The sequence below is a fragment of the Theropithecus gelada genome, chromosome 14 (genome assembly GCF_003255815.1).
Source record: "Theropithecus gelada isolate Dixy chromosome 14, Tgel_1.0, whole genome shotgun sequence".
Lineage (NCBI taxonomy): Eukaryota > Metazoa > Chordata > Mammalia > Primates > Cercopithecidae > Theropithecus > Theropithecus gelada.
In genome coordinates this window covers 100,756,858-100,828,946 of record NC_037682.1, presented here as the reverse complement: position 1 = coordinate 100,828,946, position 72,089 = coordinate 100,756,858, and the positions used below count along the sequence as shown (strand labels likewise).

At 38.9% G+C, this 72,089-nt stretch overlaps 1 pseudogene; it reads left to right on the top strand.

Annotated features, from left to right (window-relative positions):
* The first annotated feature begins 25,851 nt into the window (after positions 1-25,851).
* LOC112607532 lies at positions 25,852-25,960 on the top strand (annotated as a pseudogene).
* Positions 25,961-72,089: the final 46,129 nt, after the last annotated feature.

The window sequence follows — 72,089 nt, the reverse complement described above, 5'->3', positions numbered from 1 at the left end:
TTTAGTTTCCTCTTCTTCCAATGATTTCATCTAAATCCCAGGAAAGCTTAGAGAATATTTAGGTTTGGGTATGACTTTGGCACTGTCCACTCTCCCTGCTGACACCTGCTGAGATGGGCATCCTCCTGATATGGTTTGGATATTTGTCCCCTCTAAATGTCATGTTGAAATGTCATTCCCAGTGTTGGAGTGGGACCTGGTAGGAGGTGATTGGATCATGAGGACAGACCCCTTATGAATGGCCTAGCACCATCCCTTAGGTGATAAGTGAGTTCTTGCTCAGTTAGTTTGCGTGAGCTCAGGTTGTTTAAAAGAGTCTGGGACCTCCCCCTCTCCTCTCTCTTTCTTACTCCCACCCTCGCCATGTGACATGCCTGCTCTTGCTTCACCTTCTGCCATGAGCAAAAGCTCCCTGAGGCCCTTACCAGAGGCTGAGCAGATCTAAGCATCATACATCCTGTACAGTCTACAGAACTGTGAGCCAATTAAACATCTTTTCTTTATAAATGACCCAGTCTCAGGTACTTCTTGATAGCAATGCAAAAATGGACTGCCACATCCCCACTGACCACTCATCAGCAACTTTCCTCATTTACATCTGCCATCTGCTTTGAGGCTTTGGTCCATGTAATCTCTGGTTCTAAAGACTAACCCAGCATCTTCTTTTGTATCTTGTCTTTAAGCCTGGTCAGGAACGCTGGAAAATACGTCTCTAGGGTGGTAGAAAACTGAATGACGCTATTTCAGGCCTCTTTGTCTAGATACCCCACACAGTCATCTCTTCACTAATGTCTTCTAACTCTGCTAAGATTGATGATTTCCTAAGACTCCAAACAGAGAAGCAACATCCAGCTCCCTTCTGTTCTCAGGTTCTCCAATCTACCTGGTGACTCTATTGTCCTCAATCAGGCGGGGCTCAGTTCAGGGTATATTACTTCCTGTCAGATACCCACACCAGTTTCTAACTCTATTGTGTTCTCATCAATTCTCTTGTCTTCTCTCAGGAAGAATGTGTATCTTCTCATTTGGAAAAGCTGGCTCTGACAGAGTCTTAGTCTTCCAATTCCAATTTCTAAGTCTGAGTCCTTCGGGGTTTTGACTTTTGAGATTGAAAAAAAAATTTTTGGTTTTATCTACTCAGTCTACCTCGAGTTTAAAAATTCTGCTATGGACACAAAAGTTGAATATTGCCATATCTCTTCCCTAAAGCTGTAAGCCCAGGCTGCCCTAGCTGCCACCTAAAACAAATGGACATGTTACAATACAGAGAGAAATATCAGAAACAAAAACTCATGCACACAAAATAAATGAAAGACTTAAGTGAAGAAAAAAGGATTAGGAACAAAAAGAATATTGGCTTATATCAAATATCACCCCTCCCACATTTGTCTGGAGCCCTCTCCTCCCCATTTCACTTATTTCCTTCTTTACCTGGCTAATTTCTATAAACCTCTTAGTTCTCTGTTTGGAGATCACTTTCTTTGAAATGTTTTCCTCCTGCTCTAGCCATCTCCATTTCAATCCCAAAATTAGGTAAAGTTCTCATCCTATGTGTTCACTGGCAGAATTTTAAGATGACCCTCAATGACCCTCTCCCATGTATATTTCTCTCCCCTATGAATATGATGGGATAACACCATTATGATTATACTATGTGGCAAAAGGGATATTGTCAATGTAATTACAGTTACTAATCAGTTGATTTTGAGTTAACAGAAGATAAATTATCTATGTGGGCCTGGCCTAAACACATGAGCCTTTTAAAAGCAGAGTTTTCTCTACCTGGTTGCAGAAGAGAAAGTAAAAAACTTGAAGCATGAAGGAGGTTTGATGGGCTATTCCTGGATTGAGGATGCATGGAGACACATGGAAAAGACCTTATACAGGCCTCCAGAAGATGAAAGAAAATTACACCCAACACCCAGCAAGAAAATATGTACTTCAATTCTACCACAACCTCAAGAAAATAAATTCTGCCCCCAACCAGTGAGTTTGGAAGAGAACCTCAAGCCCCAGATGAGATACAGTCTGGCTGACATGTTGATTTCAGCCCCGTGAGACCATGAGCAGAAAACATAGAGATGCCATGCCCAGACTTCAGACCTATAGAAACTAAAAGATAATAAATTTGTATTGTTTTAAGCCACTAAATTTGTGGTAATCTGTCATAATTTGTCACACAGTAATATAAAGTTAATACTCTCAGAGCACCTTATGGTTAACCCTGTTACCAGACTGTATCATGATTGCCTTTCACTTTCTATCTTCCCCAGAAAGACTGAGAGCCTTGGAGAGTAGGCTGTACCTGGTTCACATTTACATTAAAGTAATATTATTTGAGTTAAATTAATTGTGGATTAAATGAGCAATTATTATAAAAACAGAAGAATGCATAGCACACGTTTTAACTGTGATTATTGTTGCTGCTTAACAGTACCTAAAACAGTGGGTAAGACACAGTATAAGCACAACAAATGGTCAAATAACTGGATGACCACATTCACCTCAAATGAACTCCCAAAGCATTTACAGTCAATACCATAGAACTTCTTTGGTACAGACTGGATTCAGAAAGCAGAAAATAATCAGATGAAAATGGGTTGCTATTCCATGCAAAGGGATAAAAATGAAATAAAGGTGACTTAACAGGCCTGAGCAACAGTCAACAGATCAATTTGGCTAGAAAAGTAGGCTCCTACAAAGGATAAATATAAGATTGAGTTGGGAAGGTGTTTGGTCATATCATGGAAGACACTGAAAGCCATTGAAGACTAGATAATTTCACTTACAAATTATTTCACTTAGAAAATGGGGAGCCAATGATAGCTTACAAAGGATATTGGCATTGTAAACGTAATGTTTTAGGGAAATTATGATATAATAATCTTTTGGATAGATTGGGGAAGGCATATTTCGAAGGAAGAGAACCAGTTAAGAAGCCTTCACAGTGGTAAGATATTAGAGCCTACATTTTAATGAGGATCAGGGACATAAAGAATGCCAAAGGAGGACTAATTGAAAAAAGCAGTATTACAGAACTGCTGCCCCATCTACCAAGCAAGTAATGGACAAAAATATAAATTAAAGTCAATAGAATGTTCTCCTCCAAAGGCAGGGATTCTTAACAGAAAAGCCATTTTTTCAGCTTTTACATTTTTGAAGTAAATTGTAATAAAAATGAATCTGCATATAATTGGACTGTCCCAGAAACCACATCCTTTCAATAACAATGCAGGGAGGGGAGCTTCCTAAGTTGATGGTCGATGATGTTTCCTACATGAGGGCAAGATGCTGTGAACTAATTCCACTGTCTGCACACTTGGGGTAGTATTACCTCTAGAGAAAAATCTACATAGGCCTCAGCTAGCTTATCCCAGAAATATTAGTTCTTCAAATCAAGGTAAGGATTCTGGAAACAGAGCAATCCTTTCTTGCCTGGGTAGACAAGAATGTATATGGACATACACTGGCACTCTGTTCCATATTCCATTTGGAACCTGAAACAAAAACATCCCCTGACATGTACTCTGCATCCCAACTCCATCCATCCCTTGAGCACTTAAGCAACATCAATGGGTGCTTCATTTGGAAAGCTGAGGTCAGCTTTGTGTCCCTTCCATCCTTGACTACTGCCCCAAATTGCCAACCATCCAATCATTTATGCCTTCCTACTGTTTCATTCTCATACTGCCCTGTGCTATCTTCATTCTAATTGCAACCATAATATTCCAATCTTCTTCTAGTCTCCCTCTCCTCCTAAGAATCTCTCCTGTATTCCACAATATTCTCAGTCTCTTCATAGACTATTCCCTCTCCATTATTCCTCAGCTGAAGGCTATGTTGTCCACAGAAGCACAGCTGCTTCAATAGTCTACTACACCTCAGCTGTCTACCATGCCACTCCCTGAACTTTTTCCTCCATTGCACTCCTGAACATCAACATTTCTTATTTTTCCTGCAGCTGACCTTTGACTTTACTAAGACATCCAGGCCATTTAACCCTCACTTTCTCCCAAATTCTCAGCTTCACATCCTTCCCTAGCCAGCTTAGACATCATTATCCAACATTTAAACCACTCTTTGGCTAATACTTGGTATAATCTGACCTCTTTATTCTCTCACTGTGCCCACCCATTAAATCTCTTATCCTGGAACAATCCAGTGTTAGACTTTTGTGTTGGAAAGCAGAAGGATCATTCCCACCGTAGGAGGGTGCTTAGGGCTACTGGGCAATACTTTTTTCTTCTACAGTTAGCTCTTACTTTCTGTTCCCAAAATGGCTCTACTAGAATGTATAGTTCCATACTTTTACTGGGCTATTTCTCAATTATCTTTTGAAGCTATTACGAGCAGAAACTGATTTTGGGCTTTATATCCTCAGAGCCTCCCATAGCCTAGGTCATGGTTACCCCCTAAAACATTTTGCCTAAATGTATTAAAAACTTTTTAAGGCTTTTTTTAAATTCTGAGACTTAGTAACTATGAGGCATTGTCTTTAGGCACTTCCTTTGCCCAGACTTGGAATTCTTTCTCTAATCCTAATTCTACATTCAGAAAAGGTCCTGCTGGGCAGCAGTAAAGCCACTACAAATGCTCAGAAATTTCAGAGACACTCCTGCCAGTTGGAGTTTCTGTGCACATGATGGTTGAGAGGATCAAATGAGACATGCATGAGAATAGAAGTATATGCCTTATAACAAGTGTGTTAGTTTTCATCCTCATAAATGTGCCCACCAATTCCAAGAATGTCAGAATCAAACTGGAGGTGATTCTTTTCTTATTTGCTTCTGTCTGATAAAAGCATTCTGGTTTTAACTACTAAAGCTGAGAGTGTATATTAAATTGTCTGTTGAGAAATAAGCTATATAAAGCTTAAATTTTTCTTTAGAGAGAAAATGTAAAATCTAATGACCCACTATTTACAATTCTGTTCGCTGAAAGATGGGGTAGTATTGTGAAACAAACAAACAAAGAAAACTCAACTCAACAGTCAAAAGATGGGTTTGAGTCCTAACTGGGACTATGGACAATTGACTTAATCTCTCCGTATTTGAATTTCCCCCTTTCAAGGGCGAAATTCAAATACTGACTAGTATGGCAGACGTACTGATCAGTTGGAACCAATACTTGCTATAATGCTGGAGCAGATCCTGGTAGCTCCCTACTATGCCAGACATTAACTGGTTGTTTGTTAAATCCTGGGGAGATCCCTGGGGGTCAGAAAGAAGGGACCAGAGAAGAGGAAAGGGAATGCTTGAGAGGTTCCAGGCAGTGGCTATTTACCAAAGGTTCTAAAGTATTTTAATGTTTTAATAAAACATATGAGATAGAGCTGGGGTCAGAGCAAAATAGTAGCATAGAAAGCTCCACTAGTCATCCTCTCCACAAAGATATCAATTTAACAACTATCTACACACAAAAATAAAAGCACCTCCATAAGAAGCAAAAATCAGGTGAGCACTCACGGTGCCTTGTTTTAACATCATATCACTGAAAGAGACACTAAAGAGGTAGGAAAAACAGTCTTGAATCACCAACACCACCCCTCCCCATACACCCACAGCAGCAATGTGGTTCAGAGTATTCCTGTGTCCTGGGGAAGGGAGAGAACAGAAATTGTGAGGCATTGAACTCAGTGCAGCCTTGTTTTAGCAGAAAACAAAATCATACCAAACTCAGCTGATGCGCACCCACAGAGGAAGCATTTAAACCAGACCTAGCTGGAGGAAAATTGCCAGTTCTAGCAATTTGAACTTAACTTCCTGCAAGCCTCACAGCTTAAGGCTAAAGTGCTGTGGGCTTCTAAATAAACTCAAAAGGTAGTCTAGGCCACAAAGACTCCAAATTCTAAGCAAGTCCTACTGGTAAACTAGGCTCAGAGCCAGTGGACTGTGGGGGCATGTAACTCACTGAGATACCTGCCAGAGTGGCTAAAGGAATGCTGGCATCACCCCACCTCTAACCCCAGGGTACACAGCTTATGGCCCCAAAAGAGGCCTCTTCCCTCTGCTTGAGGAGAGGGAAGAATGGGAAGGACTTTGTCTTGCATCTTGGCTACCAACTGAGCCATGGCAGGATAGTGCCCCAGTCAGAGTGTTGAGGCCCCTTTTCCAAGCCCCTAGCCCCCAGACATTTCTAGACACACACTGGGCCTGAAAGGAACCCACTGCCTTGAAGAAAAGGACCCAGTCCTGGCAAGATTCATTACCTGGTAACAGAAAAGTCCTTGAGCCCTTGAATAACCAGCAGTGATACCAGGTACTATGTTGAGGGTCTTGGTTGAAACTCTGAGACTTGCTGGCTTCAGGTATCAGCTGGGCCACAGGGAGGTAGAGTCTTTATTAGTTTTTAAGGGTTTTTTTTTTCCTTTTTTGCTTGTTCTTTATTGATAAAAAAGTGTTAAGTTGTTATCAGCTTAAAATAATGGGTTATAAGATACTATTCACAAGTCTCACGGTACCCTTAAACCAAAAAGCAGACAATGTATACACAAAAAATAGAAAGCAAGAAACTAAATCACATTATCAGAGAAAATCACCTTCAAAGGAAGGAAGGAAGAAGGAAGGAAGGAAGGAAGGAAGGAAGGAAGGAAGGAAGGAAGGAAGGAAGGAAGGAAGGAAGGAAAAAAGGGAGAGAAGGAAGGAGGGAGGGAGGAAAGAAGGAAAGGAGGAAGGGAAGGAGGGAAGAAAGGCAGGGAGGGAGGGAAAGAGGAAAAAAAGAGAAAGAAAAAGAGGAAGACAGAGAAAGAGAGGAAAAAGAGGAAAAGAGAAAGAGAGGAAAGAGAGAAGAAAGGAAGGAAGGAAGGAAGGAAGGAAGGAAGGAAGGAAGGAAGGAAGGAAGGAAGGAAGGAAGGAAGGAAGGAAGGAAGGAAGGAAGGAAGGAAGACAAAATGGCAGGAGTAAGTCCTTACTTACCAGTAACAACATTGAATGTAAGTGAACTAAACTCTTCAGTCAAAAAGCAGAGTGGTTAAATGGATGAAAAACAAACAAGATCCAATGACCTGTTGCCTACAAGAAATACATTTAATTTATAATGACACAAACTGAAAATAAAGGGATAGAAAAAGATATTCCATGCCAATAGAAACCACAAAAGAGCAGCAGTAACTATACTTTTATCAGACAAAATAGATTTCAAGACAAAATCTATGAGAAGAGACAAAGATGGTCACTATATAATGACAAAGAAGTCAATTTAGCAAAATAATATAACAATTGTAAATTCATATGCACCCAACACTGGAGCACCCAGACATATAAAGCAAACATTATTAGAGCTAAAGAGAGAGATAAACACCAATACAATAATAGCTAGAGACTTCAATACCCCGTTTTCAGAACTGGACAGATCTCCTAGACAGGAAATCAACAAAGAAACATCATACTTAATTTGCTCTATTGATCAAATGAATCTCATAAATATTTACAGAACTTTCATCCTCACGTTCTTCTCCTTACCACATGGATAATTCTCAAGGATAGACCATATGTTAGGTTACAAAACAAGCCTTAAAACATTCAAAGAATTGAAATAATATCAAGCATTTTCTCTGACCACAATGGGATAAAACTGAAATCAATAACAAGAGGAATTTTGAAAACTATATGAATACATGGAAATTAAACAATATTCTCTTGAATGACCAGTGGGTCAATGACAAAATTAAGAAGAAAATTGAAAAAATTCTTGAAACAAATGATAATGGAAATACAACATATCAAAACCTATGGGATACAGAAAAAGCAATACTAAAGAGTAAATTTATACCTGTAAGTGTCTACATCAAAAAAGAAGAAAAACTTCAAATAAACAACTTCATGAGGCATCTTAAAGGACTAGAAAAGAGCAAACCAAACTCAAAATTATTGGAAGAAAGGAAATAATAAAGATCTCAGCAGAAATAAATGAAATTGAAATGATGAAAAATACAAAAGATCAATGAAACCAAAAGGGGTTTTTTTTGAAAAATTAAACAAAATTGACCAACATTTAGTGAGACTAAGAAAAAAGAGAAGATCCAAGGAAATAAAACCAGAGATGAAAGAGGACACATTACAACTGATACCACAGAAATTCAAAGGCTGATTAGTAGTTACTATGAGCAACCATTTGCCAACAAATTGGAAAATCTAGAAGAAATAGACAAATTCCTAGACACAAACAACCTACGAAGATTGACCTAGGAAGAAATCCAAAACCTGAACAAAACAATAACAGGTAATGTGATTAAGGCCATAATAAAAAGTATCTTAGTGAAGAAAAATCTGGGACCTGATGGCCTCACTGATGAATTCCAGCAAGCCTTTAAGAACTAACACCAATCCTACTCAGACTATTTCAAGAAATAAAAGAGGAGGAAATTCTTCCAAACTTATCCTATGAAGTATTACCCTGATACCAAAAACAAAGACACCAAAAAAAAGAACACTTCAGTATCTCTGACAAATATTGATGCAAAATCCTTAATAAAATACTAGCAAAATGAATTTAATAATACATTTTAAAAAATTATTCATGATGGCCAAGCAGGATTTATGCCAGGAATGCAAGAATGGTTCAACATACATAAAGCAATCAATGTGATACATCATATCAACAGAATGAAGGACAAAAACCATATGATTCTTTCAATCAATGCTGAAAAAGCATTTGATAAAATTCAACCTGTCTTCATGATAGAAACTCTCAAAAACCTGAATATAGAAATATGCCTCAACATAATAAAAACTATATATGACAAATCCACAGCAAGTATCATATTGAATTGGAAAAAACTGAAAGTCTTTATTCTAAGATCTGGAACATGACAGTGATGTTCACTTTCACCACTGTTATTCAACACAGTATTAGAAGTCCTAGCTAGAGCAATCAGACAAGAGAAATAAATAAAGGGCATCAAACTGGAAATGAAGAATTCAAATATGCTTGTTTGCAAATGATACGATCTTATATTTGGAAAAACCTAAAGACTCCTCCCAAAAACTATTAGAACTGATAAACAAATTCAGTAAAGCTACAGGATAAAAAATCAACATACAAAAATCAGTAGTATTTCTATATGCCAAAGTGAATAATATGAAAAACAAATTCTGAAAAAGTAATCCCACGTACAATAGCCACAAAATTAAATAGCTAGGAATGAACAAAGAAAGTAGAAGATCTCTATAATGAATACTATACAACACTGAAAAAATAAATTGAAGGGAACACAAAAAATAAAAAGATATTGCGTGTTTATGAATATAATCAATATTGTTAAAACGTCCATACTACCTAAAGCAATCTACAGATTCAATGCAATCCCTATCAGAATACCAATGACATTCATCATATAAATACAAAAAAAAAAAAATCCTAAAATTTGTATGGAACCACAAAAGATCCAAAAACTAGAAGAATCACATTACCTAACTTCAAATTATACTACCAAGCTATAGTAACCAAAACAGCATGGTACTGGTGGAAAAAATAAAAGACACACAGACCAGTGGAACAGAACACAGAAACCAGAAACAAACCCACATGCCTGGGAAAAGATAGTTTCTTCAATAAATGGTACTGGGAAAATTGGATATCTATATGCAGAAGAATGAAATTAGACCTCTCTCTCTCTCCATATACAAAAATCAAATTAAAATGGATTACAGACAAATCTAAGACCTCAAACTATGGAACTACTAAAAGAAAATGTTGGAGAAACTCTCTAACAGATTTGTCTGAGCAAAAATTTCTTGAACAATACCCCACAAACACAGGCAACCAAAGTAAAAATGGACAAATGGGATCTAATCAAGTTAAAAAGCTCCTGTACAGCAAAGAAAACTATCAATAAAGTAAAGAGATAATCCATAGAATGGTAGAAAATATTGGCAAACTACCCATCTGACAAGGGATTAATAACCAGACTATATAGGGAGCTCAAACAACTCTGTAGGCAATAATCTAATAATCTAATTTTAAAATGAGCAAAAGATTTGAATAGACATTTCTCTGAAGAAGACATACAAATGGCAAACAGACATATGAAAAGGTGCTAAACATCATTTATCATCAGAGAAATGCAATTTAAAACTACAATGAGATATCTTCTCACCACAATTAAAATGGCTTATATCCAAAAGACAGGCAGTAACAAATGCTAATGAGAATGTGGAGAAAAGGGAACTCACATACACTGGTGGTGAGAATGTACATTAGTACAGCTACTGTATTAGTCAGGATTCTCTAGAGGGACAGAACTAATAGGATACACTATATATACATCTCCTATCATATGTATATATATCCTATTTTATATATGTGTGTGTGTGTGTGTGTAATATGTATAAAGGGGAGTTTATTTTTTATATATATATATAAAGGGGAGTTTACTAAGTTTTAACTTACACAATCACGAGGTCCCACAATAGGCTATCGGAAAGCTGAGGAGCAGGAAGAGCCAGTCTGAGTCCAAAAACTGAAGAACTTGGAGTCTGATGTTCAAGGGCAGGAAGCATCCAGCACAGAAGAAAGAAAGTTTCTCCTTTTCATGTTTTTCTGCCTACTTTGTATTTGCTGGCAGCTGATTAGGTTGTGCCCACCAGATTAAGGGTGGATCTGCCTTTCCTAGCCTACTAACTCAAATGTTAGTCTCCTTTGGCAACACCTTCGAAGACACACCAGGATCAATATTTTGTATGCTTCAATCCAGTCAAGTTGACACTCAGTATTAACCATCACAGCTATTATGGAGAACAGTATGGAAGTTCCGCAAAAAACGAACAATAGAGTTACCATATGATTCAGCAACCGCACTGCAAGTATATACGGAAAAGAAAGGAAATCAGTATATTGAAAAGATATCTTTTCAATATACTGAAAAGATATATTGCAGCACTACTAACAATAGCCAAGATTCGGAAGCAACCTAAGTTTTCATAAACAGATGAATGGATAAAGAAACTGCGGTACATATACACAATAGAGTACTATTCAGCCATAAAAAAGTGAGATCCTGTCATCTGCAACAACATGGTTGGAACTGGAGGTCGTTATATTAAGTGAAATAAGCCGGGCACAGAAAGAGAAACATTGCATGATCTCACTTATTTGTGGGATCTAAAAATCAAAACAATTGAGCTTATGGAAATAGAGTAGAAGGATGGTTACCAGAGGATGGGAAGGGTAGTGTGGGGTTGGGGGAGTGGGGATGGTTAATGGGTATTTAAAAATAGTTAGAAAGAATAAATAAGGCCTAGTATTTGCTACCACAATAGGGTGACTATAGTCGATAATAATTTAATTTCAAATTTTAAAATAGCTAAAGGAATATAATTGGATTGTTTGTAAATAACACAAAGGATAAATGCTTGCAGGGATGAATGCCCCATTTTACCTGATGTGATTATTATGTGTTGTATGCCTGTATCAAAACTTCTCAGGTACCCCATAAATATATACACCTAATATGTACCCACCAAAATTAAAACTAAAAATAAAAAAAGTATAGCCACATTGGTGTGTACTTGTGGAATATCATCCCTGCTTTGATACTTCCTAACCTTGGGCCACTGAATAAGAACTGTAGCTTCCTGAAAGCATCTCAGGTGCAAAATGGAAATCCTGAGAACTCTCTCCAAGGTTGTCTTGAGGATTCAATGAGATCATGTATATGTGAGAAAGAGGCTATTCCTGCTAAGACACAATAGATGTTTGATAAATGGCAGCTGAATGAAAGAGTGAAAAGAATAGTATTTGTTCTCGCTCACAAAATTTTTAGGAAGAATAATTGAAATATTGGATGTGAAAAATTGTTTCATGTTCACCCTACAAGTCTGTAGGTCATGGTTATTATGTATTTATGTTTATTTTTTATATCCCCTGGTAACACTTTTCCAGTAACTGTTCATGATTATTCATTGAGACCCTCACCCATAAACCCTGGACCCCAAACTTTAGAAAATCTGACAATGCCCTCCACGCCAGGTTTCTAAGCTTCCAAGTTCCTTTGATTCAATCATATCTCTTAGTGGTCAGTGTTTGAGAGCCATTTGTTGGAGTATTTGAACACTGTTTCTTCACCCAACCTCTGTACCCCATAACAGGATTGAGGATCCTCTCAAGAGGCAGCAACTAGTGTTTAACTGCCAACAGGAAAACTGAGTGAACGATCATTAAAATTAGTGTGTGTGCCAACAGAGCAAGATAAGCCAGCTATCTAAAGAGCAAGCTCACCGTAAACTTGAATGTCTCTTACCCTATCTGCCAGGGAAATTACTGTCATTTAACATCTAATTGTTACATGTGAAGGACTGTTAAAGATTAACAGCTATTTAGGATTTGTCACATGGAAATAAGAAGTGTTTACCACCATCAAGAAGGACCTGTAACCATTCACAGATGGATAAGCTGAGACCCAGAGAGACATCATTTGCCTGAGCCCATATGGCTATTAAGTGGTGGATGACTTTGACCTTAGAGAACCCATACTCTTTCCAGAATGCTGAAACTATCTCCCACTAGACATCTTAGCAAATACATGCAGTGAACAGGTAATTAAACACAAAAGAGACTATCTGCTGCTAGGAGCAGTAATCCATAAAAGTAAAGCCCTATATTTTCAAGTAAAAGGTAATTGCTAGAAAGTAAGATTCTAGAGACTCCTAGGACTGAGCCTTCAGTAAAGATGGAAAACTCGGTGGCTTAGAGACAAAAACAGTCCACCGTGTTGCAAAGGACTCTCCAGAAGAGAAGTCAGTCCTTCCTGCAATGGTCCTGATACGTGTGTGAGCCAAATGATGAAAATGCTTAGGCTCCAGGACCCGTTTGTTTATCTCTGCCCCAGGATAGTCAGCCCTGTACCTTACTCTTGGAATCCAAAGAGGGCTCAGCTGGCAAATAGTAACAATAACAGAGCAGCTGGACCCAGATTCAATCCTGGGAGCATCTTTCCTCCAAAACATTTAATATAGCAATTCCCTGGAGAAAGCAAAAATGCATGCAATCCTTTTCAGGTCCTTGTATCTGTTCTCTTTGCCTGGAATTCTATTCCCCTAAGTATTTCATGTTTTCATATAGTCTGTTTGTGCAGCTATAACTAAATATCTCAGACCTGCAATTTTGTATACAGCATAAAGTTATTGCTCACAGTCTGGAGTCTGGGAAATCCAAGATCAAGGTACTGGGAGGTTTAATGTCTGGTGAGGGCCTGGTCTCTGCTTCCAAGATGGCACCTTGAACACTGCTTCCTCTAGAGGGGACAGACACTGTATCCTCACATGACAAAAGAAACAGAAGGGCAAAAAGACCTAGCCAGTTCCCTGAGGCTGTTTTTATAAGGCATTAATCCCATCCATGAAGGCAGAGCCCTCACAGCCTAATGACTTCCTCAAGGCCCCACCTCTTAATACTGAAGATTAAGTTTTCAACATGAATGTTGAAGGGACACAAACACTCAAACCACAGCACCCCCTCTTACTCAATTCTCTACTCAGATGTCTCATCTTCAAAAGGGCCATTTGAATCATCCTACTAGAAAAAACTCTCCTGTCACATTCTACATTTTTACTCTAGTTTGTTTTTCTTTTTAACTCTCACCAATAAGTATTTTTTAAAAAGTAAAAGCAAAGCTGGCCTTGCCTGCATCCATGACTATACATGTGTTAACGTAAAGATGTAATAAAAACAAATGCCTAAAACAGAAACTAAAAAAAACAAACAAACAAAAAAAACCTGTCTATAAAGGAGGTTTTTTTTTTTTTTTTTTTTTGCGATGTTCAGCATCATTGTATACAAATATTTTGGGAGCCAACCACCACCTCACCCTTGTACCCCAGCCCTCAATGGGCAGTGTCAACAAAATATTCCAAGAAGAGCATGCATGATGAGAGATCCTACAGTGACCACTTTGGAAAATACAATCTGCTACCACAGTGTCTTCTAATAGAAGTTCCTAAGCGTTAAAGAGCTGAACAAATACCTGTTTCAAAACAAGTAAGCAGCTACTGTGAAGTGGTGGAAAGAGCACTACACTGAGATTACAAATTCCTGTGTAATCTGACCTCTGCTGCAAATTCATGTCTCTTCAAGCTTGCCCAGCACTCAGGCTTCATCTCATGCTGTTTCCCTGCTCTGAATGTCTCTGCTTCCGCTTCTCTACCGGATGCAGTTAGAAAAGCTGCCCTGATATCACCATGACCACATGTAAATATGAAAAGATGCTTTCAAAGGCTTGTTGTGACACTGAGCTCACTGATTCTCCCTTTCTTCCTTCCTTCCTCCTTTCCTCCCTTCCTTCCTTGTCTAGACTTTTTTACAATCCCAGGGACTACCTTAGGAGCCACAAAAAGGGGTGGATTTATCATAAAGCTAACGAAAATGAAGCTTGAGAGCCCTTTGCTTGCATGTGTCCCTTCTAAGACCCTGAAAGGGCTCTAACACTGTGTTCATATGGTCAAATGTTTTACTACTTTGCTAGGACTCCCATAACAAAATACCACAGACAGGGTGCCCTAAAAACAATAGAAATTTATTTTCTCACAATTCCAGTGGCTAGAATTTCAAGACTGTGCTGTTGGCAGATTTGTTTCTCCTGAGGTCTCTCTCCGTGGCTTGAAGGTGACCACCTTCTCACTATGTTCTCAGGTGGCCTTTTCTCTGTGCATGAATATCCCTGGTATCTCTCCCTCTTCAGGGTCCCACCCTACCAGCCTCAGTTTAACTTAATCACATTTTTGAAGGATGTATCTCCAAAAACAGTTCCCTAATTAGAGATTAGGTCTTCAACACGTGAATTTTAGGGTGACATAATTCAGTCCATAACATATTTCTACTGTATTGCATAATTAAGATGCTTTAACATCAATCAGTTAAGAACACTATCTCTTTCCAGTCTAACCTCCACTCAAGTGTTAGAGTCAAAGTAAATCATTCCAGGGATTTAGCCAAAGGGAAGTTGAACTGTGATACATTTAGTTTGTGTTTAGTGGGATTTGGTTAACTGGGAAAAATAATTAAAATTCTATTCCCTATAAATTATAAAATTATTGTTACATAAAAAGACAATTAAAGAGTACATAGCCAAAAATTATATGGAACCTACATGGATGGATGGATGGATGGATGGATGGATGGATGGTAAAGGGCTTAAGTCAGTTAATCTCTACATACTTCAGTTTCCAAGCCCTTAACCATCCATCCATCCATCTATACATCCATCCAACCATCCATCATGTGATCATGTTACCAAAGCATCCTATGGAATAATAAATTTTGACACTAGCTGTGTCTTTCATTGCCTTTCACATTTGCTGTTTTATGTCACTGTTCAATTTTTAGCTCTGTGTTTTATTTGTCCAACAAGACTTCATATTTTTTAGACTGGGACTCTATATTGTACATCTTTTTACCCCTGATATCTAGCAGAGCTTCACATAGGGTAGATGTATTTTCTGAAAATAGCGATTGTGGAAATGCTGATAAACAGTGCTATAGGTAGTCATTGTTCTTCCTCACATCAAGCTAACAATCTAAAAAAAATAATGGGAGGCAATACCACGCAGAGACTAAGATCATGAGCTCTGGAGCCACACTGCCTGCATTTGCATCCCTTTTCTGACAACTGTTAGTTTTTGTAAGCTTCTCAAGTTTTTATCCTCTCTACACTTTCATCACCTCATCTGTTATGCAGAGATAAATAATAACACCTACCTCAGGGAGTTTTTTCAGGGGTTAATATATGTAAAAGAACTTAGAGAATGCCTGACACATGGCAATTACTCAAAGTATGCCAGCTGTTATCATTACCATGGGCATTAGACATATTTGCAAGTGTGCCTCTCCCACTTTGCTGCCAAAGGTCTGCATACTCAAGAGGCTGGAGCAAGAGGATTATTTGAGGCCAGGAGTTCAAGACCAGCCTAAGCAACATAGCAAAACTCTAACAAATATTTTTTAAAAAATTAGCCATGCATGGTGGTGTGTACTGATAGTCCCAGCTACTTGGGAAGCTGGGGTAGAAAGTTCCCTTGAGCCCAGGGATTTGAGGCTGCAGTGAGCCGTGATTACATCACTGCACTCAAGCCTGGGTGACAGAGCAAGACACTGTCTCAAAAGAAAAAAAAAAAAAAGTCGTCTGCACATCTCCAGTGGAATAGGGGTTGATGTTGTGAATCACAAAGTCTTTTTCAATTCCCAAATTCTTTAAAGAGACTGTGAATATACAGTGATGGGGCAGAACTTCCGAGGTAACTCCCGGTGTCCGCCTGACTGCCTCCTTCCCATGGGCAGCTCACTTGACAACTTATTTGCTTTTGCCATGCTGGTTTGTGTGACCTGTTAAAAGTTCAGTTTCTCCTGCCTTCTGCTAATTCTTCTATAATTTGACAAATAGATCACTATGCACCCATCAGGGTCTAGACACTGAAGACGCAAAAGTGAAAAAGACACAGTCCACAACCTTAAATAGCTCACAGACTAGGTTGGGAGACAGATACATACATAACTCCCTAGAGGAATGTGGTAAGAGATTCTATAAGGGGATGAGGAAAGCACTTTGGGAACAGGGAAGAGGGAGTCAAAAAGCCACCGTCACGATCTGCCTTAATTCCTAAAGATCACAATTTTATGGTCATCTTTAGGGGTCTTAAAAGGACAATGAAATACTCGAAACCGAAATATACTAAAAATTCTAAATCCTAACTAAAATAAATCAGAGGAATAATTTTGCGTGGGGATCATCCACAGATCCTCAACCAAGGGCTGTGCTGGGCAAAGTCCCACAAAGCCTAGCAGGATGGTGGTTACAGACTTAAACATGGAGCAAATGTGCTAGAGGTGACGTAACTCTGGGGGATATTGGAGTTCTGGCCCAGTCAGAACAGAGAGACTTGTCAACACCCCAGACATTCACTAAGACTCCAGAAAAGTAGAGGAGTCAATACCATGCCTTACAGTAAAGGTTAATCCAGACAATACTAGCCAATAAAGTAGCAGTAAACACATATGGTATTTTCAATTCAAATTTAACTTCAATTTAAAATTCATTTCCTCAGTCTCATTAGCCACATTTCAAATGTTTAGTATCTAAATGTGACTGATGGTAACCATATTGGAAAGCAGAGACAAAGAACACGTTTATCATTGTAAAAAAGGTTTATTGAATAGCCCTACTCTAAGAAAGCTGAAAACCATGCCTGAGAGAAGATCGAGAAGAGCCAGCCAAAAATGATCCATCTCAGCACCTTTTAAAGAAAGACAACATAGGTTGTCTTTCTAAGGTATCATTGTAAGAGCCTGGATTATGTTGTTTTTAGCACACAATAAAAAAATTCTAGACATAGAAAGAAGCAGGAAAATGGACCCTACTCAAGGGGGGAAAAAACTACTAATGAATAGAGACCCTTAGAAAACCTAAGTGTTGGAATTTTCAGACAATGAATTTAAAACAGCTATTATAAATACATTCAAGGGCACTAAAAATAGAGTCATAATGAGTAAATAGATTGAGATTCTTAAAAAAATGCAAACTGTTAAAATGAATAAAACATATTCTAAATTATAACATCAGAAGTGAAATATTCTGAATTATATTCTAAAATATAGATATTCTGAATTATAAATATCTGAAATAAAATATTCTAAATTATATTCTAAATTTTAAATATTCTAAATTGTAATATCTAAAATGCAATATTCACTCAATGAGCTAAACAACAGATTGTAAACGACAGGAGAAAAGATCTGTCAGCTGGGCGCGGTGGCTCATGTCTGTAATCCCAGCACTTTGGGAGACCAAGGCGGGCAGATCACGAGGTCAGGAGTTTGAGACCAGCCTGGCCAACATGGTGAATTCCATCTCTATTAAAAAAACACAAAAAAAGACATTAGCTGGTCATGGTGGTGGGCACCTGTAATCCCAGCTACTCGGGAGGCTGAGGCAGGAGAATTGCTCGAACCCAGGAGGCGGAGGTTGCAGTGAGCCAAGATCATGCCACTGCACTCCAGCCTGGGAGACAGAGCAAGACTCCAACTCAAAAATAAAATAAAATAAAATGTCAATCAACTTGTAGACATAGCCCTAGAAATTAACTCAGTCTGAAGAACAGAGTAGGGGGAAAAGTCCTAATCATAACAACTGTAAGTATTCATGCTTGATTCTTTTCCTAAAATTCATATTTAATTGTTCTTTATTAAACTTGTCCAAGTTTTAACATGTAAACCATGCAAGATCTGCCATGTATATTTTCATTTATCCAAATGCACCATCACATTACTGTCAACTCTTAATGACTAAAAAACTGATTTGCTGAACAAAATGAAATCTTCAGCCAATTTAATCACTTTTTGTTTTGCATTGTCTATCTAAACAAAAGCCACACTCAAAAATGATGATAGATTTTCGTCAAATTTGTAAACCTTCTAAAGAATATCAAAATCCTGTTGATTTGATTCATGGGTCATTTGGCATTTTACAACAAGATACCTACTGCTAAGATTTCAATAAACTGTATCTGCTGGGCTTCTTAATGCGTTTCAATGAAGCATGTTAGTGGGTAAAAGTTCCAGAAATATGTTCCTTAATTCAACAAGTATTCACTGAATACACAGCATGTGCTAGAAATTATGCTGGGGATGCAGAAATGAAATAGACATGATCCTTTATTATTATACTGAGTGAAGATCCTGATAGAACCATTAGAAATAAAGTAATAATTTTAGGCCCTTTGCAGGTCTCCCAAGATTGAGGAAGGAGATAAGTTGCACAAAGTGCCACCAATGAAAAGAGTAGTACAAACTTCATTAGGAAGAAAGGTCTAGATTGAAAAGGGGCCTCCTAGTTAATTATAGATCAAACAGAGACTTGACCTACACCACCAGCAAATCCAACTTCTAAAGTGCTTTGAGGTTACTTTTTGCACCTGACTAGAGATGGGCTAAAGGAGTAGCAATAGATTGCAATATGAAGACTAAGAGATCCTAGGGTGATTAACTCAGGTCCCAAGGGAGCCAAATAATCCAGTGTTCCTTCATTTAACAATCATTCTTACATATATTAATTTCTGATTTTGTCTGAAGAAATTAGACATAAAAGGGGAACTTTATTGTTAGCAGTAAGCCAGTTATATATTAATGTAAAATTTCTGTAATAAATTTATAATACAAATGATATAACAGTATCAATGGGACATGCACATAGTGTTTAATTACTTTATTAAAGGCTTTTACAGTACACTGAATCTCAGTGATGGAAATATTTTACTTTATTTTACCTCACTCATGCACTGGGAATCCTAGATACATAATATATTAATGTATATTAATATATTAATATATAATCCTAATACATAATATATTATTGCCACTATTTGTGAAGTCAAAGATTGTCACATTTATATAAATACTCACCCCATGTTTATCTACTTGGTAAGCCCTTGGGATCTTTAGTTAAAATAGACATGCATACAAGCTCTAACCCACCACTTCTGATCCCAGTCACCACCATCAAAACTAGCTACTCTATGGATTAATCAAAGCACCACTAACTTTATTGCCTGGGCTCTCTGACATTTTGGCTAGCACTCTCTCTTCTTGCATCACGGTCCACCCCTAATCAAGGGAAGAGCCAGAAAGGTAGGTGTCCAGTGTGATCAGTCTGTAAGAGACACATCAGGGTATATATGTGCAGGAATTGTGGTATCAGTTTCCACACACAACTACATCATGGGCAAAATGAATATTGGTTCACCTCACATAGAGGTGAGCAATACACTCAGGTGAAAATTTTAAAAGGTATCTCTCACCGGTGCTGACCTCTCTGTGTTCACCATTTCTATCATTTCTAGTAGAAATGAGAAATAACTTGCCTATACACATTGGCAGGAAAAAAAATTTTTCAAAACTTTCAAAATATTTTGAATAAGACTTAGCAAGTATTTCTATGTAAATTACTTCTATCTTTAGTGAGTCTGAGTGACTAAAGCTATCCAATCATGAGTGATATAAAAACTGAGAAATGAAAGATAAAATAAATAAGTTAAAATGTTAGGTTACATTTGGTGTAACACATATGACAAGCTGTGCATATGCCCCACATTTTAAGCATGAAAAGAGTTAATAGGACACCTATAATTATCACAGCACAAATAATTTCAGACATAAAGGAAGAGGCATAGAAATTTTATTAGCAAAAAATATAAAAACATATATATTTGTTCTATTCCCTTATTTAAATGTGAAACTAGTATTTTTAACACATTGATTTAAAGGATCACCAAATTATGAGCCCACCTGTGGCACCCACATGTATCAGTTCATCCAGGTCCTGATTTATTCTCTTCCTCTCTTAAGGTTAAAACAAATTGAGAAAAAAACACAGAAGTCAGGAAAATGAAGGTAAAAAAAATATTGACTTTTTTTTCCTTTTAACTGATAATGCTGTTTGGAGAACATAACTGAATTCTGGGCCAAGTGGCCTTTCTAATATGTCAGTCCTGAATGAATCCTATGTACCCAGACACTGGCAAAGTTGCATAGTATAAGCCTCGCCCCAAAGCAAAATGCTCTTAATACTAAATCAACTTCATAGCCAGAAAAAAGCAAACACTTCTTTCAGAAGAAGGATCCAAAGAGAGAAAAGAAGAGGCAAATGTATGACTAGTTACTTTTCCCAAGCTCCTCAGTCATAATTTTGTTCTACTACTGTTGGAGTCATTAAGTGAGAGGAGAAAATAGCCAGGATTGTTAATCTACAAAGTCATCCCATCTGGAAACAAAAGGACAAGGGGCATATTCCTTCTCCAATCACTGGTACTGCTATTAGTAGCTATGTACTATCTGCCTCAATTTCTCCACATAAGGTGTAAATATCTCTCATTATTATAAAATAATGTAAATTACTTTTATCCAAATTCAAGTACTAAATAGATCCATACAACAAAATATGTCAGTGGAACTTCCTAGGATTATGGTGTAATTAAAAAGGATACACATATACTCTACAAGTATATGTACATGCATATATCCGCTTTCTAGATCTTAGCAGAGTGCTTGGCATTTAGCAAGTGTTCTATAGTGTGGTCACTGATTACCCCTATTTTTCCATCTGTAAAATGATAACAATAATATCTTACATTTCTGGCACATACCAGGTACGCAGTGAGTGGTTATTATTATTGTCTTAATCTTGCTCAAGATAAACGTAGTTTTTTCCATGCTCCCTCTGAGAAGGATTGCCATATTTGGGGCAAAAGAAACGGTTGTCTCACTGGGAAATGGGAAGATGAGGAAATAATTCCTTACAATTTAATACTCATTAGTTATTTTTTAATAAGTCTAGATGTGACCTGGGTATGGGCATTTTTAAAAGCTCCCCAGAAGATTCCAGTGAGCAGCCATAGTTGAGAACGACTGCATTCATCCCATGTCCGAACAAATGAGTGGCAGGAGATCAGAAATTGGTCCCATCTTCACAAATTCAATCTCCCAATGCCACTTCTTGCTTGCTTGCGGATTCTTCTGGGGCCACTCTAGCTCTTTGTCCTCTAAAAGCTCTGCAATGGGTTGATGCAGCTCATCAATTCAATTACAGCTGAAAAATTCAGTCTCCATTCCATTTCTTATCACTAATTTGCCCAGCCATGAAATTTTAATACAGTTCATCAGAGGTTCTGTAATGCTATTAAATAACAACATACAAATACTGTATACCATTAATAGGATATCAACAGTAAGTGCCCCCGAAGTTAAATATAAATTATCTGAAATTATGAATTTTCCAAGAAAAAAAATTAATGTTAAAGAATGAATCTTTTTGCAAGTTTAAATTCAAAATCAGATTATCTTGCCTTTTAAAATCCAAAATCCAAAGAATTTAAAATCCATAATTAATCTCCCTAGATTTTAATTCTGCTCAGTCTCAGGTAGGAACGTTATACAATGCCTGGGTAGTTTTTGGGTTTTTCAGTAGCTGCTGCCTGGGTTCTTGTCCACTGTGTGAATTTAATCTTTTCAGACCCTCCCAAGTTAGATTAAATGACAGGTTTTGCATATGTCCCACTTCAAAGGAATCAAAAGAGTTAACAAGACACGTAAATTATCACAGCACAAGTCTCACACTTTTAAAATATAGACCCTACAGCCGCTAATTCCTTCATTCCTACATCGCCAGATCTGAGTAGTCAGTGTTACTCAGACCACAGCAAAGACTCAGGGCTACAAGGGGAAGACAAGAAAGAGACAAAGATCTCTCTATTCAGCCTCATCAGGACACCAGACAGTCTCTGCCAAGGTTAGCAGGACCCCATCTGTGCCCCTCAAGCCCCTCAACTCAATGGAGAGAAAGCTTCCATTGCCAGGTTAATTTTGACACTATTTACTGTACCTAATGGGAAATCTACCCTTGTATACGTTCTCTCCAAGAGTGACATTTGAGATATTCATGCAAGGAATAATTCTGCTACCGCAAGGTTTAGAGATCTGCAGTGATGACAGCATCAGCCCACAGATCTTATTTGAGGTGCTTTGCTTCTTTGCTTCTCTGCATAATTAAAAACCTCTCAATCTTCCTTTTTCTTTAGAGTCCTATGCTTGAGGATTTGTAGGCAGGTTAAGGTAACCGATAAGAGTAGCACCTCAGAAGCTATTACAAGCTTTACACTGAAGCTATATGAGGAGGGAAATATAGACATAGGAGAAAAAAATGCAGTCACTGCCAAACTGCAGCTTGGCAGGGAGGGAGCCAAGAAATGAATACCTCAGCCTCCCCTCCTCCCACTCTGGGATCCCTGCTGGGCCATATGCAACCATATCTGGAGAGCAAAGCAGCCTGCATGAGAGAGCAGCCTGCACCTCCAGAGGTACAGGCCAGCGCCTGGAGAGATGGACGGAAGATCTGGAGAAATTTGTGAAGAATATCTAGGACTGCCTTTCTGCTCCATTCCCATCTGTTGTTCCCCTATTCCTTTCAAGAAGGCTCCACTGAGTTTCCAATGGTTAAACCTGCTTCTTAAAGGCATTCCTTTCTATTCTAACACAGGTAGTGCTAAATTATTCCTAGATTCTGCCTATCTTCTTTCATTTTACTTTCCCTTCAATTTCTGGCTCAGACAAGATTTCAGAAAATTCTTCAGATTTTCTCTTGCATGTTCTTAATCAAAACACTCTGGGTCTACCATGGTCATCCACTGTACATACCAACCTTCCCCCACCTTTAAAATTTCATGGAGTTGGATAATCCCATTCAGGATAGGGTCTCCATCAAGTCAACACAGGCCTGGATTTTATCTATTATTATCTATTTTAGCTATTATTGTTATTATCTATTTAATATTCCTACTTTCCCTGGGCCTTCTCTTTATGTATGAATTCCACACATTTCTTGAGTATGTTCCCTCAATGTGCACATGATATCTGTGCCACATTGGAGCTTTCCAAATCATGCCTCTTCGTAGTATTCTGTCAAATGTTCCATAATCCCCTGGTATAGCTGACCCAATCTGCAAGCTCTAAGAGACTGTTTTTCAGTCACGCTTGGCTTCCAGCATCTTTCGAGAAGTAATTCCAGCCTTTTTCCTTAAGACATTGCTTGTCTTACTTTTGTTGGACCCCAGTCACTATTTCTGATTTAGTAACATCTAAAATAGTTTCCTCTTAACTCTCGTACACTGTTGGTGGGAATGTAAAGTAGTACAGCCACAAGAAAAATAGTATGGAGGTTCCTCGAAAACTAAAACTAGAACTACCACATGATCCAGCAATCCACTGCTGAGTACATATCCAAAAGAAAGGAAATCAGTAAATGTATATCAAAGAGATATTATCTACACGCCCATGTTTACTGCAGCACTGCTCACAATAGCCAAGATATTGAATCAACCTAAATGTCCATCAGTGGATGTCTAGATAAACAAAATGTGGTATATATACACAATGGAATACTACTCAGCTATAAAAGATGAAATCATATCACTTGCAGCAATATGGACAAACATTATGTAGAACATTATGTTAACTGAAAGAAGCCAAGCACAGAAAGACAAGTATCACATGTTCTTACTTACACGGGGGAGCTAAAAAATTTGATCTGACAAAGAGTAGAATGAGGTTTACCAGAGGTTGGGAAGAGTAGGAGAGAGAGAGACAGGTTGGTTAATGGGCACAAAAATACAGTTAGACATAAGCAATAAGATCTAATGCCCAGTAGCACAAAAGAATGACTACAGTTAACAATAATTTGTTGTACATTTCAAAATAGCTAGAAAAGAAGATTTGGAATGTTCTCAACACAAAGAAACAATAAAGTTTGAGGTGATGGATATATCCCAATTACCCGAATTTGATGATTACATGTTATATGCTTATATCAAAATATTGCATGTACCCCATAAATATGCACAACTATTAGGTATCCATTAAAAAAGTAAATAAAAACTGTTTGTAAAAATAAGTTTTAAAAAACTAAAATAAATAAAATCTTTTTCACTTTTATAAAACCCTGTTAAGAATAATTACACCTAGGCATATCTCATTTTCCCTTTCATATCTGCCTCTATGAGCTTTTAAACGTCAAGTTTTCTATTTCATATCTTCTAGTTTAGTTTCTAGATTGCAACTCATCTCCCAAGAAAATCTTTCCTTTATTACAATTTAATCATATTTTCTTCCATTATTTTATTTTGTTTTCTCCCTTCTATTCTGATAGTAGTTTGAAATATATTTCTCAAGCTACTTTTGCTCCTCTTTGATATGCTGAGTTAATTTGATTTCTAGAAGCTGAGAATTCCAGGCCAAAGCCTTTATAGCCTTTGGATTTGAAATCATTTCATTAAGATAATTTTCTACTTTAGTTCTTTTTGATGGCATATTCTCTGCATAAAAAGGGCTCATGGCATTTGTTTATTCCTAAAACCTGATCCTATTTTGTGGGCCTCAGAAATCCAAAGTCATGGTTAGAGTTTGTATACCTAACAAATTTTAGCAGAAGCTCTGGGGTCCTCATGCCACATCCCCACTGCAGCCCATTTGATTTCAACATAACTGAGGGGGACAGTTCTGGCACGTTGCCAGTATCTCCCCTCAAACACTTCCCAAGGCTTCTCTGCTTCAGGCCCCCCTCCAAAACCTGAGAAGGCCACTCAGTCCTTGTGCCAACAAGCAAGGGACCTGCTCTCAATCCATGTGGAACAGGGCACAGCAGATAAATAGCCCAGCTTCTCATGCTCCACAGGCAACCTTAGTGTAGTCTACTCAATTCCCAGAGGGCTCTTGTTGCCCATGGTGAAAACCAACTCCATAATATACCCTTTCTTGCTTTCCCTCCTTCCCTTTCTCACTTACCCCATCCTCTCACTTACCCCATCCTCTCACTTACCCCATCCTCTCACTTACCCCATCCTCTCACTTTAGCTTCCTGGGGTCATTTCAAAAGCAAAACAAAAAGGAAAGAAACACACCCTCTCTGCACCCAGTCTCAACTCAGCTCTTGGAGGAAAGCAAACGAAGACACAGAGCAAGCCTATGGACCTCCTAGTGGGGCAGCATTACAGGAGTCACTTTTTTTTTTTTTTTTTTTTTTTGAGACAGTCTTGCTCTGTCGCCCAGGCTGGAGTGCAGAGGCTCACTGCGACCTCCACCTCCCGGGTTCAAGCAATTCCCCTGCCTCAGCCTCCCGAGTAGCTGGGATTATGGCACACACCACCACACCTGGCTAATTTTTTTTGTACTTTTAGTAGAGACAGGGTTTCACTCTGTCAACCAGACCGGTCTTCAACTCCTGACCTCAGGCAATCTGCCTGCCTTGGCCTCCCAAAGTGCTAGGATTACAGGCATGAGCCACCGTGCCTGGTCAGGAGTCATTCTTAAGACAGAACACGTGTCTAAGGCCATACTACCCTGGACACACCTGATCTCAGATGTTAAGCAGGGTTGGGCCTGTCTAGTATTTGGATGGAAGACTGCCTGGGAATATCAGGTGCTATGGCCTTTAAAATAAATTATAAGAAAAAGAACACTAGAAATTGCTCTGTACCCACTCCCTTTTGTCCTTGAGTGCAGTTAATGGAATTTGAGGCAGCCAGTTCAATAGCAGACGAGTTAGGCCTGGCATTAACAATTCACAGCTGGAAGCCTCATGTACACACTAGTGAGGTCCACACGGAATTTAGGTACTTTTGTAGAAGCACAGCAAGAGGAGCAAAAAAATTGTTCCTGGGCCTCTACCTGTTTCAAGGTAAGCCTTCACTGAGATTCTAAGACTCTCTTTTGATGATTAAATCCCTCTCTCAGCCTTCCCCGCAATACCAAGACTTGGTTCCAGACTTGAACAATAACTACAGCCTTGTTCAAGGTCAGCTATGTCTGACCTCTCAGCTGGGCATCTGTTAAGGCCCAAGCAGCAGCCCCCTTATACGCAGCCCTGTCTGTAAAGAAAACCACACTTCCCTGTATAAAAATACCCTTTTGCCTGTAGGCGAAGCCACCATAATCTGCAGTGAGCCACCAACATCATTTTCCCATGTGGTTCCCTTAATTAAGCCCAGGGCCTAAGCCTCTTACAAGGCGAGGCCAACTAGAAGCCGCTACACAGCGGCAAAAACTAGCCACACAGCCAAATACAGGTCGCTGCAGACTGACAGGGTGAAAAGTCACCAGCCTAGGCTGTATCCGCTATTTTGATCCCCAAACTGGACACATTATCTCCTTTCCGAGGTCCCCAGTTCATGTACCAGTGTTAAGAGTTTGGGGAATCAATACATTATCACATTTTTTTAGTCAAGTTCAGAACCGACTAAAGAGAGATAGACGCAGCGATCAGGCAGATGGAGATTAAAATATTATCTTGATTACTGGTGAAGCTGTTTGCAGAATGTGGCTTAGGTTACCACCAAGGGGATTCTCTAATATGTAATCCTGGAATTAAACTGAAGTAATTGCAGGGGCAGAGGCTTTAAGCTTGCCTGTCACTGCATGGCAGAGGGAAGATTAAATTCCACCCAAACTGCCACTTCTTCTCTTAAGAGGAGTGGATGAGGCGGCAGAAAGAGGCCGGGAATGCTACTCTAGATAATCTGTCCAAAAGGAAACAGGAAGAATGCTCCCTCCTAGCAGCTTCCTCTGCCTACACTTCTTACGTTTGGCCAAATGGCGGCTATCAGTCTCAGCTCCACATCACTGCCTTGTACCTGCACCCATCAGATGGAGAATGCCCCTAACCAAGTTCATCTCATTCATCTCTGGACAGAACTTCACTGCAGAACATGTCACAAGCCACTTGTCAGACTTTGGATTCTCACCCGGGGCTCGGGTGTCCACCCCAAGCCAATGAACTATGGCAAACAAGGAAGCGCAGCAAAGGGCTGAAGTCTGCGGCATCTAGGACCACTTCTGTGGGCAGGGACTGTGGGAGAGGCACCAGTCAGAGCTGTCCAGAGCAGATTTCAGTGTGGACTTACTTCTGCAGGGTGCATGATGCTGCAGCCCTTTGCTTCTGACTCTCCTCTTATAGTGACTGAACAGCGTCCCTGTACCATATCAAGTTGGCCTTCTCCCTGGCACCTCCCCTCAGGGCTTATGGTCAGTGGAGCAGTCCTAGGTAAGGCCTTCTCCTGTTATTCCTAGTACTTCAGGATTCACTTCTCCCACCACCTCTCAATTGCTACCACAGAGTTAGGTCGGGTCCTTTCACCAGAGACCATGACAACCAACACAATCATCTTACCTCTGCTCCCGAAAATTCCTACCATACACAGACCACATTTGATGCCTTCCTATTGAGAATGTGTTGGCGAACCTAAGAATCTTTCCAATTTCCAGCACAGAATCAGTGTCCACTTAAATTTACAGAAAAATAATTGGTTGGAAATTATTTTGGTTGGAAATTATTTTGACTCCCAACCACATGGCAGCAACATTTTTCAAGGGCAATTACATTTTAAGGACTGACTCTTCTAAACTGGCAAACCCATGTCCTGGCTCCTAGGAGGCCATGCCAAACAGGAAGCTCAGAACAGCCTGGTTGCATAAGGATAATATGGTGAAAACCACCTTTACACAGCCATTAACTGCATCACAGAGGGCTGCCCTCCCATAAGGTTACACCAGTCAAACTCTTCCAGTCAGTCAGGTAAGAAACCAAGAAGAATAAATTACAAGGAAAAAAACTAGTCAAAACAATTCAACTCTGTTGAAAAACAGTCAAGTCAGTCAACATTGAACTTGATTATCAAGAGGCACCTAGTGGTCACAACACCACGGATTCCACCTTTTCTCCACTCCTGGCATGTTTTGGAAGTGTCATGTAGACATTGCCCTCATGTCCCTAGATGCAGAGGAGAGTACCTCTCTCACTACAGAAAGCCAGGGAGCGGGAAAGGGGAGGGGGGAAGTAAAGGATTTCTAATATTAGCCTTCCCTTCGGCCATGGGAATGCCCAGCAAGCTAAGACCTCAGGAGCAATAATGGTAGCATTGTTGGCACAGTGAGCCTCATGAAGGACAGGGAACATCTGGGCCTGTGTCGAGTCACAAGAGAGCTCTATAGGGACATAAAGTGGGGCAAATAGTTGTTTTGTTCCTCATCGTTGACAACTTTGGGTCACCCTAAGACCAAAGCAACATCAGAGTGGGTCCCCTAAACCACAAAGCATATGCATGGGTCAGTCTGCAGCCAAGCTTGCAGCCCCCACAGCACTCTCATGACCCTACAGAGGTGACCATCACCTGGAGTTCTCAGACCCCACCCCAAGCTCTTTGAATCAGAATCCACATTTTAACAACATCCCTGGGCGAGTAGCTTTCCCAGTAAAGTTTGAGAAGCATGGCTCTGCTTCTTGGACTGAGATTGAGAGATGTGGGTGAATGGGGGAGGAGGGCAAAGAAAAGAACAGAAAGTAAAGTAGAGATAGAAGTATCTGTAAGAGAGAGAATCACTCTGCTTTTCAGTAAGTTGAAACCAAGGCTGCAGGGGCTCGGGAGAGCATAAAACTTACTTTTGATCAAATCCTGGATCTGAGAAATCTCCACCTTTGATTCAAAGGGTTCCTCAGACCTTATGTGAATTTGATAAGCTAGGACTTCTAGGCAGGGATCAAACTATTTCACTGCATTCTAGGAAGCCAAATAAAAGCAAGTAAAGAAATGGCAGCTCTGAGAAAATCGATGAACGGAACAAACTAGAAATCCTATTTTCATCCTAAGGAGACTGCTCAGGCCACCCTCATTTTGCCACTGCAGGATGCTCTCCCACCTCCTCCACTAGCCCTTTGACCCTGAGTGGGTCCCAGTCCTGACTCCTTCATGTCTGAGCTGAAGACACACAGAGCACTACTCCCAGTAGAAGGATCAATTAATTGTAAGCAAGAACTTAACACTCTAATTGGCTCCTCACAATCTCACTTAATGATAAAGATGTCACTTGCCTTAGCGAGAAAACCTACTGAAGAAGTTCACGATCATTAACTCTTTTAAGTTTTAAGGGCAGCAGACAATTTTAAGGAAGCTGACCCAGTGTATTTCTTTGATCTCGTCTATCTAAGGCAACTTCTGATATCCTCGTGTGAATATAAACCAGAGAAGTCTTTGTTAACTACCAAGCTGAGTAAGGATCAAAGCCACTAATCCTGGACAGTCCTGAGTGGAACCCAGATCTCCAGAGACAAGCAAGAAGATTGCTGAAGTCAGGACGCAGACTCAAATCTGTGAGAGTCACATGGAGCAAGCTTGTCCAATTCGTGGCCCGTGGACCACACATGGCCCAGGATGGCTCTGAATGCAGCCCAACACAAATTCATAAACTTTCTTAAAACATTATGAGATTTTTGTAATTGTTTCCTTTTTTAGCTCATCAGCTATGGTTAGTGTTAGTGTATTTTATGTGTGGCCCAAGACAGTTATTCTTCCAATGTGGCCCAGGGAAGCCAAAAGATTGGACACCCCTGACATAGAGGAAAAGGTAGATGATTCATATTTCCCCTACCTGGTGCTTTGCCCAACCCCATTGTCTCATAGATCGGCATAATCATGTCTCATAGTGGAGAGTGGTTCCTGCAAGCATGGGAACAATAGAAAATCTGTTCTGCCTACAGAGAGGCAGATGGGAAAACACGGGTTCCTTGAAAGTCAGAATTACACATTATTTTTATTTTATTCTCCGTAGGGTTTTGGTTTTTTGGTTTTGTATTTTCCATTAAATATCTTTTGTTTTTTCAATCAGACTTAAAGTGAGGTTACATTAAAATGTAAGGATATTAAAACCAGAAAACCTAGAAATGAGCCTGTTCTCCATCAACTCTTAGCCTTGTAATTTTGGGGAAATCATTTAACCTTCCTAAGCTCCAGTTTCCTCAATTCACAAATGACTATTTTAATAATTGCTGCCTTCTCAATTTCATAGAGGTTTTGTGAGGCTTAAATAAGATAATGAATATTTAGTCCTACAACTCAAAATCACTTAGGACTTTTTCAAAGATGGGATGGCTTTAGATAACCTGCTTATGTTCTGGGCATCTCCTCCTCCTCTAAGACCTGGCATGAGTCCACTGCAGAAAGTAAGGCAGGAGGCAGCAACGTGGAGTGGAAAGAGCATGGGGTTTCGAGGTCAGACAGATGTGAGTATAAAATCCAGTTCTGGCCCTAACCATCGGTATGACATTGGGAAAATCACTTCTCTGAGCCTCAGGTTTTTTTTTAATCTATTATATGGGAGCAATATCCATGCAGGATGGCTGTGAGAATCAGAATAAATGCATATTATTTGCCTGGCCCTTTGGAGGCAGTGATTATGATTCCTTCCTGCTGGTAGGCTCAGGAAGTGGAAGTGTAACAAAACATTCTTATATTGAAAAAGTATATAATTAAAATTTGCCCTATGGGTTCAGCTGTTTTCTCCACTAAGCATGCATTGGTTGAGGGAAAGGTAAAGTGTTGCTTGCCACTTCTGCCAGGATGCTCATCTACAAAAGCAAGAGCCAAACCTGGTATCAAGTGGGATAGCTATGTCAAGAAATATTGTCTTCTTGGTCCCAAGAACATAAGAAGCCAAAGGACCCCACAGAACACAAGTTGTATACAGGACTCAGTTGCTGTTTAGTTGCCTACATACCACAGGAGGTAAACGGGGTGTAAAATGGTAGCCATGGTGGTTGTGGTTGACAGTAGTTACAACAGAGAGATAAGGCAGAATTACAGACATCAAAATTAGTACTGACCACGGTGACAAGGGCAACAAAAAGAGGCAGAATACAGCCCTGTGGAGGGACCGTGATAAAGACCACTCTTAGTGGCAGTGGCATCTCAACTGTGGTCTAAGGGGCAAGCACAAGTCACCCACCCAACCAGACTTCTTAGGAAGCTCCGCTCTTCAGCCTGCAGTCTCTAGAAACTAAACAACCAGGAGCAGAAGCCAAGACTACAGGAGTGATGTCCATTCTGAGCGCAGTTGGCTGAAGAAGAGTCGAAGGCTTTTCCAGGGAGAACGTGGGGTTTAAGCAACTGGCCATGGGGTGGTCGGGACAGACGAGAAAGCTCACTCTCCTAATCATGAAGCCCTACTGTGTAAACTGTCGTTTCTGAGCCTGAATCCGACTCTGTAAGCAAAGACTTGATTGTTAAATTTCCTAAAAGGTAGGAACAATCATTCTTTGAAAACATCCTCCTCCCATCCTGCCCCAAGAAGAAGTCTCTTCTATAATTTGAATTACATTCATAAAAGCATGTTTCAACTGCAAAGTCCCAAGCAAATGTAAGATGGTTTTATTGCTGTTATTACGGCTAATGGTATTCCAGAAGCCCCACCCCAGTGTACAAAGGACAAAACATTCTTAGATGCACAAAATACTTGAGTATCCATCCTAATGAATAAAATGTCATTTACCACCCTGGCTTTTTTCTTATCTTTAGAGACTTCATAATCTTTTCTGGCATTTCAGTAAAGCCAAGGAACCTCACTCTTTTTTAAGCTAATTGCCTGGAAAAAGCATTCCCGCCTCTCTCATATGCAGAATAAAAGTGTCTGCCTGTCTAGCCAAGGCAGAGTCCTAACTATGAGACTGCAGACAAAATAAAGACAAATCTGACTCCATCATTGTTTCCACTCTGAGTTTCCAGTCTGCAGCCCCTATGCTTAAGGTGCCGGCATTTATTGGGCACTCTCCTTTCTGTATGGTTTCCATGTCATGCATATCATTGGTCATCCCACTTCAGGCTCCCTCAAATCCTACATGCTCCTTCTAACTGTGCAGATAAGCTGAATTTTTATAACAATGGCATGGCTATCCTTGTTCTCTGCTCTTGGAATAATTATAGACAGTGAAGAAGAGAGATGCTTGTTATTTGGGCCACCCATTTGTTCATCCTCTTACCAAATATATACTGAGCCCCTCCTATGTGCAAGGTGGTTGGAAATAGAAATACAGAGAAACATAAATCCAGCCTTGAATTTCCTGTCAACCTGGACAGAGGTCACTGCCATCCTGTTTCCAAGGAAATGTGTTTGATTTTTCAATTGGTTGCATAGTCAGTAAAAATCACCATAAGCTGGCAATGTCAAGAGGACAGTAGTAAACTCTAAATCAAGGAAAAACCTGAAGATGGTCAAGATTATGTAAGCAGGATGCTAAAATCTGGTCCACGCAATGAAATCCACACTGAGTCAGGGCAAGCTACAGTCAGACAGTCACTTAACACACATCTGGGGATGAATCACACAAAAGGAGCGAATGTGAGAATCACAATCCATGAGCAAGTTGAGATTGAAGGCAATAGAGATTGATAAGGAAGCCTTTACTCAGGGCTTCCCTCCCTGTCTAAGACATCCCAACTTCCAGCACCCCAAATCCCCAAACGAATACTCCCATTCATCCTTTAAAACTAGTCCAGACATTACTTCCACCAGGAAGCTCATCTTCCTCATCACCACCCCTTCCAGACACAATTTGACGCCCCCTCTTGTTATACTATTTGGTCCTTTTTTTTTTTTATACCACTGCAGTCTACATACTGGTGTTTAATTGTCTATTTGTGTGTCTGGTATCCCTACACTGTGAGTTCCTGGAGAACATGAATTTGTGTCTTATTTATAATTGACCACAGTGCCTGTTACATTTATTGCGCACATGTTTATAGCATGAATGAATGGATTAATGAATGAGTGAGTGAATAAATGAATGAATGAATAAAGAGGGCTAATACATTCTTTAGAAGCCTGGGTACTCTGCTCTTACAAGAATGCCTTCACTGAATACAGGGACTTTGCAAATGAAAATGTGCAGCAAATATTCTTCCCTCCTTTAGGTCAAGGGCAGAAAGGCAGCGGAGTGTCAGTTAAGTCTCTCCCTCAGCTGGAGAGACAAGCCGTCCACAATTTGCAAGCTTTCCGTGCCTGCCGTGCTTTGGGGGATTTGGCTATAGGGCTCTTAACGAGATCAAGCTGAATCACACAGTTTCATCCTGTCAAAATGCATTGGAAATCTTTCTTGGGTGATTTATCATGGAAATTCACATGGCAGGGAAGGGGAAGGGAGATTAGAGGAAGCAGAGAAAGCCACTCTCCGCCGGCAGTGCTGGGCTGGCAAGATGCCCACAGCAGCCGCAGCAGCTGCTGGACAAGGCTGTGCTGACATGGGATGGATGGGCTCCTGTGAGAAGGCCACCTCCTGAAAATAAATAATCATCTCCAGGACAGGCCCACTCCAAGAGCTGCGTTAACAGAGAACAGCCGCAGACAGTAAATCCTGGCCAACGAGTATAGTAGGGTGAGGGGGATGGTATTGATTTGCAGCTGCTGGCAACGCCTGACAGATCAGCTAAAATACAGAGTAGCTTAGATTTGCTCCCAAAAGTCAATAACAACATCGTCACTAATTTAAAGCCAGGGTGTCCACAGCTAACTGAAGTCACTGATAGTGAGACTTGGGTAGAACAATGTAAATAACCAGAAACGTGAGAATATCTTCTGGATCTAAAACGTATCTGTAAATATTTTGACTCCCCTGTCTTGCACTTCCCTCCCAGGCTGTAGGGCTGTAGGGGCTTATCTCAGGATAATCTTAGTTTTGTACAGATGCCTTTGTTTTCTTTTCATGGTGCTGTGTGTGCCAGTGTAGCATGCTGGCACTTCTTGTTAAAAGCAGCATTAACAAATGTGGGCTCAAATAGAAAGCCATTGCCATTTGTCCATGTTGCTTTGAGAAGAGGTGCCAGCTTGCACTGTGGGGCCCTGGAGGGCAGAGACTCTGTCATTCCAAGGCTGAGAAACTGCTCTTTGCCAGGAAGGATGCTGAAAACAAAGATTCAAACATGGAATGAAAATGAGACCCTGCTCTAGGACCCCTCAAATCTAACAAAGGAGATAGAGAGAAATGACTATGGCACCAGAGTGTGATGCTTTGGAAAGGGTAACCGCTGACTGTTCTGGATCAGAAAGGGCTGGCCCTGGGAGAAGCTTCTAGGAAGAAATCAATCCTTGGTCCACAGGCCAACACATGGATGATTCAAAAGACCGCTTCTCAGAAATTTGCAGTATCTATTGTTATTTAACATTTGAGACCCTGCAAGCTTTTCTTTTTCTGTTTCTTGTTTGTTCATACATTATCCTTACCAACATGTGTACGCCAGATGTGTGGGGAGTTTAAAAATTCACTGACAATGAAGAGAGGAAGGTGGGGCAGGGGCCAGAAGATTTGGATTAGTCAAGATGAGAATAATGGCCCCTATTTTTTAAAGTTTATTTTTAATAATAATAATTTTTAGAAAAAACAACACAAAGAAAGTGAATGTAGATACAACCCAAAAAGCCCCGTGGACTTTGAGGCATAGCTGTTGGCATTCTTGGTTTTAGACCAAATAAAGTAAGTAACACAAAGAATTACAAAAAATAATTGAAACCAGAAAACTGGTTTAGTTTCTGTGTTAGTTTCTTAGGGCTGCTGTAACAAAGTCCCACAAACTGGTTGACTTAAAACAGACATTTCAAGAAACAACAGATGTTGGTGAGGTTGCAGAGAAATGGAAATGTTTTTACACCATTGGTGGGAATGTAAATTAGTTCAACTACTGTGAAAGACAGTGCGGGAATTCCTCAGTGATTTAGAACTGGAAATACCATTTGACCCAGCAATCCCATGACTGGATATATACCTAAAGAAATACAAATTATTCTGTTACAAAGATACATGCACACCTAGGTTCGTTGTAGCACTATTCACAATAGCAAAGTCATGGAATCAACCCAAATGCCCATCAATAATAGGCTGGATTAAAAAAATGTGGTACGTATACACCATGGAATACTATGTAGCCTTAAAAAGGAATAAGATCATGTCCTTTGCAAGGATGTGGAGGAAGCTGAAAGCCACCATCCTTAGCAAACTAACACAGGAACAGAAGAAACACCACATGTTCTCACTTATAAGTGAGAACTGAAGAATGAGAACACGTGGACACAGAGAGGGGAATGACACACACTGGGGCCTGTCAGAGGGTGGGGTGAGGGCGGAGAGCATCAGGAAAAATAGCTGATGCATGCCGGGCTTAACACCCAGGTGATGGGTTGATAGGTGCAGCTAATCACCGTGGCACATGTTTACCTATGTAACAAACCTGCACATCCTGCACATGGACCCAGGAACTTTAAAAACAAACACTGATTCTCTAACAGTTCTGGAGATGAAAAGTCTGAAACCAGGGTGTCTGCAGATGTGGTTGCTATTTTGGGGGTACTGAGGGAGAATCCACCTCCCAGCTTCTGCTGGTGGCCGGCAGTCCTTGGAGTTCCTAGGCTTGTAGCTGCATTGCTTCCACTTCCACCTCTGTCTTCACATGGCCTTCTCCCCTGTGTGTCTCTGTGTTTCCTCATCATAAAGGTTACCAATCAATGGATTAAGGTCTGCCCTAATCCAGAAGGACCTCATACTAACTGATTACATCTCCAAATTAGGTCACATTGACAGGCCCTGGGGGATAGGACTTCAACAGATCTTTTGGGGGGGCATATTCAACCCGCAATAAATACCCACTAGCCCTGCTCACTTTTCATCTCAGCCACTGATGACTTACCAAAGACTAGTTACTCATCGACCAACACTCAATCCAGGGAAATGTGGCAAAGGCAAAAGATTAAAAAGCCAGGAAATACCCTTGCCATCTCTCTCCTCTATCTTTTTATTTATTTATTTATTTGTTCCCCTGAATATTGCCTGGGAACTCCTGTAACAGTAAGGTACCTATATATTTGGCAGGCAACAAAGAGAAAAAGGTTCTTTTCTGACCTTTTAGCTGGACGGGTGTGTGAGCTATCCACCATTCTCCTCTCTAGAATGGATGTGTACGTGCGTAGTGTGTTACGTTTGAGCATGATAAATCTGAAATGGTTCTGTTGTGGTTTCTCTTTTTTTGCTCACATTTGTCTCCTTTCTACAGACTTGGCATTCTAGTATATCGCACATCCTGAATAAAATGTCCTTTTCTTACTCAGCATCACATTTTGGTAGATAAGAGGTGAATGAAATGCTAAAAGTAATATATAATTTGCTCTTAACAAATGGTAGAAGGAATAACACAGCAGTGATGTTTTATAAAGGAAAGACTAATTACAGTGGGAACCAAACATAGCAAGGATCCAATTTTAATCTTTCATAACGAAAAATGCCACTAACACATCTGGGTGCTTTCTCTTGTTCTTAGTAGTAGCTTGAAATAATGACAGTTGGGGAAGCTGTACTATCGTTGTCCTAAAGTTTGATTTATAATCAGTCACCTTCCATTTGGCAGCAGCTTATGAGGAAGCAGCATTAGTGAGAAGTCTGGCAGATTTTGCCCTTGAGGTTAAGATATTAAACAAAAATGAAAACTAATCTATCTTCAGATGGAAGGATGGTACTTAAAGTGGAGTGTTTAGGAAACAGTCTTGTAAAATGTTTCTCTTTCAAAATGATTTTATTAGAGTAATTAAAAATGCAGAAAATGATACCATCTTTCAAAAGTTGTAAAAGAGCTGTTTTGATCTCCCTCGCTCTCTGGAGCTAGATAAATCTATATATAGCCATTCCTGGTATACGCTTCACTCATTAGCTCTATATATAGATCCAGATAGAATATTCACTGTGAACATAGGTCACACTGTGTTCACAGGAGGATTGCTTCTTAAAACCTTGAAACTATATGCTTCTGTTGATAGTTCACATAGATGGCCTTGGGAAGTGAGAAGTCAGAGGTCACCTTTAGGTCCCACAGCCGTGTCTTTATTTACTTATCCATTCAACAAATATTTGCTTAATATCTATGACACGCAGAACCCATTTTTGTGGGTTTAACACCAACAAAAAGAAAAAGTCTCTGTCCTCCACAATCTTACAATAAGGGAAGAAATGCACAACTCTACTTTTAGCAGTGTGGCAGCCTATACCACGCCTATATAATAAAAAGAGCCTTCTTACTACAATATAAGAAGCTACAGCATAAGCAACGAAAGCAAACTTTGAAATACAGTGTTGATCGCTAAGAAAGTAACAGAATCCTCATAGAGAGAGAACTGTGAGGTCACGGTAACTGGGAGGCAAATGCTAAGACCAGGAGCTTTGAGTTTTCAGATTATGAAAAAGACAACAAGAGATTAGTCCTTTCCAGAAATTTTGACCTGGAGTCTGCGGACTCTCAAAATATTAATATTTGTGCAAGAATTCAAGGAATCTGTGAACTTATATGGGGAAAAAGTTACATCTGTATTTTCATATGCCTCTAATTAAAATAGCCTTCAATTACAAAAGGTAAGCAACAGAGCACAGTAATTTCACCGGTAACTACCTTTTCTCCAAAAGAAATCAGGTATTTCATATCACATCACAGTGCTGCAAACTATCTTGAAATGATTATTACACTCATTACTTTTATAATTATAATAGTTTTAGGCATGTAACTAGATCTTATTATTTAATGTATGAATAAGAAGCATATATACTAATATTTAGTATTTGATGGCTGTATTTCAATATAATTATAATAATTTATAATCCTGTGTGTTTTATGTACACAAAAATATTTTAAGAAAAGTGCATAGGCTTCACTGGATTTCCAAAGGAATCCAGACTTCAGCATTAATGAAAGAATGAGCCGGTCGGACGCGGTGGCTCACGCCTGCAATCCCAGCACTTTGGGAGGCAGAGGCGGGTGGATCACAAGGTCAGGAGATCGAGACCATCCTGGCTAACATGGTGAAATCCCGTCTCTACTGAAAAATACAAAAAATTAGCCAGGCGTGGTGGTGGGTGCCTGTAGTCCCAGCTACTCGGGAGGTTGAGGCAGGAGAATGGTGTGAACCTGGGAGGCAGAGCTTGCAAAGAGCTGAGATTGCGCCACTGCACTCCAGCCTGGGTGACAGAGCTAGACTCCGTCTCAAAAAAAAAAAAAAAAAAAAAGAGTCAAAAAAATATATATATAATATATAAGTAAAAATATATATATTATATATATTTAAAAACATATATGTATTATTCTTCCAATAATGTGAGCTTATAAGGAAATCTCTGCTATCAATGTGGTAAGAAAAAAATTTTTTAAAAATTACCGTTGATGATAGCCACCTTATAAGAATTTATGATCCACTATCATAGGTCTGGTTCACTTATAGGTACAGTCAGAGGAATCCCCCATCCAGAAAGTAAATTAAAATGTTTCCTGGTTAGTAATACTCTCAGATGTGTGGCAGAAACAAATGTCATTTCTTTCTGAGTAAAAGCATCTAAAACTAGGGCCCTAAGGCTTCTTACACGCTATCTTTAAAAAATAAAGAGCTGGGTCAGGCGCGGTGGCTCACACCTGTAATCCCAGCACTTTGGGAGGCCAAGGCTGGCAGATCAGCTGAGGTCAGGAGTTCAAGACCAGCCTGACCAACATGGAAAAACCCCGTCTCTACTAAAAATACAAACTTAGCCAGGCGTGGTGACACATGCCTGTAATCCCAGCTATTCGGGAGGATGAGGCAAGAGAATCACTTGAATCCAGGAAGCGGAGGTTGCGGTGAGCTGAGATTGTGGCATTGCACTCCAGCCTGGGCAACAAGAGTAAAACTCCACCTCAAAATAATAATAATAATAAGCTGGATACAGGGATTAAGATGGCAGATAAGAGGCAGGACTAGCTTGCAGCTCCCACTTGAAGGGACAGATCAGATGCGGAGACTCACATCGTGAACTTTTGTTCCAGGAACAACCTTAGGAATATACCAGGAAAGCCAAGAGAATCCACAGACCCTCTGAAGGAATGGGATCACTGTTGCAGATTCCCTGAGATGCTGAAACACCATGAGTCAGCTTGCTTCCTCAGTGGGGAAGCACATAGTCTGGGGCAAGTTCTCAGACATGGTCATGACTGCCTGGAAATAGACTCGGTGCTGTTGAGGGGGCATGGTGAGAGTAAGATTGGCCTTTAGGACTGCAGGCTATGTGAGAGTGGGGTGAGGCCTGTGACTGCCGGCTTTCCCCAACTTCCCAGGAAACCTGTATGACTCGGCCAAGGCAGCCATAATCCACCTGGGAATATAACACCATTGACCTGGGAACCACACCACTATCTCCAACAGCAGCCACAGCAAGCCCTGCCCAAGGAGAGGCTGAGCTCAGATATGCCCGTGACTGCCCCCTCCTATTCATCTTTCTCTACCAGCCCTGGCTGCTGACGACAAAGACAATAATTTCTTGGGAGCGCGATGTTGCTGCCCACCACCTGAGAAACCTGAATACTTAACCAGGTGTCCCTAGGGCAAGCTTGCATCCTACTTATAGGGCCACAGCTGATGTACTCTTGAAAGTGCCACCTCCTGGATGGAAGCCAATCAACACAAAACCAGGCACTAAACCCAACAAAAGACCCTCAACAGAGTCCACTTCATTCCCCTGCTACTTCAGCTGGAGCAGGTGCTGGCATCCACGGCTGCAAGACCTTAAGACAGATCACATCACAGGACTCTTTGCAGACACTCCCCAACACCAACCTGGGGCCCAGTAGCTCCACTGGGTGACTAGACACAGAAGAGCAAAAACAATCACTACAATTCATCTCTCAGAAAGCCCCATTCCCAGGGGAAGGGGGAGAACACGACATAAAAGGAGCACCCTGTGGGACAAAAGAATCGGAACAGGAGTCCTTGGATCCTAGATCTTTCCTCTGACATAGTCTATCTAAATGAGAAGGAATCAGAAAAACAATTCTGGTAGTATGACAAAACAAGGTTCTTTAGCACCCGCAAAAGATCATACCAGCTCACCAGCAATAGATCTAAACCAAGACAAAATATCTGAATTGCCAGAAAAAGAATCCAAAAGGTAGATTATTAAGCTAATCAAGGAGGCACCAGAGAAAGGTGAGGTCAACTTAAATAAAAAACATGATACAGGATATGAAAGGAAAATTCTTCAGTGAAGTAGCATAAATAAAAAAAAATCCACGCCAGCCTGGGTGACAGGACAAAAAAAAAAAAAGTCACAACTTCTGGAAATTAAGGGCACACTTAGAGAAATGCAAAAGGCACTGGAAAGTCTCAGCAATAGACTGAAACAAGTAGAAGAGAGAACTTCAGAGTTATAAAACAAGACTTTCAAATTAACCCAATCCATCAAAGACAAAAGAAAAAAGAATTTTAAAAAATGAACAAAACCTCCAAGAAGCTTGGGACTACGTTAAATGTCCAAACCTAAGAATAATTGGTGTTCCCATAGAAGAAGAGAAATCCAAAAGTTTGGAAAACATATTTGAGGGACAAATCGAGGAATATTTTCCTGGCCTTGCTAGATATCTATACATGCAAATGCCAGAAGCTCAACGAACACCTGGGAAATTCATCACAAAAAGATCATTGCCTAGGCACATAGTCATTAGGTTGTCTCAAGTCAAGACAAAGGAAAGAATCTTAAAAGCTGTGAGGCAAAAGCATCAGGTAACCTATAAAGGAAAATCTATCAGATTAACAACAGATTTCTCGGCAGAAACCCTATAAGCGGGAAGATACTGGGAACCTATTTTTAGCCTCCTTAAACAAAACAATTATCAGCCAAGAATTTTGTATCCAGAGAAACTAAGCTTCATAAATAAAAAAGATGCAGTCTTTTCCAGACAAACAAATGCTGAAAGAATTCACCACTACCAAGCCAGCACTACAAGAACTGCTAAAAAGAGCTCTAAATCTCGAAACAAATTCTCAAAACACACCGAAATAGAACCTCCTTAAAGCACAGGGCCTAAATAACTATAACACAGTGGAAAAAAAAATGGTATTCAGGCAACAAATAGCACAACAAATAGAATCATACCTCACATCTCAAGACTAACATTGAATGTAAATGGCCTAACTGTTCCACTTAAAAGATACAGAATAGCAGAATGGAAGAATTCACCAAGTTTCTGCTGTCTTCAGTACACTCACCTAACACATAAGGACTCACAGAAACTTAAGGTAAATGGGTGGAAAAGATATTCCATTCAAATGGACACCAAAAGCAAGCAGGAGTAGCTATTCTTATATCAGACAAAACAAACTGTAAAGCAACAGCATGTAAAAAAGACAAAAAGGGACATTATATAATTATAAAAGGACTAAGCCAACAGGAAAATATCACAATTCTAAATATATATGCACTTAACAGTGGAGCTTCCAAATTTGTAGAACAATTACTACTAAACCTAAGAAAGAAGATAGAATAGTAGGAGACATCAGTATTCTACTGACAACAATAGACAGGTCATCAAGACAGAAAGTAAACAGAGAAACAATGGACCTAAACTATAACCTACAACAAGTGGATTTAACAGATACTTACAGATTCTATCCAATAATTGCAGAAATATACATTCTATTCATCAGCACATCAAACATTATCCAAGATAGACCGTATGATAGGCCACAAGTCTCAGTAAATGTAAGAAAATCAAAATTATATCAAGTACTCTCTCATACCACAGTGGAATAGAACTGGAAATCAACTTCAAAAGGAACCCTCAAAATGATGCAAACATATGTATGCAAATTAAATAACCTCCTCCTAAATGATTGTTGGGTCAACGATAAAATAAAGATGGAAATTAAAAAATTCTTTGAACTAAAAAATAATAGTGACACAACCTATCAAAACCTCTGGGATACAGCAAAAGTGGTGCAAAGAAGAAAGTTCATAGCATTAAATGCTTACATAAAAAAGTCTGAAAGAGCACAAATAGACAATCTAAGGTCACACCTCATGGAACTGGAGAAACAAGAACAATCCAAACCCAAACTCAGCAGAAGAAAAATAATGAAGATCAGAGCAGAACTAAGTGAAACTGAAAACAAGCCAAAGAAAAAAAAAAAAGATAAATTAAACAAACAACCGGTTCTCTGAAAAGACAAATAAAATTGATAGACCATTAGTGAGATTAACCAAAAAAAAGATTATCCAAATAAGCTCAATTAGAAATGAAACTGAAGATATTACTACTGATACCACAGAAATACAAAGGATCATTCAAGGCTACAATGAACAACTTTATATGCATAAACTAGAACACTTAGACGAGATGGATAAATTTCCAAAAATATACAACCCTCCTAGATTAAACCAGGAAGATCTAGAATCTCTGAACAGACCAATAACAAGCAGTAAGATTGAAATAATAAAAAAAAGCCAACAAAAAAATGTCCAGGACCAGATGGATTCACAGCTGAATTCTACCAGACATTCAAAGAAGAATTAGTACCAATCTTATTGACACTATTCCACAAGATAGAGAAAGAGGGAATCCTCTGTAAATCATTCTATGAAGCCACTATCACTCTAATACCAAAATCAGAGGAGGACATAACAAAAAAGAAAACCACAGACCAATATCCTTGATGAACATACATGCAAAAATTCTCAACCAAATACTAGCTAACCAAATCCAACAGCATATCAAAAAGATCATACACCATGATCAAGTAGGTTTAATACCAGGGTTGCAGGGATGGTTTAACATACATAAGTCAATAAATGTGATACACCACATAAACAGAATTTAAAATAAAAATCATATGATCGTCTCTATAGACACAGAAAAAGGATTTGACAAAATCCAATATCCGTTTATGATTAAAATTCCCAACAAAATCAGCATAGAGGGTATCAAGGTAATAAAAGCCATCTACAACAAACCTACAGCCAACATTATACTGAAGAAAGATTGAAAGCATTCTCCCTAAGAGCTGGAACAAGACAAGGGTGCCCACTTGCACCACTTCTATTCAAAATAGTACTGGGAGTCATAGCCAGAGCTAGGAGACAAGAGAAAGAAATAAAGGGCATCCAAATCAGTAAAGCGGAAGTCAAACTGTCACTGTTTGCTGATAAGATCATAGACATAGAAAACCCTGATGACTCATCCGAAAAGCTCCTACAGCTGATAAATGAATTCAGCAATGTTTCAGGATACAAAATTAATGTACACAAATCAGTAGCTCTGCTATACACCAACAGTGACCAAGCTGAGAATCAAATCAAGAATTCAACTCCCTTTTACAATAGCAGTAAAAAAAAAAAAACAACAACAACAACAACAACAAAACTTAGGAATATACCTAACTAAAGAGGTGAAATACCTCTCCAAGGAAAACTACAAGACACTGCTCAAAGAAATCATAGAAGACACAAACAAATGGAAACACATCCCATGCTCATGGATGGGTAGAATCAATACTGTGAAAATGACCATACTTCTAAAAGCAATCTACAAATTCAATGCAATTCCCATCAAAATACCACTATCATTCTTCACAGAACTAGAAAAAAAAATCCTAAAATTCGTATGGAACCAATAACCAAAGACTAAGCAAAAAGAGCAAATCTGGACGGCATCACGTTACCCAACTTCAAACTATACCATAAGGCCATAGTCACCAAAACAGCATGGTACTGGTATAAAAATAGGCACATACACCAATGAAACAGAATAGAGAACCCAGAAATAAAGCCAAATACAGCCAACTGGTCTCCCACAAAGCAACAAAAACATAAAATGGGGAAAGGACACACTATTCAATACATTGTGCTGGGATAATTGACAAGCCACATGGAGCAGAATGAAACTGGATCCTTTCTTACCTTATACAAAAATCAACTCAAGATGGATCAAAGACTTCAACCTAAGACGTAAAACCATAAATATTCTAGAAGATAACGTTAGAAATTCCTTCTAGACATTAGCTTAGGCAAAGACTTCATGGCCAAGAACCCAAAAGCAAATGCAACAAAAACTAAGATAAATAGATGGAACTTAAAGTAAAAAGCTTCAGCACAGCAAAAGAAATAATCAGCAGAGTGAACAGACAACCCACAGAGCAGGAGAAAATCTTCACAATCTATACATCCAACAGAGGACTAATATCCAGAGTCTACAAAGAACTCAAATAAATCAGCAAGAAAAAATAAATGATTCCATCAAAAATGTGACAAAGAACATGAATAGACAATTCTCAAAAGGAGATATACAAATGGCCAACAAACATACGGAAAAATGTTCAACATCACTAACTATTAAGGAAATGCAAATCAAAACCACAATGCAATACCACCTCATTCCTGCAAGAATGGCCATCATCAAAAACTCAAAAAATAATAGATGTTGGCATGATTATGGTGAAAAGGTAACAGTTTTACACTGTTGGTGGGAATGTAAACTAGTACAACCACTATGGAAAACAGTGTGGAGGCTTCTTAAAGAACTCAAAGCAGATCTACCGCTTGATCCAGTAATCCCCTTACTAGGATTCTACCCAGAGGAAAATAAGTCATTATACAAAAAAGATACTTGTACATGCATGATTATAGCAGCACAATTTGCAATTGCAAAAATATTGAACTAGCCCAAATGCCCATTAATCAACAAGTAGACAAAGAAAATGTTACACACACACACACACACACACATATATATATATCTCACATTTATACACACACACACACCATGGAATACTACTCAGGAATGGAAAACCAAACACCATATGTTCTCACCCATATGTGGCAGCTAAGCTATGAGGACAGAAATGCCTAAGAATTATATACTGGACTCTGGGGACTCAGGGGAAAGGGTTGGGATGGCGAGGGATAAAAGACTACACATGGGGTACAGCGCATGTGTTAGGTGCACCAAAATCTCAGAATTTACCAGTAAAGAACTTACTCATGTTACCAAACACCACCTGTTCCCCCAAAACCTATTGAAATAAAAAAGTGAAAAAAATTAAAGAAAATAAATTTTTAAAAATAAAGTATACAAAAAAGTGCAAAAACAAAAGGAAATACATACGTCTCTAAGGCCATTGAGACCATCTAGGTAAAGTCTCAATAGCTTGTGTGTGAGCCTCGTGTTAGAGACATTTGGCTACATAAAGAAGAAATATTACTGTGTTGGAGAGATAAGGTTGTTCTCTGAAACAAAAACTACTTACATTTTCAAACATTTCTCAGTTGTCCTCCCTCCCTACTCTATTAGTGAAATGGCCTGTTTACAAATGGAAAAATTGAAACATTATTATGTCAACTTTCCCATGAACTGTCATTGATGATAGCATATTGAACTTTCAATGTCTGCAAGAGAGACCAATATTAGAGCAACATCTTAGTTACTGAATTCCCTGTGAGCTCTCAACCCATGTGCAACCATGACCACATCTTGTGATGAAAATACATCAGGAACCTGAACTTTAAAGAAATAAATGAGAAAGATAAGAGTTTACCAAATACCAGTCTTATCTTGGAGATATGTGTCCAACCTAAAATAAATATGAAAAAAATTTGCCAAATTTTCAGTCATGCTCAGATCAAATAACTCAGATTTGTTTCCAGATGTTCAAGAGAATATCCTAGAACTCTTAATGTTCCTTGGAGGAATCATTAAATGGCCTCTTCCTTGGACTCTTAGGACCAGCAATAACTCCTAAGTTGAATTGACTCACATCTATCTCAGTCTTGATTTCACTTTAGGTCTCTAACATTTGAGTCCTTGCTTTTCACGTGGGCACTCAGAATCTGCCATACACTGTGGATTTTAAGGTGACTTGTTAGGACTGAGAAAGTAAATTCTAATAAACATTAATGCAGTCTTAATACAAAAACTCAGGACTAACTTAGAACCTGTTTTATGCCAGAAAGGGAAATTTACATGTTGATTACCTCATAACTATGAGCTTTTTGTAGAGCTGAAAGTTCATTTGATCAGTTGGAAACATGGCTGCCTGATACTATGCCATATTTATAGAAGTTACTATTTTTAAAATCCAATCAGTCATTGTCTTTGGTAGAATAAAGTTCTCTCAGAGTGTTATATTGAACCAAGCAGCATGAATGGACAAATGAATTTCCCGACGGCTCCAGCTACCAGAAATCATCTAGTAATACAAGGGAAGGCCCCAAAGTTTTTTAAGTGAAAAAATAAGCATGAAGATTGAAAGAGTAAGACAAAGGAAAGCATAAGTATAAATGGATTTATAACATGGACTGCATCAAGGGATTTGGTATTTTTCTTTCTAATTCCTATACATTAAAGTAGATTAACAGGCACAGCTACTAAGACACACACACACACACACACACACCCCACACACAAAATAATGAGCTCAAAATAAAAAGTGCTAAGCAAATGAAGGAATAATACACCATGAGCAAGAGTCCGAGGAGGAAAAAACAAAATTGCTTTAGCACCACTTTCCCAAGGACTTTAGATTTTGCCATTATCTGATTCAGAATCAAAATAACTCTGTGCAAAATGTTTAAAGAAAAGTGGAATTTAAAAGTTTACAAGAAGAAGACTACTCAAAATAACCAACTTGTAAGTAGAGCAAACTAGGACTTTTAGAAATAAAAAAGTAACTATTGAAATTTAAAACTTTATAACTGGGTTATAGAAACAGATTAGGCTTAAAGTCTAAAATTAGATTTTGATTCTAATTAGATGTAAGGTGAAAAGGTAATTATTCATTGGAAAATATATTTTTTAAAATTTATTCCTAATTAAGGACAAATAAGGAGATTTTAAAAACAAGAAAAAGAAATTAAGACAAAGAGGATAAAATTAGAGAGCCTAACATTGGTTTTATTGATGGTCCAGAAATTAGCTAGTACGAAGAGGAGATCTAATATTTGAAGAGAAAATGGCTGAGGAATTTTCAGAATTTGTGAAATAAACCCATTTTCAGATTCAGAACTCCAGTGAATTCCAGACAGAATAATAAAAATAGAAATATCAAAATAAAATTGCTGAATATGAAAGACTGAAAGATCTCAAAAACAACCACAATAAAACCAAAGCAGAGATAATTTTAAAAGGAATGAAACTTAGACATCAAACCTCCCAAAGATATCAACTTATTGAGTGAAAATAACTATAACCCTACAATTATATACTAAGCAAGGTTATCTTTCAAGAAGAAGGATAAAATCAACACATTTTTAGATGAACATAAACTATGAAAGTTTACCACTAGCAGGCTCTCAAAACATTACCTTCTAAATGATAAACCTCAAGATGAAAGAAAAAATTCAAAAAGATTTGAGACACAGTAAAGAATGGAAAGCAAATGAGTAAAGATTTAGATAAATCTGAAAAGCCTGACTGTACAAAATAGTAGGAATGCTCAATTTGTGAGATTTTTTTCTTAAAGAGAGAAATGAAATTATGAATACCAACAGCATGTAAGCCCAGAGGAGGATGATCAGAGACAAAAGAATTATAAAACTCTTGAATTATTCAAAAAGAAGTTCAGACACTAATTAATTTTAGATTTTAAGTCCACAAGGAAAACCTGTAAAAGAAGATAAATGGTATGTATGTTCCTAAAAGGTATAGGGAGGGGAAAGATGAACAAGAAAACAGTAGGTCAGAAATGTGGTATTAAGAAGCACAGATCACCAGGAACAAAAAGAAAGTACAACTTAATACAGCAAAATAAGTGCAAATAGATCAGTCATCATAACCAGTGCACATTTAACTTATTAATTAAAAGATATTGTCAGACAAAATTTTTAAAAATCAGATGAATGTTATTTCTAAGAGACAGATCTAAAATATACAAACATGGAAACATGAAAAATATAAAGATAAAAAAGACATACTGCGCAAATACAAATCAAAAGACAACTAATAATATTGGTGAATTAAATTGAGATATAAAGCATACGTAAAGAGAATCGCTGTTTAATAATAAAAATTTTCAACAACCATGGATAATAGGCACCCTTTAGGGGTTATCTTTAATGCTAAAAGATATAAAATGAAAGTTGATAATGTCAAGGAATGTATAAATTATAAATCTACCATCATAATAGGTTTCAACATCCTTCTATCAATTTTTAGTCAAACAGACAAAAACCGAAGCTTGATTTGATGGATATTTATAGGCCATGCATTCAACAATAATACAAAATATCCTCAAGATCCATATAACATTTACAAAAATTGTCTCAATATTAGGCCATAAGTCTCAATAAATTTCAAATTATCAGTATCTCATAGAGCCTATTCCCTGATCACAATTAAATTAGAATTCAGTAACAAAATAATTTAAGCTCTGATGGGAAATTAAAATATTTCTAAATAATATGTAAGTCAAATAAGAAAGAATTATGAAAAGTAAAATGTACTTAGAATTAAATAATTATACATATTAAAACTTGTGGAATGCTAAATTAATAATTTGAGAACATTCATCAATCTGTATGCTTATAGGGGAAAAGAAAGGCTAAACAATTAAAGCTAACTTAGGAAAAAAATTTTTAAACAGTACAATTTTTCCAGATGAGACTTTCTAGTATCCAATAAGCATATGTCCTGGCAATTTCTGAAGTATCTCTTTGGAGTGTCATAGAAACTTGAGTTCTTTAAAAAACTATTATTTCTGATCAATATCTGTGTCTTTAAAAAAAAGATGAGAAAAATCCCAAAGAAAATAAAAAGAATGAAAGAACAGAAACAAATATACAGAAAACAAAAATTCAGTATACAGTACTCACAAATCCAAAAGATATTTTTTAGAATACTAATAAAGTATTAAATATTTGGTCAGATTAATCAATTTAAAAAGAGTGAAAGCACAAATATGCAATATCAAAAATGAAAAGGGGATCATGTTACAGACAGAGCAGAAAATTGAAAAGATGGTAACTTTAGCCAATGAGCTTTAAAGCATATAAAACTGACAATTTGCTAGGGAATAAAAGCAATTTGCCATAGGTGATTCGTGAAGAAATAGGAAGCCTGAATAGTTCTGTAATCACTAAAAAAAGTTAAATTAGTAACTAAAGATCTTCCCACAAAGAAAGAAAAAAAAAATAGATAATTTCAATTTTTATAAAACTCTTCTAGGAAATAAAAACAAGGAATACTCACCAATTACATATATAAAAATATGTAATCTTATATCAAAATTAGGAAAGTACTTACAAGAAAAGGGCAATCTCCCTCCTAAACATATTTTAAAAATACTACAAACTAAATCCAACAATGTATATAAAAGATATACATCATGACCAGTTTGAGTCTATTCAAGGAATAGTCTGGGCACCATGACTCACTCCTGTAATCCCAGTACTTTGGAAGGCCAAGGCAGGAGGGTGGCTTGAGGCCAGGAATTCAAGACCAGCCTGGGCAATATGGTGAAACCCTATCTTTACAAAAAAAATTTTAAAAAATATTTATCTAGAGTTTAAGACCAGCCTGAGCAACATGGCAAGACCCTATCTCTACAAAAATTTTAAAATATATATATTTAGCCAGGCATGGTTGCCTTCAACTGTAAGTCCCAGCCACTCAGGAGGCTGAGGCAGGAGGACCACTTGAGCCCAGGAGTTTGAGGTTGCAGTGAACCATGATTGGACCACTGCAATTTGGCTTGGGTGACAGAGGAGACCCTGACTCCAAAACAAAAGAGGAATGTAAGTTTGATTTAACACCTAACAATACAATTCACCACATCAACATGGTTTTTTAAATCATTTAATTATCTCAATACATGGAGAAAAATAAAGAAATTTAATACCCATTCTTAAGTGTAAAAATATAGAAGGAAATTTTTGTAACCTACTAAAGAATACCTACTAAAACATAGAGAAAACATTCTAAACGAGGAAACATTAGGCATAGTTTATATAAAAGCAAGAGCAACATACATATGGCTAGCCCCAGTGATGACATGGAGTAAGAGTTTGTCAAATCAATCTCACGAGGATCAGAGATCTCACCTAGTATAAAACTTTATTAGTAATTCAAAAGATAAAGGAAATCACAAAAAGCAGATAAATCATGGAGCAATATACACATGGTTAGCCACAGTGATGACACAGAGTGACAGTTTGTCAAATCAGTCTCACAAGAATCAGAGATCTCACCTAGTATAAAACTTTAATAGTAATTCAAAAGATAAAGAAAATCACAAAAAGCAGGAAAATCATGGAGAAGTCTGATACTGCTGTCACAACTCCCCAGCTCTTTCTTTGCTCCTTAATTCTGGACTCCTTAGGTCAGGGGTCCAGATTTAAGGTATTCTCTGATGAGGCAGGCTGGGTATCACTTACACACAGGGGAGCAATCCCTATCATGAAATATCTCCATTGTGTACATCAGCAATTACATAACTGATCCTGACATTTTCCAGTAGGCCATGCCTCACAAAAATATAAACAAGTTTGCTTACCATAGGCAGACTCCAGGGACCAAGTGTGTCCTACTTAAAGCATTCCATGGGTAAGGACTCTCCATTATGTTTACAAGCAGACCTGACCAGAGCATTTCATTCTTTTTGGCTCTTTTCCTCTCATCCCTCGGGTACAGAGGATGGCTTACAAACTAGCTGCTAACCCTCTCTTCTCACTCAAAGGCCCAGGGATTGGGGGGAAAAAAAGTCTACATAAGCTACTGAGGATAGATAATTTTGTTAACTCCCTGGAATATTGCCTAGAAAATGGCCATCACATTGTGGATGCTCAATAAATGTCTGTTGAATGAAAGAATCAATAGATTGTTTACAAATGAATGCTCTCCACAAAGAAAACACAAAAGCAAATATAAATAATTAGAATTGATAAGAGGCCATAGTAAGTTAAATTAATGTAAAACCAATATACATCAAAAGAGAAAAAGTAATTTTAAAATAATCTTTATTATAGCAACAAAAGCAAAGTCACCCAGGAATGAATAAAAGTAAAATAAGTAAAACCTTTATGACAAAAACTACAAAACATTATTGAAAAGCACTGAAAAAGGTCTAATAGATAAATGCATAAACAGGAAAATTGAATACCATAAGATATCAATTTTTCCAAATAGACCTGTAGCTTCAATAATTCCAGTTGATATGCTAATCATAGTTTTATTTTGTTTTGTTCTATGAATATGAAAAGCTTGAACTTAAAACATATAGATACAGAAACAAAAAGTTCGATACAATCCTGAGAAAGGACATGGAGGAAATCTCAACCTACAAAATACCAAAATGTATTATAAAGTCATAGTCATGCAGTCAGTGTGGCACTGGGGCAAGAATGGACAAATAGACCAACAAACTGGGCAGAAAGTTCAGAGACAGGGCCATTCACACCTAGCAACTTAACATGTCAGAGGTGGCCTTCCAGGTTAGTAGGAAAGGAGGAACAATTTAAAAGTTGGCATTGTCATTGTCACAATTGGTTGTCCATATAAAAAGTTAAATCTGACTCTTCAAAATTCAGTTTTAGGTAGATTATAAAGGTAACTGTGAAATGCAAATTTTTAGCAGCAAACAGAGAAGAGTATCTCTACAAACTTAGGCAAAACATAAAAATAACAAAGAAAACAATTGGTACATTTCACTATATTAAAATGTAACTTTTTTTTTATTTTGAAGAGATTTATTCAAAGCCAAATCTGGGTGACCAATGGTCTGTGACATAGCCCTCAGGGAGATCCTGTTAACATGTGCCTAAGGGTCAGGATAGAGCTTGGTTTTATACATTTTAGGGAAACATTAGGCATCAGTCAATACATGTAAAATGTCAAAATGTGGCATTTCTATTAGGCAAAAGATGCTGTTTAGAAACCCAAATTTATAAAAACCAACAAACTAGGGAAAATAGAAATTGCAACAAATGTAATGGTCAAAGGATTAGTATCAATAATCTCTCATAATCTCCTACCTCTCAATGGGTAAGTCATAGTCCAATTGAAAAATAGACTGTCCCATCATGTTACACAAGAACAAACTGGCCGTAGGATACATGAAAAAGTTGTCAACCTTATCAGTAATCAGAGAAATATAATTTTAACTGCAATAAAACTAATTTTACATTAATAAAAATATAAAAATTTAAACTCTGACAGTACCAATTTTTGGTGAGGGTACAGGACAATGAGAACCCTCATACATGGATAGGTGACACTGTAATTGAATTTAACTTATTTGAAAAATAATTTAACATTACTCTCAAGTCTGAAAATATGCAGACCTTATGGACCACAATCCCACTTTCTGATGTGTATCCAACATACACTTGCAAATGTACACTGGAAAACACAGCAGTGTTGAGTGTCAAGAGCAACAAAATGAAAACAACTCACATGCTCATCACCAAGTAAACAGATAAATTGTAGCAAATCAATACTACATAATACTCTATAGCAGTGAAGCAAATGAATTACAGCTACACACATGAAAGTGGATGAATGTCAAAAACAGAATAGTGAGGAAATGCAAGTCACAGACATCACATATAGTATAATGCCATCTATATAAATAGCAAGATGTAATTAATGATAACAGAGTGATGCAAAGCATCATGGGAGTTCTGAGGAAGGACTTCTGTCTGTGGGAGTCAGGGAATACATTATAGGGGAGGTGAGCTTTGAACTGGACTTTGAACAATAGAGAGAATTTCTAGAAAGATACAGAGTAGCAAGTATATGTAAGTACAGTGCAGGATGGAAAAACAGTGTGAGCCATGGTGTGAAGTTTCCCCATTCTCCAAAGAACAATGTAACTGAAAAATAAGACATACCATGGGAAATCATAAAACCAGAGAGAAAGCCAGATAGAGACTGGTTGGGGCCAGGGAGCCAAGAGGTCATCGCTTGCTATATCAGACATATGAGAGGAGGTCCCATTATTCACATCCTAAAGCAGTGCCTTGTTCTGTGAGCCTGTTACCTGCCCTGTACTCCTCCCCCGCCACCTCCCTCATACTCATGCTCTCATTCCCCAGCATTACTCTTATTCCAACCACTTGAAAATAACAGCAACTGATACTGCATTATTATGAACAGCACCATTTCAAAATGAGGGTAACATAAATAGTCTAGGTGGAGAAAGCCCACATTGGCCCAGCACATTCAGCAACCCCCTGAGCCTTGAACCCACACTAGGAGGCATGTGTGTATGCCTGGGGCCATGTCCCTTCAGCAAAGAGGCTCACACACATACCTAATTTGGGATAAGCTCAATAATTAAAGGCTGTGCTTTCCATCTACACTCATTCGGCAAACATTTACTGAGCATTTCAAGCCAACAGGAACACCGTCTTCTTAGAGTCATGCAACCAGTCTCATTATACCGTAGCTCCTCCATCCCAACGATAGTTTTCAGCGGTCATAGCCAAGTGTTGTTAGACATGATCCAGAAGTGATTTGCTCCTTATTTTCATTTTGCAGAACAGCCATTCAGTGTTCACTCAAGCACTAATGCTTTTTAAAATTAAATGTGAACTGTAGTGAGTAAAATACTCCTAACCACATTAGAAGTAGTTTGCTGTTCAAAGTGATGTGTGAGGAGCATGCAAAAATATCATTGGCAGAATACCAAACTTTCCTTTTTTTAAAAAATTACTTTCTCTTTTCTTTTTTCTCTTAATCTAATGTTAATACATTTAAAAATAAGAACAGAGATATGAAAATATGTTTTGTGCAATATGATTTGAAAGGGAAGTTCTACTTGTTACCAGAAAACTGAGGGGGGAAGAAGGCCCTTATCTTTCCTTGATATCTCTATTTTTTTCTGGAAGACTTTGTAGCAAGTTGAACTCAGTCAAACATGAATATGGAAGCCGCTCTTTGTAAGAAAGATGATGTTACCGACCTACAGTCAAAAGTAGTGATAATGAATTTTAACTGACCCAATCACATTCTTTTAAATGCTTTTCAATAATTTATCTAGCATTACCAAAGGTACACATAGCTGAGTCCTAACTCAAACAAGGCCCCAGTTGATCCAAGGCTCAGAAATGGAAAATGGAATGGGAAACATAACCAAAAAGTAGGAATTAAGGTGACAGAAACTGCCAATATATTACAATCATAGTGTAGATGGAGCTGGTTGAGAGCCACAGGTGGAGGTCAATCTTGGAATTCAGAAAACAAATGCAGGCAGATAGGGAAACAAACAGAAGCCATGGCAAGAAGCAAAACTACAGCACAAAGCACAGAGCATTTTTCCTATCAGTCCAGACATTTATGAAGAGCACTGTTATTTTATGGGTTGAAGACTTGGAATTCTGGTCACAAAACGTTCTAGCTGCTACCAAATCCTCCCTACCTTTTAAACGGATAGGCCCAAAGCTGAAATTTGTCAGAGAAACAAAACTGACCATTTACGTAACCGCGAGCTGAGAAACAGTGAAATTAGCCAAGGTGGAACAGAGCGTCTCACTGGGGTGCAAACCCGTGGTTTCACCAGCTCAGTGCTCTAAACACCTGAACACCTTCTCTGGCGCCCAATTCACCCAGTCATTAGGTCGGTTCAGAAAATAAAGTTACAAAGTGAGTTAGTGAGCACTACTTTGATTACAAGTGACAAAGTTTCAGTCCAAAATGTTTAGGCAAAAAAAAAAAACCAGGTATACTGAGGTGTCTCGTAGAACTTAAGCCAGGAATATTTGGACCTCATTAGCAATTCAAACACAGAGCACAGCTCTCCTGTGTCTGTGTCTCTGTGCCCCTGCATCATTCCTCACTCTCAGTGTGGACCAGGGTGGAGGAAAACATGGGCAACATCACCCCCAGACTCGTAGATCTTAAAGCTCCAGCCTTCAGAGACTGACCCGCTTTCTCTGATCCCAATTAAAACGGAAAAGAAAATGTGTGGCCCTGGCTCAGTCAGATTCCCAAAGATGGGCCACTCAACTGTGGGTGAGATGGCAGACTGCTTTGATTGGCCCAGCAACGCTCAGGTGTATTAGTGAACAGAGGTCAAAGGGATGAGGTCATGAAAGAATATGGCCATTGGAAGCTGCCATTCCCCAAAGAAGTAGATGCTTAGCATAGAAACAGTAAGTATCCACCACCCAACTGGGTGAGCTACATATTACACAAAGTGCAATAATTGGGCTAATAGCCCAATATTTTATTAGGACCAGGACAATCACCTGCCCCGATCATAGAGATTATGTCCTTTAATCTTATTTAAAAATCATTGCAACTCTGTCTTCCAGATGAAGATGGAGCTTCTACACTCCTCAGTTTCTTAGTCACCCCCCAGAATTTAGAGGCAGGTGAGGGTGTCTAGTTCATGCCAGGTACACTGAGGTTTCTCTAGTTGATGGGGCAGGGCAGCCAAGAGAGAAGAACCAGCTTCCCTGACAGATACGGTTCACATTGCAACTTTTCATGCCCTAGCTTTGCAACTATGGGCACGTTACTGAACTTCTCTCTGAGCCACAGTTTCCTCATCTGCAAAATGAGGAAAAGAAAACTACCTTGCAAGGTTTGTATAAAGGTTAGAGATAATGTACATAACTGAACACTATGTCTGATCGATGGTAGCTATTGTATTATTAATATACTGAATGGCTCCCTCACAACCTCTAAGAGATAATGTGTCCTTAACCTTGGGAATGTCTTCAGGACAATGTTCCATTTTACACTAACCTATTTCCTTGTAAAAAATCTCCCTTTTGTACCCTGTATATCCAGACCACAAGACACGGTTAATATAGATTCCAATTAGGTTGTACTATGAAGAAAGAAGGATGGAGTGAGGATAAGGGAGCAACTTTTATTCTTTACCTGAAATGATATCACAAAATATCCAAACTTTAAAAACAACTTTAAAATACGAACTAGGAAGGACAACATAACTTCACTAGTACCCTGAATTTTTAAAACCTGAAATAAAAATACAATTCAGGAAAGCCCTACCTGACACCATCTCCGGAGCTATGGCCATTCAGAGTGGAGCAAAGTTCCCCAGTAGGATTTCACAAAGTACAGATATCTTTATTTTACAAATGAAGAAACTGAAGCTCAGAGAGAAGTCACTTCTCTGAGGTCACATCGTTCAACAAAATCAGGCACATCTAGATCCTATTCCCAGCCTAAGGCCTTCCCACCCACTCTGCATCATAGGCAGCTGGAGGGTAGGCTCCAGGTTAGGAAGGTGGGGCCCTCAAGGAGGCCCCAGAGGAACAGAGAGGGAGAGCTGACCTTAACAAGAGTAAAGAAAATGCTACAGACAGAGCTTCATGTCCTTCAAGTGGATCCCCTGACAAAAGGGGAAGAAAACAGGCTTTACAACCTGTGCTCTCTCCTGGCTGCTTTCTCTGGCTAGATTTAAGTGAGTTGAAAATTATTCATTATTTTACACTATCTGAAGCTCCCTTAACATGGATAATCAAAACGTAGCTTTCATTAACGTCCCTCAAACAGCAATAATAAAAGAACACGTAGTTCAGCTAGTACATGATAAAAAAGGACTCCTAAACTCCTACCTCAGTCTCCTGCTTTGATTCATTTTATGCTCTAGCAAATCAAATGCTTGTGACAGCCCTGCTCAGCCACCTCCTTCTTCCCTCCACAGTACTGTTCTTGCTGACCCTGCTGGCTGAAATTCCCTTCTGCTCTTTCCTCAGCTCACTCATCCTTTAAGATATAGCTCAGGTACCACCTGCTCTGGGGAGCTGTCCATCACTCGTCTTTGTGTCCTGGCTCATTGCAAGCCACAGTGAAGGTGTGTTGAGTGCTTAACGTTGAAGAAAAGGGTTTTATCATTGTAACCCAGGGCCAGAATTTCTTTTTTATAACCCTAAACCATTGCAGCCATTTCTACAACTCCTCCTCCAACACACTGATGGTGTGTGAATCAGGCCATGTGTGTCATAAGCCACTAAAACTTTGGAAATGTCTGCTGGAAAATGTCAGCCTCCTTTCCTGACAGAGAGGAAAGGAAGTAGAAGATGAGAAACCACAACAGTGCGGGGAGGGGGGACAGCATGGTGAATACAGGAAGGTGGGCAGAGAAATGGCACAGGAGCACCTGGAGCAGAAAACAGCCAAGACAACATAGTCACGTATCTGACATTGTCCGAAACCACTGCTGATTCTCTTATTTTCAGCAGCCTCTACCCCTAGCCTGGAATTTCTGGATTTGCAATAGTTACCAGGAAGAAATGGAGACTTTCTGAGGTGAATGAAGCCCATGGCAGCATCCACACAAGACCATCACCCCTTGAAGTGACCTTTACCTCAAGTTATGCCTGAGACTTTGCTTTTCCTACAGCAAGACTAGAGGGTCACGTGGAGGTCATAGTGTGGGCTCTGCTCTAAGATAGAACCCAAGAGGGCGTTATGTGACTTACAGAACAGACAGCAGGAAACAGCATCTAGCCTGCCCAGGTTCGGTGCTCCTGGGTACAGCTTTATCCCTTAGCCACTGAAGAAGCCTTCACATCATACACAACACCAAACCCGGCCTAGCTCCTAGACAAAATACTGGCCAAATCTCAAATGTGAATTTCTCCAATTCTGATTCTCATCTATACAGCTTAACAAATCAAGTTTGTTCAAGCTCATTCACTTACAAACTCTGGCTGGCATCCAGCGTCACCATTCTGAGACCATGGGTCCCACAAAGCCCATTACATCTGTGGTCTGTGGTCCTCTATAGCCAACAATTAGCTCCCAGATGCAATACAAACTGCCATTTCCATTCTGGTCATGGTTACCATGGGAATCACCTTATGCTTCTCTGTAGAAACCAACTATAATGCTTTTTACTAATGGCCCATGCACTGGCTCTTGAGAGACTACAAGTATTAGGCAATCAAAGCACTTGTATTTGGACTTCCTCTCCTTTTTTAGGAGCTTAAGTATGAATGAAGAAGGGCAAGAGACAGAGAAGAAAGTGTATTCATTCCATTAGGAAAGAGGCTTCTACTGGCCCTTTCCCTCTCTTGGTGGAGCTCAGATATTTTTATAAATTTAAGAAAAGTCATTGACAAGGGATTAATAACCAGAATATATAAGGAGCTCAAATAAGTCAACAGGAGAAAAAGCTAATAACTCAATTAAAAAGTGGGCAAAAGATATAAGTAGACATTTCTCAAAAGAAGACATACAAATGGTAAACAGGTATATGAAAAGGTACTCAGCATCATTGATCATCAGAGAAATGCACATCAAAACTACCATGAGACATCATCTCACCCAGTTAAAATGGATAATTTCCAAAAGACGGGGAATAACATGCTGGTGAGGATGTGGACAAAAGGGAGCCCTCATATACTGTTGCTGAGAATGTAAATTAGTACAGTCACTATGGAGAACAGCATGGAAGTTCCTCAAAAAACTAAAATTAGAACTACTACACGATCCAGCATTCCCACTGCTAAGTATATACCCGAAAGAAAGCAAATCAGTATGTTTAAGAGATATCTACCTTCCCACGTTTATTGCAGCACTATTCACAACAGCCAAGATTTGGAAGCAACCTAAGTATCCATCACCCGATGAATGAATAAAGAAAATGTGGTACATATACACAATGGAGTACTATTCAGCCAGAAAAAATAGATTCTGTCATTTACAACACTACTAATGGAACTAAAGGACATTTTTGTCAGGCAAAGAAAGACAAATTTGCATGTTCTCACTCCTTTATAGGAGCTAAAAATTAAAACAATTGAACTCATGGAGCTAGAGAACAGAAGGATGGTTACCAGAAGCTGGGAAGGATAGTGGGGGTTGAGGGTTGGGGATTGGGGATGGTTAATGGCTACAAAAATATAGTTAGATGGAATGAATAAGATCTAATATTTGATAGCACAATAGAGGGACTACAGTTGACAATTTATTATACATTTTAAAATAACTAAAAGTGCATACTTAGATTGTTTGTAACACAAAGAAAGGAAAAATGCTTGAGATAATGGATACCCCATTTACCCTGATGTGATTATTACACATTGTATGCCTGTATCAAAATATCTCAAGTACCCCATAGACACCTACTATATATGCACAAAAATTAAAAATGAAAAAAAAAACTAATTTAAAAAAAGAAAAATAGGCAACACCATGGGGACACTGCAGGGGAATAAAACACCAAGAGATTTTGATTAAAGGATTTCTGATTTCAGTTAGGTAAGTGTAATAACTCCTGCATGACATGGTGACTATAGTTAATTACAATGTAGTATATTCTTGCCAGTTGCCAGAAGAGTAGATTTTAAGTGTTCATACCACAAAAAAAATGACCAGTATATGAGGTAATGCATAACTTATTAGCTCAATTTGGCTATACCACAATGTATACATATTTCAAAACATTATATTGTACATGACAAATATATACAATTGTATTTGTCAATCAAAAACAATTTTTTAACCCAAAATGAAAAAAAAAATACACTAAGCAAGGAGTCAGGAGACCTCACTTCTACATTTGAGTCAGTCACGAATTCTCTCTGTGAATTGATACAATTCACTAAACCTCTTGGAGCCTGTTTTCTCATCAATAAATTGAGAAGTTTAACCAAAAAGATTTGTTTCAACCTCATCAATTAGTATTTTGATAGTTTTTTTCCTGCTAGAAATTCACAAAATAATTTCTCCTCTACATGAACAATGGTAACAGTCGTCAGATAAAAGACAGGAAAACATAACAAAACTGAAAATAAAACATGGTTCAGGTCATAGGGCCAGAGGCCAGAGGGGCCCAGAAGCCAAAGCTGCAGATGGAGCTAGGAGTGTGAAACCAAACAAGCAATCTGGCATCAGAAAGCCCAAAGAGCATATTCAGATACTCAGCGAGAAGACATCGTGGCCAAAGAATAAGGACATCAAGAAAATCCAAAGCAAGAAGTCCTAACCGAGCCACACGGTGGATTAGAATGTGTCTATCACAAGTCAGAAAATAATGAGTCAAAAGCCTAGGAGAAAGTTAAAAAAAAGTTGAGAGACATCAAAAAGAAAATCAAGTCCCAACAATTTCTCCTATACAATGCTTGCAGTAATATGTGTCAGGCCATCTCTGGCATAGGCCACAATCAAAGTTGTGGAAAATGTCTGCTGGGAAATGTCAGTTTCCTTTCCTGATAGGGGTTTCCAAAATTTCAATGGAAAATGAAAAAAAAAAGAAAAGAAAAAAAAAAAATCCCTGTAAGGTCAGTTAAAAACCTATGGGATCAAAAGGACAAGAGGTTTGAGGCTGAGATACAGGCACTTCGGCCTCATTTTGCACCAGGTTTTTTTTTTTTTTTTTTTTTTGGTCATTGCCACTGAAGTCTCTGTCAAAGTTTCTGGGCTGAACCTCTATAGGTGTGCCTTCATGCCTTCTCATCTTGAAAATTGCCAGTATAGGGCTAGCCATATGTAGAAAGCTGAACTTGGATCCCTTCCTTACACCTTATATAAAAATTAATTCAAGATGGATTAAAGACTTAAATGTTAGACCTAAAACCATAAAAACCCTAGAAGAAAACCTAGGCAATACCATTCAGGACATAGGCATGGGCAAGGACTTCATGACTAAAACACCAGAAGCAATGGCAACAAAAGCCAAAATTGACAAATGGGATCTAATTAAACTAAAGAGCTTCTGCACAGCAATAGAAACTACCATCAGAGTGAACAGGCAACCTAAAAAATGGGAGAAAATTTTTGCAATCTACCTATCTGACAAAGGGCTAATATCCAGAATCTAAAAAGAACTCAAACAAATTTACAAGAAAAAAACAACCCCATCAAAAAGTGGGCAAAGGATATGAACAGATACTTCTCAAAAGAAGACATCTATGCAGCCAACAGACACATGAAAAAATGTTCATCATCACTGGTCATCAGAGAAATGCAAATCAAAACCACAATGAGATATCATCTCACACCAATTAGAATGGCAATCATTAAAAAGTCAGGAAACAACTGATGCTGGAGAGATGTGGAGAAATAGGAACGCTTTTACACCGTTGGTGGAGGTGTAAATTAGTTCAACCATTGTGGAAGACAGTGTGACGATTCCTCAAGGTTCTAGAACTAGAATTACCATTTCACCCAGCGATCCCATTACTGGGCATATACCCAAAGGATTATAAATCATGCTACTATAAAGACACATGCACATGTATGTTTATTGCAGCACTATTCATAAAGTAAAGACTTGGAACCAACCCAAATGTCATCGATTATAGACTGTATTAAGAAAATGTGGCACATACATACCATGGAATACTGCACACCCATAAAAAAGGCTGAGTTCATGTCCTTTGCAGGGACATGGATAAAGCTGGAAACCATCATTCTCAGCAAACTATCACAAGGACAGAAAACCAAACACCGCATGTTCTTATAGGTAGGAATTGAACAATGAGATCACTTGGACACAGGGCGGGGAACATCACACATTGGGGCCTGTCAGTGGGTGGGAGGCTGGGGGAGGGATAGCATTAGGAGAAATACCTAATATAAATGATGAGTTGATGGGTGCAGCACACCAACATGGCACATGTATACCTATTTATCAAACCTGCACGTTGTGCACATGTACCCTATAACTTAAAGTATAATAATTTTAAAAAGAGTTAAAACCAAAAAACAAAAAAAGAAAATTGCCAGTATAGAATATAGAAAAGCCCTATATTCTATATACATATATTCTATACTATATATATATATATTCTATATTCTATACTTAACACAAAGCTCTATTTTGTCAGAGCTTGGGACTTAGTGAATATTTATTGAAATGATGAATAAATTCTCATCTCTAAGTACCTACTATAGGCCAAATACAATGCTAGGAACTTAATGAAAAGGTACATTGATTGATGCTTTAAAATCCAGATAATTTGAGGTTAATTTTCTGATCCCTTCCAAGTTCCTTAATACTATACCACCTAAGGAGCTTTATGGAGACTTAAAAAAAAAAAATGTTTCCCCAGGCCTAAGACCTCCAGGTACAATGGGAGAAGATTTGGGTTCTTATGCCAGTTTCGCTGCTAACTTGCCTTGGGCCAAGTCTAAGTCACAAAAACACTCAAACTCTCAGCTTCCTCTTCTGTCCTGTGGACTTAATCTTTCCTCTTTCATGAGATGGTGGGAGGAGTCAATGAACTAACACCTGTGAAATCACTTTGAAATACGGTCTTAGAGGTGACAAGCCAGCACTCAGCCGAGAGGGGCATTTCATTGGAATCAGGGTTTCTGATTCAGTCTGGCTTCCTCAGCCGTTTCTACATCAATCAGCTGTCACTGCTCCTTCTCCTCAAACCACGTGAATTTTAAAAGCCAGCACACAAGCTCATCTGGAATTCACACACCCCACCTTCAAACAGACAAGGACACTGTGAAATTGGAAATACAGGAAGATGGCAGGTGGCACTGCTCTCTCTGAAAAATGAGCACTGTAGAAACAGCTCTGCTTCTTCCCAGCATGCCTGATGGTGTGGGTGATTTGTGATGCTTTCCCTGAAAAACCCTCATCCCCATGAACACAGTTTAAAGATAGAAATCAATCTTACAATATGACAGGGAGAGAAAAATCTGTCAGGAAAAACGAAGAGGAGAAAAACCACCTCATTCTAGAATCCTTTCTACTAAATAAATGGATTCCAGAGAAGTAAGACTGGACCTATATTTTTCCCTCTTGCTTGCCATTTACCGAGCAGCTGCAAGAAGTGAGATTGAAAAGAGAGACGGTCTGGCCAGCCCCACCAGCTTTTTCATCACAATAATTTAGGCAGGATGCCAGCCCTGGCATTTTGCACTAGGTCAGAGTTTGCCTATATACAACAAAGAACTAAAAACCCTACAGGATCATTTACAACAACACACTATGAAACATTGCTCATTACTACACAAAGGATCAGCTGTCGCCACACCTTGGGGTATTTGTGAACTTTAAAATAAGGCAGCAACACATTGAGGTTTAATTTAACCCCCAGACCAAGATAAATTCTGCTTCCCAGATCCTACGAACCTGGAGAATAGCATCGCTATGAGGCATACTAAAGCCCATAGCTGCAAATCATCATAGAACTCATTGCAGGGAGCACCCAGCCAGTGTCAGGTTAAGGTAAGTTATCCAATCAGGCAGAAATCAGGAAGGGGTACTACATAAAGCCAGCAAAGTGGAGGGAAGGAGACAAAAGGTGTATAGTAAGGGAGTTAGAAAGGCACTTCCATGAAGAAAAGTCTAAAGTTGATTTCCACCAGAGCAAGTTTACTCACTGAACAGTCCTCTTGCTCTTTTCTTGCTAGAATATCCATACCCTTTTACAGTGTCCCCTTGCATTATGGAAAGTTTCAGAAAAGTTTCAAAAGCTGCCTGAGGAACAGTTGTCATTCCAAAAAGGGTGTCCAGGAGCAGCATTGCCTTCCGCCCTATCCTCTCCTTAAATCTCATCTCTGGCCCACTGCTGAGGAATCAAGTGAGCAAATGAGCTGCACTCTTTCCCAGTGCCCTTCTGGCCCTATCTGTGTCTCAGGAGCTTCTCTCCTGAAAAAAATCAATCTGCAGTTGGCCCGAGAGGAAGAGATAATGTGAGAGCTCACAGTGGGTCAGTGATTCAGTAAAAAGCCAGAGAGCTGTTGGCTGGGAAATGCCGGAGACATCTGGGCAGGAGCTGGAAAGCAAGCACACTGGGCTGTCTTCTCCTGATACACCTGTCTTCTGACACCAGATAGAGCCTCGCCCTGGGGAGTTGCCCAGCCATGTGTCCTATGTACCAAGAAGCCAAGGTACTAAGACTTGGGATTTTCTTAAAATGCAGTCATGAAAGAGGGAGGCAGCTGAGACTGGTTGTGAAGAAGGAGCACATTGATGCAATGCTGTGATGACTTGAGAAAAATCAGAGACATTGTAGAAGCCTTTTGGGACTCCCTGGCAACCACAGACAAAGTGCATCAAGCTCACAAAGAGATGGAAAACATGACATAAATACCTTCAATCTAAGACAATACCTATCCTGGCAAACTCCATCCTGGCCCCTTTAAGCTCTGCATTTCAATTCTCTAACTTCCAAGGTCAAAAACAAGTCAAGATAGCACAAATTGACTGTCTTCACTGCAGTGATCCGCATCCTGTGGTGGCTCAATGCATATTAAAAGAATTGAATGTATCACTGCAAATAGTAATTCAGAAACTGGAGAGAGAAGTTTTTACATATAAAAAAGAGAAACCACGATTTCAGTCACAACCACCTTTTCCAAGTGCCTCTCCTGGTAATATAAGCAGGAACTCCAAGTAGCAATTAAATGTGTTATCTACGAGCTTCCAAGTCAAGAAGTCTTTTCAATAAGGTATGAAAGCCTACTTGAAATAATTTGAGATCCATCTCTGACACCAGTAAGCTTCGCATTTTAAAATTATTCTTCCCACAGTCCGCAGATATTCTTTAACCAACCCAAAGTCAAGTATATTACATTGTACATTTGGACCTTGCTTCAAACTCCAGCTCCATCTGTGAATAAGTTGCTTCCCTCTCTGAATCCATTCCCTTCTTTCACTAACAGGGTCAATGGCACTATTTCAAGGGCTCGGATGATGAATCGATGAGGGAAGTAAGTGTAAATCCCTTAGCACGATGTTTAGCACCTCAGTTCTCTCCCACACTTCAGGGCCGTACATAGGGAATGTAGATAAAGTTGTTGATATTTAGTGGGAAGAGTACTGGGTTAAGAATTAGTGACCTTGCTCTCAACTGGCTCTGGAACCTTGAAGAAGTCACCTCACTTCCCATCACATGCAAAATAAACTAAAGAATCTCAGAGATTATCCTCTGGCAATAAGGGAATTTGAATTCAAAGATATGAGTAGATGAAGATGCTAGAAGTCATTGTATATAGGGTTATACAGAGGTATCAGCCTTGGGATCCGCCAGAATTGCTGGACAGGGTTAGAATTTCTGACCATCTCAGGATCTGAAGAAGCTAGATCAAACAGGACTACCTTGTATCATATCCAAAGGTGACTGGGAAGCAAGGAAGGGAGAAGAGGAGAATAGAGAGAATCCTCCTTCTCTGAGATTATGGCTGCAAATTTCAGGTGGAAGCTCTCTTCCAACCAAGATAGACTTGAAAGCATTGAGTTACTTTGACTCTAACTAGCTAATCTATCAGACTTTGTAATGAAGCACCTAGGTGTTCCTCACATGCCGTAGATAGGCAGGGTAGGAGCATCAGAGAAGGAAGGTAAAAAGCGGCAGCCAGCCTTGGAGTTGTGGCTTCCCACTCACCTGCAACACACACACACTTCTATGCCGCTTATGCCTGGGCAGGGATCCATGACCCTGATTCAATTGTTATATGTTTCTCCTCCCCATCAACCAACCTAAACCCTATCTAAAGCAGCAGTGTCTCATTTAGGACCAATGAGAGTGCTTGAGCAACTCACGCAGGCATGGGCACATAGGCCTAGCTGGGCTGATGGTGTCACAGTTTGTTCTTCAAAGTGACTGACTGGACCTCAATAAATGTCCCACAAAGAAAATATATTTAACATCATGGCACAAAAGAGAGAACTGACTTTGCCCTACACTTTGCACCTCTTCACACATAAATGCACACAAACACCTACCCATTGATCAACAGAAATATCATACTGGAACTATTCCAAAGAGTATCTGAAAAGTATTTTGTAAAATACTCCACAAAGAGACAATTCTTGCCAGTCATCCTTGATGATCTCTCTCCCTAAAATAACTCCAACCCCAGCAGTCTCCCAGGAGCTGGTAGGCAGAGAGTGCCAGTCGGCTCAATTTCCCCAGAGGCCCAGCCCATTTGATGCTGCACATATTTGCACTGCCTTCACTTTCACCATCCTTCACACCTGCCCTACCCCATCCATGTCTCTGTCTGGCCAGTTCCTACTCATTCTTGAATGTCAACATAAATGTCTCTCCTTCACAAAGCCCTTGGTGAGTCCCCAGGTTGGTTTCAGTACCCTTTCTATGTGTGTCTTCACCTACATTGGCATGAGTTGACACCATTGCAGTTGTGCATTGACTTGTCTATCTTCACTAAACTGTGGGCTCCTTGAAGACAGAGAATATGTCTCCAGCACTTAACACAGTGTTGGCATATAGAAGTGCTCAATAATTATTTGTTTAATGAATGAGTGAATCTAAACCAGATTAATGGTTGGGATAAAAAACTACTCAGGTCTACTCAGGAACAAACCAATAAACCTGGTGAAAGGGAAGTGGAACTACCCAGGTGCAAGAAACAGGTACTCTCCCTAGAGCTCACAATGAGCCAGCTAGGTGACTGCAAGACCCAGAGATCGGTTCTGCTGAATATGCAATATCAGAGGGTAGAGGAAAGAGCAACAAAGCCAAACCAGCTGCTCCCTGTAAGAAAAGAGAGAAGAAAATCGCCACTTAAAGAACACCTATGGGTACCCCTTTTAAGCCAGAAAAGAGCTTACAAGGTATTATCACCTTCTCACAGACAAGAAAAATCATGCTCAGAGAGGTTAATAACATGTCAAGTAAATAGCAAAGATGGTATTGGAACTTGGACCTGCTGATGCCAGAGTTCACACTGTATTTTACTCGACCTTATTGTTTCTGAATTTTCCACAGATTTGGATGTCCATTTCTACATTCTGGGCAATGAAATGGTAGGTAGAAAGCTGGACACCTTGGAAGCCGTGGCATTTGACATGGAGTAGTGGCACTGAATTAGTGAGCAGATGAACAGGCATTCACTATGGTCTGCAAAGGGCTTGCATTGCCAAAGATCTTCTTGTCTTTGAAAACAGCTTCAAAGAAAAGAATAAAGTTCAGAGAAGGGAATGCAAAGGATAATGAGAAGAGAGGGGAGAGTCAAGAAAGCCTCCTCCAGATGGATGACGTCTGAAAAAAATTAAATGAAAACATCACAGTAAACACCCAATCTCTCACTGAAAATGTGCAGCAAGACCATCTTTAACTGTCATTATCAGCAGAGACATATCACATAATCTGAACATATGTCCCCACCAAATCTCATGTTGAAATGTAATCCCCAGTGTTGGAGGTGGGACCTGGTGGGAAGTGATGGGATTTCTCATGAATGGTTTAACACCATCCCCTTAGTGCTGTCCTCGTGATAATGAGTTTCTTCTCATGAGATCTGGCTGTTTAAAAGTGTGTGGTGACTCCCCCACATAGTCCCAGGTCTTTCTCTTGCTCCCACTCACACCATGTGACATTCTGGCTTTTTCTTTGCCTTCTGCCATGATTGGAAGCTTCCTGAGACCTCACCAGAAGCAGATGCTGGTGCTATGCTTTCTGTACAGCCTGTAGAACTGTGAGCCAATTAAAGCTCTTTTCTTTATGAATTACCCAGTCCCAGGTATTTCTTTATAGCAATGTAAGAACAGCCTAACCCAACATGAATCAGCTACGGGGCCTCAGCCAACTATCAGCACATAGCCTCCTGCCTCCAAAGGCAAAGGTACTGAGAGTTAAGAAAAAAGCTTAAAGGAAATGAAAATGCATCCAATTCCCCGTCAAATGAAAATGCTATGGGCCCAAGGCCAAAGAATATTCTTGGCCTGGATGGTGCTCACCACGCTAAATTTAGCCGATTGGTGAGCTTTTTTTAAGAAGCATCTTATTCAACCTTTTGCATGCCAGAGATTTACCTCCTAATGCACAGCTTGCTTCCCCCTGAAGCTGGAACACATTGTCCTTGGCTTTGTCATCTGTGGGAGAAGCAATGCCAACAAAAGCTCTGCTGTTATCACCTAGCTCTGCTTGTCCAAGCAGCGCCTGAATGAGGTTCTTTAATGGCACTGCCAAAAGGCTCTCTAGCCTCAGTAATCCAGCCCACCTCCCCTGACCCTACCATCCCCATAACTGTAACCTCATCTTAATTCTTATCAACAGAAATCCATTCTTCTGTGTTTATCACTCTAGCTGCAGAAATCAGCTTTTAAAGTGAGAAAACTTTAGGGAGAGTTTGCATGCCCATGAATATAACCAAAACCTGTGCCGATTCTAACACTGCTTGCTTCATTTGCTCCTCACAGTACGGACTGAGAGGCAGCACGCAAGGCTGAAAAAGCATGAGACTTTAGAGTCAGACCTAGATTGACAGCCTCACACTTTTTATCCAATCTTCAGCTTGCCTCATATGAAAAGGATTATGATATCTAGTTTTGCCCAATAAATGTAAACTAATAATATTTTAGGTGGTTATTAATCTTAGGGATTTTAGGATCAGAAGAACCAAGAGGTTACATGCACAGAGAACAGGGACTGGAGACAGTTTGGGAGAATTGGTGACTAAAGGTGATGTCAAGAGACAAGTGAAGCTACTGTCAGACTTACGGGAGTCAGAGTCAGGAAGCACAGAGGCCAACAAAGAAAGTGAGGACAGGATAAGAAGATGCAGGCCCATCCAACTCACCTAGGGCAGTGACATGTGAATAGTCATGTTTCAGGTCATCACGTGGTCACCTCTGAGTCCCTGGTAACTAACATTCATTTGGCAATTGATAAATATTTATTAACTGCAATTGTCTGCCAATTTATGATCAAGAGAATAGGTTTAGAGCACTTAGGGTTATAGTAAGTTCCTTCTACACTTTGGGATAAGACAGGAAAATAGTCTAAGGCAAAAACTATTAAAACTCAACACACAATGGGTGGTAGTGGTCATTTGCAAAAGCAACCCACCCTAGTAAACAGTTAGTAAGTAAGTTATCCCAGAAAGGGAGAACAGAGCAAACAGGAAGAGAAATCTCACACACACACACACACACACACACACACACACACACACACACACATTTACAAATCAAAAGGGCCCATTCCATTGAGTGTTCAGCACAACGAAATAAAAGTAATCTAAACTTTGGTACATTTTCATGACATTTCAGAGTACTAGGGCTGAAGAGCATACTCTAACCATCCTTAAAGCTTCCAATGGGAAAAATGCAGCAGTGTCTTCAAGTGAGGAAAACTAATTTCCAACCAAGAATTCTATACCTACGCAACCTAAGATCAAAATGTAGGACAGAGGAAAGGTATTGTCAGAAAATGATGACATGAGATTAGGGAGTGGGAAGTAGTTGCTGGTTAAATGTTTGGATTTTCTTCTCAGGAAAGGGAAGCTACTAGAGGATTCTCATCAGAGAAGTGGCATGATCTGAATTATAGTCGATCTTACAGTCTATTTATCTGATATTAGTATAGTCACTCCATATCTCTTATGGTTAATATTTGCATGGTATGTCTTTTTCCATTCTTTTATTTTCAACCTGTTTATATCTTTGAATCTAAAGTAACTCCTGGGTCATGTTTTGTTTTTATCAAATCTGATAATCTCTTTCTTTTGATTAGATTGTTTAATATATTTATATTTAATATTATTGATATGATTGGAGTGCCAATTACCACTTTTGGTTTATACTTTCTACATGTCTCATGGCTACATTGCATATATGTTTCTAGATGTTACAAACCTAACAATACACTGTAATTACTGCTTTTTACATAGTATGTATATCATGAAATCTGAGAAGAAATGAGAACATGAACATATTTCTAGTTTTTTAAAAATATATGTGAACTTTCTTATTTGCCAATTGTGGTTATGTTCACTTCTTGTGGGTTTTAATTATCACCTTGTCGATTTTAATTATCATCCACTTCTTGTGGATGTCATTTCCTAATGCCAGTTAGTATCCTTCTCACTCCTTCCTTTGTGGTGTTGTTATCAAATATATTATTTCTGTATATTATAGTTCCAATAATACAATTTTAGATACTGTTTTAAGTCAGAAGAATTAATTTGTGATAACACTGTCTTTTATCATCACCCCCAGAATTACTGTTATCAGAGCTCTTTGTTTTTTCATGGAGATTCAAATGACTAGTGTCACTTCCTTTCATCCTGAAGAATTTCCCTTAGTATTTCTTATAAGGCAGCTGCTCTGACAGCAATAAATTCTCTCAATTTCTGTTTATCTGAGATTTTATTTCATCTTCATTTCTAAAAAACAGTTTCGCTCGACATGGGATTCTTGATTGATAGTTTTTCATGACGTTATTTTCTTTCAGCACTTTGAAAACATTGTCACACTGCCTTTTGACCTCCATTGTTTCTGATGTGATGTTCACTGTTAAGGTTATTACAGTTTTCTTTTACAAGAGATTTTCGTGCTGCTTTCAAAATTTTTCTGTCTGGATCTTTCGTTTTCAACATTTTAACTATGATGCCTCTGGGTATGGATTTCTTTGCCTTTGTCCTGCCTGGAGTTCATTCGGTTCTTGGTTGTGCATATTAGTGTTTATCAAATTTGGAAAGTTTTCAACGATGATTTCTTTGAATATTTTTCTACTCCTGTCTCTCTCTCCTCTCCTGGTATTACACGTATATTGGTGCACTAAATGGTATTTTGTATTTCTCTGAAACTTTTTCTTTTTTTCACTTTCTCAGAATGCATAATCTCTACTTTCTCTGGTTCCTTCATCCACTCAGCTCTTGTGTTGAGTCCCTCTAGTAAACATTTTTTGTTATTTTATTTATTGAAATATTTTATTTCAATTGTTGTACTTTTCAACTCCAGAATTTACATTTGATTCTTTAAAATTTGTTTTTTATAGCCTCTACTTGATAAGCCATTGTTATCATACCTTCCTCTAGATCTTTAAACATAGTTTCTTTCAGTTTTTTCATCATTTTTATAGTGGTTTCCTTGAAGTCTTTGTTGACTAAGTTCATCATCCGGGCCCCTTCAAAGACAGTTCTATTATTAACTTTTTTTTTTTTCCTGTGTCTGCATCACACTTTCCTTTTATGTTGTTGTTGGGGGGTTTTTGCATATCTCTAGTTTTCTGCTGAAGATTGTACTTTTAGATAATATATTGTAGTAACTGGATACTGATCCCCACCCCCACCTTGGGGTATGTTATTGTTTGATCATTTTTTCTTTTTTGCTTTTCTTTTTAATTATACTTTAAGTTCTAGGGTACATGTGCACAACGTGCAGGTTTGTTACATATGTATACATGTGCCATGTTGGTGTGATGCACCCATTATTCATCATTTACATTAGGTATTTCTCCTATTGCTATCCCTCCCCACTCCACACACCCCACAAGAGGCCCTGGTGGGTGATGTTCCCCTTCCTATGTCCAAGTGTTCTCATTGTTCAATTCCCACATGTAAGTGAGAACATGCGGTGTTTGGTTTTTTTGTCCTTGTAATAGTTTGCTGAGAATGATGGTTTCCAGCTTCATCCACATCCCTACAAAGGACATGAACTCATCCTTTTTTATGGCTGCATAGTATTCCGTGGTGTATATGTGCCACATTTTCTTTATACAGTCTATCATTCATGAACATTTGGGTTGGTTCCAGGTCTTTGCTATTGTGAATATCGCCACAATAAACACATGTATGCCTGTGTCTTTATAGCAGCATGATTTATAATCCTTTGGGTATATACCCAGTAATGGGATGGCTGGGTCAAATGGTATTTCTAGTTCTAGATCCTTGAGGAATCGCCACACTGTCTTCCATAATGGTTGAACTAGTTTACAGTCCCACCAACAGTGTAAAAGTTTTCCTATTTCTCCACATCCTCTCCAGCACCTGTTGTTTCCTGACTTTTTAATGATCACCATTCTAACTGGTGTGAGATGGTATCTCGTTGAGATTTTGATTTGCATTTCTCTGATGACCAGTGATGAGCATTTTTTCATGTGTCTGTTGGTTGCATAAATGTCTTCTTTTGAGAAGTATCTGTTCATATCCTTTGCCCACTTTTTGATGGGTTTTTCTTGTAAATCTGTTTGAGTTCTTTGTAGATTCCGGATATTAGTTCTTTGTCAGATGAGTAGATTGCAAAAATTTCCTCCCATTTTGTAGGTTGCCTGTTCACTCTGATGGTAGTTTCTTTTG